We start from the raw sequence: 72,089 nt of genomic DNA on the forward strand, positions 1-72,089 counted from the left end.
AAAATCACGAGAATAAATCAAATTACTCAACTAATACTGACCAGATTGCCTGCTTAAGGGCAACATGAGAACGTCTACAATACTGAACATAGACATTCGTATTGACTGAGAAAATACACCGTGCCTTCCTCACCAAGAATCTGGATTTTCAATCTAAAACTGTAAAAATGTTTTATTGTATAAACTGTATTATATAATATTCATTTTAATTTTCTATACTGTATAATGTGAGGTTGCATGTATTTGTGTAAACATCTGGCCAGAATATCTGGTTTTTAATAGTCTATGGTTTTGAATGCAGAGAAAATATTACTGCCACACTAACAATTAAGAATATCTCAGTCGATAGATCCATTCATTATTTAAATATCACACTCATGTCCTTCAGTCTTTGTTTCGGGGAACATGCAGTATGTTGTTAACAAAACATGTCAGGAAATGTTAATATACTATGAAAGAGGTCACTAATATAGCCTGCGATATCTTAAAATCTAAAATGAGACATAAAGGCGTGTGCTGTTCAGATGGTCTGAGCATAGATATATGCTTTTAAATATATGTGTTGTTTTTTTTTGCGTGCTTCATCCCCACAACTCCACAGAGTAACGACAAAGCACGACACAAGCAGCTACTGTTAAGTTACATCACGAATAAAATGCTGTCGGTGTGAAGGTTCTGGCGCTCGGCCCTTGCTACAGTGTTTTTCCGTGTTTCTGTTTCGTGATCTTGTGTCCTTTGTCATCAAGGTACAATAAAAGTGCCACATTTAAACCGGCGACAGTCTTTAACAACTCCTAAAGGCCAGATTTGTGTTTGCTACTAAGCTCTTTTAACACGCAAAGACAAACTCAACATCATGGAGCATGTTTTTTTTGTTTTTTTTTCTGTGGGGGGGGTTGAGTAGAGGAGTTTACTTAACCTCATCTCATTAAAGGTTGAATGGTGGAAACTCTAAGCTACATTTGTGACAGTAAGGACCAGTTTCCTGGACTGTAATTAAGCCTAAATTATATCCTAACTACACTACAGATGAACTAATCCTACATTTAAGTCTTGTATTCGATTTCCTGAAGGAAGATTAGAGTTCCACCAGGTCTAAAGGGCCTTCAATTAAACCTGTAGTTTGAAAAGTCGGATTCATTCACCATCAGAGAGACGTGACAAATGCGTTCTCATAAATACTGTTTATGCTTCCATTATTTTGTCTGTTTTTCTGGCTCTGGGTTCCACTATATGATGAGAGTCTTGTAATCACAGGTGATTTACATTAACCTCGTTAGGTCGCTCTCTCCAGAGGACTAACACAGCTGACTGAAACTAAACTCATTAGTCCAGGATTTTGTATTCAAGAAAAAATATAGTTTTTTTTTCACTTTTGAAGACATGATTCACTCTTCTAGATTCAGACCTAATCCTGGTTTGATTCAAAACCTGTCCAGAAAACTGGGCCTTTATTCTTGCTACAGTAATATTAGCTCCTTAAGTCACAGCTCCTAGAGTAACATGTAAAGGTTACTCCACTATTAAGCTGTGATCAGAATTTGTGCTTTTCTGAGTTGTTTAGTAGTGTTTCAATTGCATAACAATTTCATATGTTCCACAAGTAATCCACAGTACTCTGATTGTTATTCCTTTTGGCAAAAAATACTGATGTCCTAACCTTCCAGTCACATAGCTTTGGAGGACTGAGAGCTGAGAGTGTTGAATTAAAGCGGTCAGGCAAATGAGAGCTGCAGCAGGCAGCGAGGTCTGGCCTTGCCCCTTATGTATAATTATGCCACTGCACGAGCTCATTATGCTTCTCATTTCTCTTTACCTCGAGAGATTCAGCCCCGCACTGAGACTCAAACTCAAATTTTGGTCCTTGTACAAACCCTGTGATGAACCTACGATAGTTTAAAGTTGGAATAACAAAAGGCCTTGTCGTCTTTCCAGAACTTTCTGAACGCTACATGAGATCATTAGCCGCAATTAGCCACCATCTGGCCACACACAGTGCAACACACTGTCATCTCTGAGGACGGTACGTCAGGGTCTACTTTCTCCCTTTCAATTATCAGGCGTCAGGGTCTCCTGGTGTATCCCCCTAACCATGAATGCTTCTGAATATAACTTCTGCTCCCTCAGGAAAATAAGAGTGGTTAATAATTCAACCAATTATTCATCAATTTGAACTCTATAAATTAACAAAAAATTTAAAATCTGTTTTATTTGTTTGGTTGGACTATGCTCATGTTTATACAATAGTTTAAGTTGACAAAATAGTAAAACATTCAAAATGAAATAAACTTGAAATAATAAATAAATAAAACAAACTAAATATCTTCTTGGTAATAAGTTTGATTCCGGCTGGCGACTAAACATTTAGGTAAATATGCTTATTCGTTTTTTGGGTGAGAACTTAATTCTGCTTAAAAGCTGTGTTAAAATGACACGTTGTGGTTTTATGGAGGTTCTGTGTGAGACTATTTCTTGACTGGGCTAACGGGTCACTTGTAGTCAGTGGGCTACCTCCCAAAGTCTTTTGTTACCACTCAGGGTGGCAAAGTCGAGTTTGTTTTTAAGAAGTATAAGTCTGTGTTGTGCGATGGTGTATTAGGGCCAGTGTATAGGAGCCGGTGGAGGGGGGTAAATTCAAAATCGTGAATTTACCCCCCCAAAAAACAAGGATACTTTCTGAAATTTAAGTGGCAAATTTACAAAAAAACAACAACAATATATGACGTTGTGGCTGACACTAATGCCATCCATCCATTCTAAATTAAAGTAAAGTAAATTATGGTCCCACTGAGAGTAAAATAGACCGTAAAGCGGAGGTATGCTAAGGACGTGTCTACTTTGATTGACAGGTCGCTGCCGCTACCAGAGCCGTTTACGACGTCTCTAGGTCACTCCTTCGCATTCCAAATATGGTCACTACCGTTCACCGGTTGCAAAAAAAGTCAAGATGGCGACGGCCATAATCCAAGATGGTGCCAAATCGCCGAACTCGAGGCTTCACAATGGCAGTCCACAAACCAATGGGTGACGTCACGATGACTATGTCCACTCCTTAAATACAGTCTGTGGTTTAGAGGCCATCCTAAACCATAATAACGGTTGGTGTTACCACAGTTTTGCACTCCACTATTTTTCAGAAGTTTTCTTTCTCGTAAAGTTCCCACTTTAATCTCAGAGAATATCCAATTGTTTTTTTTCTTTTAAATGTGTTACTTTTCAATCTCAGAGAATATCATACAATAGAATATTTTTTCTCGCAAATTTGTGCATTCTCTCGGAAATTTGCTATTTTCATCTCAGAGAATTTTGCAATTATTCATTTTATCAAGAATAGCCCAAATATGCCGTTGTGGAATATTTTAGTATTATAACTGAATAATTCAAGGAGTCTTGTGATCTTCAAGAAGTCACTGTCCCCAGCCAAGAAATAGCCTGAAATAACCTGAAACTGCAATGTGTCACTATTACAATGTATTTGTGTTGGTGAGCTTTAGAGGTGCTGGTAGGTGCATTTGTGTTACTGTTAGACAGAGCCAGGTAAACTGTGCTAAGCTAAGCTAATCAGCAGCTGGAGGTAGCTTACCATTTACTCTACTAGAGTGGCATCAATCTTTCTTTCAGTTGCTAACATATGGATTTGTAGCTCTCGACGACACACATTCAGATTAAATGAAGCTGTACAAAATAAATCAAATACTTCCTCAATGGGACATGAGTTCTCTACATGAACCTGTTCATTGTTCAGCACATTTTTCCTCATCTATGTATGACAGACATGAATTTGTGTCTGTCAATGTGCTGACTTTGCACAACTTTCAATTAGTGCGGTGTTGCAAGCAAAACTGTCACATATATTTCTGCAGAGACTGGTGTCAGACAGCAAAAAGGAAGTGAGTTAAAGGAACTCATCGAGGTTTCTGACCTCTTCAATGACCCATCGTGAGCTTTGTGAAGAGCAATCTGAGAAGTGGGATGAACCCGAGCGCGTGGCGCGTGCCTCAGGGGAGCGTTAGGTCTCCCTGCTGCTGAGCTGTCTGACCTGCCTTAAAACACCAAGACTCAGAAAGTGCAATCCCCCAAAAGCTATATATATGTCTTCATGATTTCCTTCACGGCATAGGTATTTTTATTCATAGGTATTTGTTAGTAAGCCACTGTATGAGGGAAATATCAGTGTGAGTTCAAGTTTTGACATCCTAAATAGGCTTTCATGCAATTTATCTCCACAATGTCCAAGGGGAAGGAAAAGTATGGATACCGGTTACTCCCCTGCAACTACTGAGCATATCTGAGGTATAGATTTAGACTCTGACTGAATACTATTGGATACATTAGCTACTTCCACAAAATAGTTCTGAAATGTTAAATCTATCATATCAAAGATCATACAACAAAGATAACAATTACCTCATTACAAAAAAATATAGACCGGTAACATTTAGGATCAACTATCCATTCAATTGTAAAATATAGTTTGACTGAGACAGCATAGGGTTGCACAGTGACAGGATGTTCATCTCCCAGTTAGAAAACAGCTCTAAGCTTCACCGTTTTCCTTTTTTTTTTTTTTTTTTTTCCTCTTTTCATTTTGGTATAGTTACTGAACAAACGATAACATTGGAAAAAAAAAATTCAAATATTGTAAACATCGTACCAGTACAAAAGCACATGTCGCAAGACGTGGTCAGAAAACACCAACACGGGCAGCACGGACAGCTTTTACTCCTCCTCCATTGACTTCTCAATCTCCTTCAGCCTGCGGACAAACTCCTGAGCCTCCCTGTCTCCGATGCGAGCGTCCAGCATCCTCATGATTGGCTTTTCTGGAGGGGAGAGCAAACAGATGAGAGTAGTTCCGACACCTGACACAAATATCTCTAGATTGAATGGCTTTTCATGTTGGAGAGGTAATTGGAAAACCCAGACCTACACCCTCTGGTCTCCCAAGAACCAATATTATGTTTGTGTAAAACAAAGATCTTGATACAGCCTGGAGCTATATGTACCGCTGGGTTTACTGCGAGACAGGTGGAGAATGACAGGCTGGACGCTCTTGCCGGCAGCTGAGGCGTTCGGTCTCCCCGGCCAGCAGAAGTCGCTGAGAGGAGCCACGGCTTCACCGGCGAAGTCGTTGGTGGAGAGCCAGTCATAGTCCATCACGGTGAAGGTCAGACAGGCGTACCTGTGTCTGTACTGCTCCGGACTGACGTGGCTGGAAGACACAGGAACAGATCAGGGTGTGCACAGACAGGAAGAAGGAGAGAGGTCAACAGCACTCACAAGTAAAAGAGCTCGTCGAAGACTGGGTGCAGGGTTTTAAGTTTCACTTGCGTGCGTTGACTCTTGGCCACAGGGAACAGGTGGTGAGGACAGAGCTCCACGATGACAAACGGGTCACTCAGACCTGAGAGAGAAGCAGGAACAGTGAGCGCAAACTCGACTTCAATACAACAACCATGCATGTTATTGTGACACTTTTACCGTTGGCATCCAGGGCGATGATATCCGCAGCGTGCAGAATCTCCACCGTCAGTCTCTGCTCCGGAGCATCATAGTAGCACTTCACACTGATCCGACCAAAGCGAGTATGTTTGAGTGTTTTCTGAAAGAAGTTTTCATATGTAAATGTGCAGAAACACTTGAAATGATGTCATAATATGTAAAAGAACAACTCCATTTTGAAGTTCCCTCCAGCAGAGGAAATATAGCATATATCAAGTCTACAGGTTGCAGAACCGGACAGCATCTTGTTTTTTTTCAAGAACCCAGGGGAAGGCAGATTTTCAATCAGAGGTAAAGAGAGACGGAGACAAAGGGTTGTGCTGTCCAATCAATACGGCTCGGTCCACCTTGGGGCTAAAATGAAACGGCCAGTAAGTGGAAACACACCTGTTGGGAAATCTTCTCCAGATAGTACTGTTCAATCAGCTCAAAGGAGGGACATTTGTTCAGCCTGAGCTCCTCATCCAGGACCTAAAACAACACGGAAAGAAAAGCAAAAAGATGAATAACACCTTGGGTGGGAAGGATGTAAATCCTAAAAAAAAAATGATAAGAACTCCTACCTTGTAGTCTTCACTCTTCATGTCTTCCAGGGAAAGACCCTCCCCCTTGACATGCAAGAACTGCAACAGGGTCTAAAGCATGCAAGAGAAAATATAAATACATAGAACTTGGAGATAAGAGTCTTCACATTCATCCCTCTCATTTCAATAGAATGAAGTCTCAGCATAGTAGGGAGACAAGTTGTTCACAGAAACAGCATGAAACCTCTGACAGGCAAACACGAGATCTGTCTGCCAAACTCCAAACTCAGCCCTGTCGTGCGGCATGCCATGACTTTTCATGCAAATCTGTCGCGTCCGCTGCCAGCTGGTGAAATTTGGCGTTAGACTATACAATAGCTCCCACATTGTCATTTATGAGGGTCCACGCTTTGGTGATGAACTACTTACCTAGGGACTTCATAAATATGTAATATATGCTAATGACGGCGCGGCGGCAAGCCTAGAGAGCTAATTAAAAGGATGGTGGTATCAGCAGCGATCATTATCTGTACAGAGTCGACACGTCTTCCTAAGCAGACTACTCCTCTCAGTCAAACTACACCAGACCTGGATATAGCTGTAAAAAAAAAAAAAAATAGTATTGTGGGATGAAATGCAGTGTAGCCTAACCACTGACCTCCACTGTGTACTGGAAGCGGTTGTAGAACTCCACCTGGACGCCCCTGTTCTCTGCGACCGCATCCAGGATCATCCGCAGGAGCAGCTCCCACAAGCTCTGGAGAACTCTACGAGGCAGCAGGCACAATGAGACGCCCACGCCTTTGTGTTTACCAGCTCTTTCAATAACACACCAGTACCCTCACTTAGCCTCATGCATGTTTTCACAGATAATAGCTTGATAATGATGAGTGGGAACACTGAGGGGTATTATTGTTATGCCAAAGCTTACAGTACACAATAGCACAGGAGTCCCATGCTAAATTGGTGCACATTTCATGCTTGGTCATCAGAAGCCTGGGTAGGCAGTTTATTTTTGGCCGACACTGGGCAAAAAAATTCCATTAAAAAAAACTTTGAGCGTATTGTAATTCAAGCGGTCAAGTCACGTCTCTTTGATGAAAGCCTCACGTCTCAAATGAATGACTACTACTTGTACAGGTTACTGTATGAAACGTTTACATTATGCCTGTGCTCCTCTGGTGGGAGGGGCTTAAGACAGGGAGGGAGGAGCTACAGGATGAGGGCCTGTATTTTCATTTTTTTTTGTCTTTTCTAGAAAACTGCCTACCATTTGAATTGCAGTTTGCTGAAAGATTAGTAAGGACTTTTTGTACAATAATGCTAAAAATAAACTACCAACCCTAGCTTTGATAATTAAAAAAAAAACATTCTACCACTGGGAGTTGCCATAGTGGCTTTGATGGTTAGTTTGCAAGACTTGCTGGGTATGTACCTGCTTTAAATAGCTACATGTGTCTGTGTTTCATAACTATGTATGTAATCTCTTATCATTAGCTGCGCAGGCTCACCAGATGGAAATGAGCAATTGGTGCGGATGTGGCACAATTATAACTCTAGTTATTGAAATGAATTTGCATTGTCCCTGTCAAACAGAAAATAATTGAAGTCATGTTTATAGTGAGGAGAGAGGAGAAGAAAGTAATTACCTCGTCAGATTCTCCTTCACAAGGTTTTCAGTGATGATCACCATAGTGTCTTGTAAGTACTTCATGAGGGGCGACACAGCCTAGAAGAATGGCACATTAACACAACATTACGCACCTACAAACCTCCACGGATACGTGAATGAATGCGGCAGAGAACCACCTGAAGGCCTTACGTCGTCGTTGTTGATGGAGTCTGGAGACAAGCTGATGTGCTGGATGTACCTCCGCAGCTCAGGCAGCATCTGCACAGAGATATCTTCTCATACACGTGCATGCAAGTACAGATACAAAGAGTAATCCAAATGTGCAACTTCATTTCACCGTCCACAACATCCAACCACATTTCATCTGCACTCCTAACTAACTGAATTTAGTGATGTACAAAAATGAGTGTTTCTTAAAACATATTTCATGAAGTCACTGCTCAGCCTGTCGAATGGACTTCCAAGGTTTTCACCGGCAGTGACGAATCGGCACATATGCGCACGGTGTCTCATACTATCAAGTAGTATTGCTCTGCAGGTTTGGGCACAGCACCTTGTCGGTGAGCAGCGTGATGAGACGCTTGGCTTCTCTCTGCAGGTCCAGGTCCATGTTGAACAGCTGCCCATTGAGAGCCTTGTAAACCTGCTCCTTCCCCTCCACCCCGCAGGACTCCTCCATGGCCCGCTCCACACCTTGCCAGTCCAGGTCCCGGGGCAGGTGACCCAGGAAAACGCGCACGTGCTCCGTGTTGTTCAGGCCGATGCAGAGCTAGCAGAAAGCGAGGAGGTGCAGAAGAGGAGAAGCAGAGAGGGTGGAAGTGGAGAAACAAAAGAAGGAAGAAAAAAAAAGAAGCAGGGCTACAGAGCAGTGGAGGGACGGGGTGCGAGTGTAAATGACTGACGACGACAAGAGGCAACTGTGTGTTTTTTGTGTGTGTGTGTAAACATATCTGATCTCCTGCTGAGCCTTTTGTGTTGAACACACATTTACACACGTCATTGGATACCCCCCCCCCCCCCCCCCCCCCCCAGTTCTGTCTTGCTACAGGCGTTACCTGCACTGTGAAGCTCTTGTGGTCTCGACCCAGCTGGTTCCTCTCAATCTTCCGTGTTATCATCTCTGAGTAGCAGACAGCCTCGCTGCAGAAATTCTGTGAAAGTAAAAAAAAAAAAAAAAAAAAGGTACCTGTTCTGTTATACAGATGACATCTACAGTTTCCTTTTTGACTCTGACTGGTTCAATCTTGTACCAATCCTGTTGTGTATGGATGCGAGTCCGCTCAGTGTCTTGTTGTGTTGTGCGATGTGCAGGAGGCGCAAAAGTGTGGCGACACTGAAGGCAACACTCACGTCTGTCAAACGAGTGACAAAGATGAAGGCCCCCGCAGAGTCTGGCCAGGCCAGCTGGAGCCAGATCTCCCGTACCTGGCTGAAGCACGTTACCACCTCCACTGCCGAGGAGCTGTGTTTGGCCTGATGCACAGGCTCCAGCTGCTCACAGAACACATGGAAACACAGCGTGTGACATTCATGGTGTGGCAATAAAACAGGTCACATGTTGATACTGTCTTTTCTTAAAAGTTCAGCGATATTTTAATTCAGCCTGTTACCAGTTGAATCAACTCTGTCAACAGTTAATAAATCCTTTACAAAACACTGAACACTTGTTATAAGCCACTAAATAAATATCTTTAGAACTGCTTATCTATATATTATACATTCTGAAAAACTATTTTTTTTTTTTTTTGGCATTTCACAAAGAATTTTACATTCTGCCTAAAAGTATTTGAATGTGCATATGGTGGTTGATGGATTATTAGTTCATGCTTTATTACACGCTATATAACTGTAGTAAACACTTAATGAATATCTTCATATAATAGATATATTGATAGACAGTCAATCCTTTTTCAAAGCAGCCATTTTGACATGTAGCAGGGCAAACAGAGGCGTAATTGATAAAATGAATTATGGTCCCATTCTATTTTGTGTGTCACAACCATTCCGGTGAGCCAACAATAGCATGGACCTAAATGGAACTGGGCCATGATTAACCCTATTAATTACACCTGTGTTTACCCAGCAACGACAAGTTAAACGTACTCTCATATTTGCTACCGACTACATATCTGTTAATGGCTGGGGCCTCTCACCTTGTCTGTTTCCACCGCTTTGCGAATTCTGTCACAGGATCTGTCATGAACGATCTGCAGCCACTTATGAATCGATGACTTGAACCAGTTATGAAAGCCCGTCAAGGCCAACATTTTCGCGTCCCTGTTAAGAGAGGAACACAAGTCCTTTTAAATAGATCTCTGAAACAAAGAACCACCCGTCAGAGCCTTTCATCGCTGCTGTATGAAATATGAAGAGAGTTGAACTGATAACCAACTTGAGAGGAAGAAACTCTCGAAAGCCTTTGAGGATGTTCAAGGACATGAAGAGCTCAAAGATGGTCTCTCCCATTGTCTGCGTCAGTCTGGAGCTCTCCTGCTCCAGAGTCCCACAAACACGCTCCATTGCTACATTTACGTCATCGGCTACCTGAAGGATTAAATCGTTTGACTCATAATTTGCTCAAAAACTGTGTCAGATTTAGCAACGACACTGAATGACTCACACGAGGCTGTAAAAGACTTGTTCACATGGCCTTTTCACATCATTTTTTTGATTTACCTGTTTCTCCAACTGCCTGTATGACGTGCTGAAGAAATCTACTTTCACTGCGCTGTAAGAGCAAACAAACAAAGGATGAAACGGCTTCAGTTGGTAATCCAAATCCGTGTTTCTGTGCCAGGTATAACGTTTACACATGGTTTTGTCTTTGCACAGCGTCGCTATTCACCTGTAGAAGAGTTTGTTGTAAATGTTTTGGGCTCTCTGTACGTCGGCGCACACGGAATCAACCACCTGAACCAGCTTCTTCAGCTGCTCCTCCAGAGTCTGCTTTGCCAACATAAAAATGAACGACACCCTGGATGTTTATCCTCGAGCCACAGTCAACGAGAAACGACAAGATGGAGAGACGTCCATCATCGGGACTTCTGTTATTAATGAATCAGCATGAACATACCCCATCCTCGGGTTTGTATCGCGCAATTAAGCTCTCGTACCACTCCACAGTTCCTTTCTGTTGAAATATGTACACAAATTAAGGAGAATAAATGAGCTACTTGAAGGCGGCCCGTGGAGTACATAAATGTAGTACACATATAGACATTGACCCGCTAATCAAGTCATTCATCAACAGCACCACAAGTAGTCAAAAACTCCACAGGGTTCCTTCAAGTGAACCTACTGTAAGACAAATGTTTTTGTTTTTTTTCTTTTATTGCATTGTTACCTTGACAGCAGTGGTGATGTCCAAATGCAGATCATTTCGAAGGGGACACACAGTCTTAAACGCCCGCATGTTCTGCATGTAGCCAATCCCCCTGGCATTCACAGACAGGAAAAAAGCCATTTACATTACAAGACTGATGTCTGGTCACATAATTCAAATTATTCTTAGAATATGACATATCATATAGGCACAGTAGCTTCAATCTCACTAAATGATTTGCTCTTAAATTGTAAGCAGGATCCTGCACTGTCTCTGCAGGAGAGCAGGGAGGCAACGTTTGGTGAGTCACTCTGAGAGTGTTTCTAAGAGATGAAGAAAAGATTTCCCTCGAGGTGTTGATCACTGGGCAGAGCTGGACTTCTAAGGAGGGAAGTTTCTATGGAAAAGAAACCTCCACGACAACAAGAACTTCATTAATTAGCTGATTTTACTGGCTGACATTCATGTGGAAGAGAATCCTTCTGTTGTGTCATGGTAACTCAAAGCTAAGTCGGTCCGTCAGACTTGATTTCGGAGCAGAATGTCTCTGCAATACCGACCAGATCACTATCAAACTCAACGCAGATATCTATGGTCTTCCATCTGTTGTGTTTCTCATGGTTTGACGGAGACCGGAACATCTCCTGATGGCCAACACATTGGTTGATGACAATGTGTCATAAAAGTAATGCTCGGAATCCATGAAATTCACTGTGGATATTCATGTTCCCCAATGAATGAATGTTTGTGATTTCCTCCAGCTGTTGCTTGACGTAAACAAGCAACATCAAAATCGATATGATCTATATCAGTCGACTGGGTCGGGACCCACGGGTGGGTCGCAGGCCATTTTTATCAGGGTTGGATTTGGTCACTGACTTTACTAACCAACACTATGTTATGGAAGATAAAAATATGTCAAAATATGTATGCTATGACCACAATATGTTGTATATATATCAAATAACATCTACCTTTAAGGTTGTATACAACAAAATCTGTGGTCAGGATCAAACATTCAACATTTTGAAATGAGAAATGAGCAATGATTATTGTATATTATGAAGATATTTGTGTTTAGGGAGCCCAACACTGCTTCCTCCACAGAGTATGACTGAGTGACTGACGTCTCTCTGCGTCTGCTGGGCTGAGAGGCCGAGCGTCTACCTGGTACGGCAGCAGTGTCTGACGTGATGCGATGGCAGTGTGACTTTACCTCAGCATGAGCTCGTAGCGTGTAATGGCAGCGGCGCTGGTGCAGGGGAAAACCTGACGCATGTTCTTCATCAGGCACAGGCAGTGCTCTGTGTACAGCCTGAAGCTGTCTGACAGCTGCCTCTCCTGGACACAGGAAGGGCCCTCAGTTATAGCTTCAAGTACACTTGGCTGTGAGACATTTTTGGCTGGACCAAAAACCTTGATGCATGTCAGTGAAGAGCTGAGCTAATGAGGTGACTGTTTCCAGATGGTGAAAGGTTTTGTGTTTTTTTTTTTGTTTTTTTTTTCTTACTGAGAGGCCAATGGCTGAAAACCTACCAGGTCTCCCCTCACAGCGGTGGGGTCCCACTCTGCATCGACGGCCCTCAGGAGGCGCAGCAGCAGGGAGTAGCACACCCTCTGGGTCCGATGGTGGCTGCTGTAGCACTGCCAGCGTCTGGGTTAAAAAACAAAACAAGAGCCTTTTTTACCTGACGCTTAGGCTTTCATATTTGATTTGATCAATTTTATTCGCCGCGTTAATACTCACATAACGGCCTGTTGGAGAGGTGAGAGATCCGTTTGCACAGCATGGTGAGTCAGCACAGTCCATGCTGGAGGACAGACCTGGCCGTTCCAGTTGTAGGGCTCTCTCTGGGATTATATTCAGCAGATTACAGTTCAGAGGAATCTGTTCGTACTCATCAGAATCTTTGCTTGGTTTAAAAAAATGTCACACGGCCAACGATCTGTATGTATGATCTGTAAATATGAACACTGCTATAAACTAGTTAACAAGTAATAAAGTAAGTTAACGTAATCATAATTACAGAATGTTAAACTGGTGTTTTTTTTCTTCTTTAAGGCAAGGGAATAAATATAGAGAGCACAGGCTGTGCACCGTGGGGGTTTGATTAAAGTGATTCAAACTGACATCTCAAAAAATATGACTGTTGAGAAAAGAAATTCATATTTCATGATGCCATTTGCTATATATCCCCTAATTTATTTATTTTTTTATTTTTTTGGGCAAAATAGTCATTAGCAATCTATAATACAATTATATTCTTATTCTGCATAAATTATAAATACAATATAAAATAATAATTTCTTATTTTCTTTTATAGTTTTGTCACGTACAGATATGCAATGACTGCTGGGTAATATATATGTAGATGTCGGATGTCAAGTCTGTTTCTCATCATGTGACAAAACAATATGATGGTGTGTGTGTGTGTGTGTGTGTGTGTGTGTGCTTTATAACTAGCGCGCACTAAGGCCTTTCATAATAGTGTTCACTGGGGCCAAGCGTTACAACCATACGCCACTGCTCTAAGGTTGTTTGATATTTAAAGGTTGCTTTGAATAAATATCTGCATTTAACTCACCTTAACATGACCGTGCTCGTACTCCACGATCTGACTCAGCAGTTTCTTGTGAATGGAGACATTTGAGTCGCTCTTAGACAAAGCTGTGTCCCTCTGAAAGAAAAAAATAAAGTGAAAAGTTGGTATTCTTACCCATGCAAGACGAGGAGTAAGCAGTCATCTGAATACACTGACCTGGCTGGTGAAGAGCTTCAGTATCAGGTGACATTCTCCCTGAACTTTAGATGTACTTGATCGAGGCTCCAGCTTAAACCAGGTGTCATAGCCCACAATCGGGAACTCCTGCATGAAGGAATCAACCAGATTAACATCACAGACGTATTCCCAGGGAGAAGTCTTTCAGGGGAATATATTTGTGGTTGGGTTTTGATTTTTTTCGGTGAGTATTCGATTGGACTTTGAACGCTCACATTCAAAGGGATGTTGATGCATCCGAGGAAGTCGTCGGCGTTCTCCTCGGAGCCTGACGATGCGGATCCATTGGAGCGCACCGACTTTGCTATCTGCTTAAAGTACCTGGCAAGACAAACGCAGGGAAAAAGGGAATCTTGTTTGTCACAGGTTGAATTCATGTTTAAATGTAATGTGAGAGCTATAACCTAATATTTTATCTTATTTTAAGGGCATTTATTTAATGCTTTTATGAACTGTGACTTACATTAGAGCATCATCACAATGAGTTTCATTTCCTAACGAAAGTTTGCTGTTACTCCAACTTTTTTGTTCAAATGGAAACTGCACATTTTACACCAGAGGACTATGATCCTTTTGTCCCTTGGTTAAGATTGACTTTCTGAGGTTTTCATTAAACATGTCTGCTATTTATTAGTCTCTCCATGGCTACGGCTGAACTCTGTGTTCTCTGTGTGCACAGCTTCAGCACAGGGCGTTCTGTATGCCAGTCATTCTTTGAGGTTAAAAGGACAAATACCAAATGATCCCCTAAAATGAACAAAACAAGATGGTGTCGTTATTTTTGACAAATGGAGATAACGTTGGCTTCTTCATTCATGAACTGCAACTTTTGGCTTCAATTAAATTGAAATGACACTTTGATTGACAGGTCGAATGAGTCATCTATTCACTGCCACAATGCCAACTGGTTGAATAGATGAAATACCAACTTATATAAATGTGCACAAAGTCGCAATTTATGATTCAGTTGCAATTTAGACATTGAAAAAAAAAGACTAACGACAGTGCTAAAGGAATATGCAGCACTTCAAACTAAAATATGCATCTAAGACGGTTGCATCATTACATTTTGCTACATTACAGAGTTTCTTCTACCTGCCCATTCCTCGAAGTCCACTGACTTCATTGAGCTTTTTGCAGGCCTCTGCGACAGACACGTCATCGTCATGATCCCTGAAGAAAAGAGGATTCAGAGGTTATTACAACCTCTCATCTTCTGCAACAACATGCCTCACCAATGAACAGAACAAGAAGATCTACTATCTAGCATTCAAGAAAGGAATTTGGAGGTAAGAGTGAAAGCTTTGACCGGGGGAAAGAAAAGTTTCTTTATCAGCTAAATAACGACTCTTCAACCAATCTGTTATGCAACATGGCTCACAGTTTTCCAGTCTGTTACGAATCCAAAAGGTACAATTTTACAGTTTAGAGCAACTTCACTTTCAAGCTTAACCAAGTACAATCCCCTTTTTCTCCATCAGACCTAAAAGACCATTGGTTTGAAAAATGGATTGGTGATTGGAAAACTGTGATTGCAAAAGCAGTGTGTGCCTACAAAAAGAAAATGAAAAATGAAAATAAATGTAAAATTCTTTTGGGGGAAAAGTTACTGATTTCAAATGTGTTTCCTAAGTAATAGGAAAATAGAGTACCAAAAACATTTGCAGTATACAAATACTAATCTGTATGCAAATTTAGCCTAATATAATTAAATAAAAAAATCATTTTTTTGTCCCTCTGGCATGGTGACATTCAAAGAATTCAAGGTGTTGCTGCGTACTATTCTTACCATATGTCAAGATGTAAGAGGTCATTATGGACATCATCTATTTCACTGTGGAAAAAAAACAACAACCAAAAAACATTATTAATTGAATAATCATCTCCATGAGTGAATACTGACAAGAAACCCATCAATTCTTTAGTGATCCTTCTGCAGAGCCGGTGACACTGTGCTGCACTGGTCACATATCTAACAACTTCAGTGTGAAACAAATGAAACTGTGAATCCTGCATGTCACACATATCACAATGTCCAGCACTCTGCTGGTTTAACTGCCGTACTCACAACACAAAGTGCTCGTCCCACACTGGGTTGAGAGTCTCTGGTTTGACCTCGGTCACCTGGATGCACCTGGCAGGTAACACCTCCTTGGTGCTGGAGCGCTTCTCCAGCTTCTCCTTTCTCTTCCTGAAGCTGAACTTTCTCTCCTTCTTCTCCTCCGTCTCCCGCGGGCTCTGGCCCAGCAGGATTCCCAGCATGCAGTAGGGGTCGCTGTACCCTGGCAGGCCGCGGAGTGACGCATAGAAAAGGTTATATCACACACATGAAAACTGTTTATAGCCATCACTCTGCTGATGCTGTTACAGCAGCGGGAGGAGGGAAGCCTTTGGGCTCATTTGTGATTACAATCAGTGTTGTGTTTTAGTAAAGTGCTCGTCAATGGGAAGATTGTGACTGGGTGACAACAAGCTTGTTTGGGATGAATTTCACCTCACATGGAAAGTGGTCTCAGGTAGTTGGCTGCGGTCGAGGGAAGTGACAAAATCCTGCAGCTATTTTTGACAAACGGGAACAATACAGGAGGTCCAACGCTGAAAAGATCTGCTATTGTGAATCTTTTATCACGTACCGGTTATTATGACGTGTGAAGTGGTTGATGTGATTCGATTTCATAAATGTCATTTGAGTAGAAAGTCCGCCTCAACCTTATTCCCACCTCATAATAAAGAAATACTATTCAAATACCAACACCCTCACATTGTGCAGTCGTCATATAATTGCATGCATACTGGGCATCCATGGAGAGATGAAAAGAGGAAGGTGTGCAAGATATTCACATCAATGAGATGTTGTCAGACCTCAACAGGGCTCAACATTTGTCTATGTAGATTTTGTGATAGTGTTCATGAACCACATAACAATTAACACCACAAACAGTCACAAGCAGGTTGGAGAGATTTTACCCATCCTGCATTGTGTCATCACAGTCGTGTCTTGATGGTCACCCACAATTGGGGAAACTCTTGCAAGATGGTTATGGTTAGGATACGAGTTGTTCCCATACCGATACCAGTATCAGAAAGGCCTCCGATACAGCTTAAAATGCTGGATCGGGTGGTGGTGAACATGGGCGTCTATGCACCGATCTGATCTGATCGCGATACACCGAAACAGCAACAGCATGCGTCGCTAGCTACCTGATCTGTACAGCCCAAGTCGTACTGCATGCGTGCAAGCTAACTTGTGCTACACATCTGTGGTTCAACACACACTCTCGTGAACCCTATTTTTTCCCTGATAATGCGACATTGTGAACCGAAAAAATCTGTGTTATAATTGGCAGGAGGAGAGTTAGCTAACGTTAGCTGTTAGCAGTGGTCAGCACAGTCATGATTGGCTAAACGGAGCTAACAGCTAATGTTAACGGAGGTTGCTTTGAGTTACATTATGGTGCGTTCCATCTCTATTCAGTAAAAAAAGTCTTGTAAAATGTAGTATAGTCTACTAGTTGTTTGAAGGAGCATTACAAAATTAATGTTCTGGGATGCTGGTGAAAAAAGTTAGTCTGTGTAATATTATATATAAAATACGAGCGGTATCAGAATCTGTATCGGAACATCTCTAGTTATAATCGGTTGTCGGGCAACTCTTGCAAGAGTTTTAGCATATTGTGGGTTACCATCTTGAGAAGTCTCACCATTTGCGTCCTTGGCCATCAGATTCTTTGCTTTCATGACGGAAACTCTCAAGGAAAAACTGGCTCGCTGTGAAAAAAAAAGCAGTTTACATTTCTATTCAGTAGGAAACTGTAAATGCAACAAATCAATGTCATGCATTGAGTACATTATAACAGATCAGCATTCATTGTAGAGAACAGTGTGAATAAACAACTCCTGAATGGTTTATCAGATATCTTCGAGCTTTATTAGTCACAAGGGAGAAAAACTCAATGTTCTAGAATTGCAGCGAATATTTTAATGGGAAAATATTCCACTCTGTTCACAACAGCAGTCTGTCATGAGGACTCGCTGTTCTTAACAGAGACCCTGGCAGTCAAGTAAAAGACACACTCTCATACAGAGTGGGGCTTTCAGGTGTTACAGGTCTTACATCTCACAACTCTCCAAGGGCATCAGTGCGCTCCAACTGTTTCTCTCCGATGCTTTTACCTTATTACTAATGCACCGTGCAAAGTCTGCAAACTAAGAGCATGAGAAAATACCAGGAAATGCACTAAAACACCACTTGTGGCTGCACAACTGGGGATTTAGTGACACCTCTGAATCTGCACTTTGAGACCACTTAGGAGTTTTCTTAACTTTAGTTGGTAAAGTTTTAGCAAATTTGCTGTTTTTTAAGTATTTTCATTTTATTTTCTAGGCACCAATTGGTTTCCATTTAATTCTGTATTATACAATATGACAAAAAAAAATGTTACAGCTTTGTAATATCAATGAGTCATGATATCTCCCCTCTGTTACATTTGCGTGAAATCTTCTGGACACAAAATAGGATTGCAAATTAAAATGGCAAACAAAAACGTCAACATTTAATAATTTGTTGTATTTGGCCTACAGTGTAATAATATTATATCAGCACAGACTGGAAATATACAGACTAGAGTACATTTTTCAACTTCCATATAGAAAACTGATGTCAGCTTCATGTGCAACAGTACAACCGACAACTTGAAAGGACAGTGACTCATGAATCTCACCTTGGATTCCTGAACTTTCTGGAGAATGATGTCATGCTCCTCTTCGCCCAAATCAAACACCTTGTGTGGTGAGACGGTAAAGAAAGAAGCTTTTATATGCAACAGAAACGTGAATGAACATTCTAGAAACACTATCCACTGCAACACCGGTCCTTTATAAACCTGCACCCGACAGCAAGGACTACAACACAACTTGAAAAAAAAACAACCACCCACTCCAGACATTAAAGAAGCTACAATCCTGAGCACGATTTCATGTGAATGGATTTAATATCACAGCTGTATATCAGCACACGGTGTGACTGGACTTTTCATGTTTAATCAGGTTAGAGCCAACAGCATCTGCTCAAATTCTTACAGCCTGCCCACAACAAATAACACCATTGTTGAGGCTAGCAGCGGTGTTACTAACAGAGATGTAACGGAGCTCAGAAAATAGATTCTGCTTTTTAGAGGGACGGAGGGAGGGTGGTAGGGAGGTAGGATGGGATATAGGGAGGAAGGGAGGGAGCGACGTAGATACCTTTAGCAGGTAAGCAAACAGGTCTTCGTCACTTCTCACATGTTCAGGTGAAGGCACTCCCACCCGGTTGACCACCGTGTAAACAGCTTCCTCGTAAAGCAGGTCCAGCTACATGAAAACACACTCCACTTAATGACAATCCCTCAAAAATAAATAAATAATAGCTTATGTTCCTTCCTCTTCATGCTTTCTGCTTTGAAGCATATTAAAAGCAAGGAGGTGTCTGTTATTTTTTTTAAAAACTGCTGAAGTGCAATTAAAAACAGACGCACCTCTGTCCTCCGGATTCTGTCGGGGATGAAAGCCTGATCCACATGCTCTTGCGGCGGCGGCACTGTGCAGGCTCCTCTGTCGCACTGTGAGGGGTCAGAAACAGTTCAACTGTCCAGTGGTTCCACATTGGGCCTCAGATACTTATCTGAATGAAGGTTTAGAGGGGATGATTTGACTGCTAACAACTCATAGGCGTCTGAAATGTGACGAAGAGTCGCAACTTGATTTTTTTGGAGGGGTCACATGCCGAAAAGGAAACCACTGGTTTCCAGCTTTTGCAATGTATTTTATAAGCTTATGAAATGTTGATGTAAAATATCAATCTGACAATAAACTGGTAACTATAGCTGTTAAATGCAGTGGAGCAATTTTTTCCTGAAATGTAGAGGATCTTTCTACCACTAATGCATTAAATAGCCACTTCATTCTAACCAATTATGATATGTAGTGAATGTTCCTTATGTTTTGATGACTCTTTTTTTTTTACTCTCTTGTCTTACAGCAATTTGGAAATGAAGACATTGCTCTCAGCAAAGATGTTAATAGAGCATCATTGCCTTATTAGCATTGGCAGCAGGAGGAGCTGAACATAACCATCGACAGCAGCTCGTCACAGCTGAGCTTCCAGTCTTCCAAGCACCCAACTCGACCCGGCCCTTCTGTCTGTCCGCGTCACACTGGCCTGAACAAACGGCGCCGAGGCCCACTCGCAATGCACGGGCGCAACAGACGGAAAAGGGGAAGTTGGGTGAGGGTTACCTCAGCCTGGGCAGTCCGCAGCATGTTCTCCTGCTTCTGAAGGATGGCATTCACGCGCTCAAAAAACTCCACGCTCTCCTCGGAAATCCTGCCAAGAAGAGGAAACAGATTGACAAATCATCCCTAAAAATAGAGATGAAATACTGGGGAAATATGTTAATTTATGAAAAAAAAAAATTAGGCGACATGCATGTTGTAGTAACAGTTAATCTCATCAGACGAATATAAAATTTCTGGATCTAAATTAGAAACAAAGTGGGATTCAGTGACATCACACTGCATCCTGTTTACAGACACTTCAGAGAAGCGTCTGTCAATAAAGATGATCTGTTTCCTCGTTATGTCGAACTACAGCGCTCCATCGCCTGCAGTTCAGCTTCTTATTAGCCATCAAACACCTTCTTATCTCGTGCACTAAAACGCAAAAGCAGGTCTGGACCAAAGCTCTCAGCAATCCAACACGTCTGCACTCTGCGTGAATCATGTTAATCTGCTAAATGTATGATGAGCAGGGCTGTGTGCAAAATGCAAATGTTTCCCGTTTCCTCCAGGTGTGAGTGAATCCCCGGACTCCCGCTGGCCCCAGTTGTCATGGTGACACATGCACATTCAGGGAGGGGAGTAGCTGGCTAAACACCTTGGGGACCCCCCCCCCCCCCCCCCCCCCCCCCAACCCCTCCACCACCTTCACCCCAACATCTCACCCCTCCCAAACCTCACAACGGGCGTCTTCCTCCCGGCCTGCATGGAGATCACTTGGGGAGCTGTAGCAGAACCGTCGGGGATCAGCCATGCGGTCTCTGCCTGTAACTCCTCACCCCCACAGCTCCCACACCTGCCAGCTCCTCTCTCTCTCTCTCTCTCTCTCTCTCTCTCTCTCTCTCTCTCTCTCTCTGTCCTCTTCCTCGTCTCTCAGCCAACCCCATCACATTACACGGAGGAGATGTCCACAGAGGAGCTGTCACGCTCCTTTATTAGCGGCATCACATCACAGCGGGCTGGTGGCAGCCCATCCCAGCACCCACTGACTCTCGCCATGGTGGGGGAGCGGATGGCAAACCCCTGAGGTATTGATGAGAGCTAATGGCAGTCATGCTGAGAGAGTTGGTCAGGTCTCCACTGTCGTCAAACCCAGTAAAACTTGAAAGGTGGATGTATTCATTTTAAACGGCTTAATCTTTCATCAAATGCTATAAATGCAGTAAATTCTTCAAAATGTCCACAGTTTTTAAACAAGTCTTGCTTTGCAGTAGGGCTGCAGCTGCCGGTGATTTTCATTAACCTTTAATCTGACAACTATTGTCTTGACTGCTAGATTCTTTCCACAGTGCCCATCATAACTTTGATATCATTCAGATGGCTTGCTTTATTCGACCAACAGTCCACAACCCCAAAACAATGAAATATCATCCAAAACTAAGAAAATCCACAAATATTCATATTTTAGAAGCTTGAATTGACTTTGGGGTTTAATTCAAATAAATTCTTTAATAATCAACATAATTGCTTTCTAGTTTCTGTCGATAAACTAACCTGTTTCATCTCCTCCAGTTTAACCTTTTCATTTATTAGCATAACCACAATATTGCAACAAAGACAGGACTTTCATTTCCAGCCTCACTGGTGTGTTTGTTGAGTTGCTATTCTGATCCGAAAGCCCCTCAGTCAGCGTTTGAAAGCTTGAAGCCACAAACCGAGTCTCCAATCTGTGAATGCCTCCGCCAAAAAAAAAAAAAAAAAAAAGCCTGCGTGGCTGACAAGATATGAGAGGTTTTGTTTTTTTTGGAGCTTACAGTTTTCATTTGCACATATAGCACAAATAAGCTTCATTTTGATTGTGATACTTGTGTTATGAGACACTCAATTCTCTCCACATCCATCGTCAGTCGTCCAGGGCGTCCTCTTATCCAGAAATCTGTCTCATCTTCTGTCAGTCAGCGAGAGGATTTGTCCAGACAGTCTGGAATCTTTTGTTTCCAGCTTTGGGGCGACGTGTTCATGAGCCGGAAGAAAACCCAAACGATGCCAGTCAATCCAGATTTGATACATCAACAAAAAAAAAAATCTCTCTCTCTCTCTCTCTCTCTCTCTCTCTCTCTCTCTCTCTCTCTCTCTCTCTCTCTCTCTCTCTCTCTCTCTCTCTCTCTCTCTCTCTCTCTCTCTCAATAACAAACTGATTTGATGTTGCTAGGAAACAGGTCCTATTTTTTTTTTTTTTTACTGTCATTTTATTCTAATTTATTTTCAGAATTCATTCCAATTTCCTGTCTGGGGAGTAAATCAGAAGAAAGACGTAAATAAAAACATGGACACTGTACTTCTATCTACGAGAATAAACGTGACTAATTGGGGGTGTGAAGATGACGGCAACCCCTCTCTTCAAACTTCAATATAATATGGCAGTGCATACGTTGTAATTAATAGCACAGACATCACTGTTGTTTGCAGCATGAAAGACAATGTGACGTCTGTATGCATTCTAATGAAATAAGCAGATTTTTTTAATGCGACTCATCACGGTTGTCAGTGCCTAATATCAGCCTGCTGCTCCTATCACAACAGAGAATCTCTTCCATGTCAAGGATCCCCGCTCGACACTACACACAGCACTGCTTGTTTTACTCTAATTACACGTTTGATTAAGCAACAGAACATTACAGGTGAAGAGAATCTGATATGGAGATATGATCACAGAATCTCTCCGTTTCCATGACTTGCGAAAGAAACGGCAGTCTCCGAGCTCGAACCGCTGACAGACAGAACAAAAGCCTGGTGTGAAATTATTTTCAACTTGGGTCCTCTTGGGTGCTTCACAATGGTGCTCCACAGTTTTTACTTTCTCACTGTGCAGCTCAATAGCTGACTGAGGATTTGACACATTTTTAAAAACAGGCAAAGTGCAACTCCAACATAAAGCTCTTACATGACTACAGGGTAGACGATGCTTGAACAGTATTATTGTTATCGTAGGCATTCCTCCCTCAGGGAATGTATAGCATAACTGCATGTGTCACTGAAAAAGTGAAGCCAATGCAAAGTGCCTTACAGTTGCATTCTTTCTAATGGCCGTCAAGTAGTAACTCCTCTGGTAGATGAAGTCTTTGAGAAAATGATTTATTCCCTCAGTACACATTGTCAACATGAGTCTATGGTCTCAAACACTAGTTTCAAGTCTTCTTCAACATGTCAAATATACAATTGCACAAGTTCATTTAGTGAATGATGGTCCCATTTAGAGTAAAATAGACCATAAAGCAGGGTATGCTTTAGGGCGGGGCTACCCTGTGATTGACAGGTCGCTACCACAGGGTTGTCTGGTCTGGGAGCTGTCCATGTTTTCTTTTTCAACCTTTTTAACCCTTTAGTTGAAAGTCAATTGTAAAAAAAAAAAAAAAAAAAAATTCTCATGTCACTTCTGGTTGCAAAAAAAACAAGATGGCGACGGCCAAATTTCAGAACTGAAAACCTCAGTCCACAAACCAATGGGTGACATCACAGTGGCTACATACACTTCTTATACACAGTCTATGAGGAGATCAGGAAAGTATTGATGGACAGAATAACACGTTGTTGTTTTTCATGTATTCATGAGGTTGACAATAACGACATAGCAGCCGCATCACTTAAATCAGGGGTTTCAAAATGACGGCGACCCCAGGGCCAGAACCGGCTGCCAAAGAGTCCAAATCGGGCCCACTGGGTGACTTTGCAAAGTGTGAAAATTGCAGACAAGTCACTCATTCCAGTTTAGCAGGCCCTCTGCTGGATATGCTGTTACAGACCCTACTTGCTTACATACAGGCTACACGACACAACGCTGTCAAGAGCACCGGCTGCTGTCCATGCTGGAGCCAACGGCGGGACAAATGTCAGACGAAAGTGGACACAGTGACGGGTTTTCCAAGAAAAAAAGGGAACCACTTCCTATTTCTCCACAGAAGTAAATGGGAAGTCAGTGCGCTGGGGTGTGTTCACAGCACCTTTCAGTGCTCAAGGAGTATATCATTCAGCGCCATCATCATCATCATCATCATCATCATCATCATCATGGCACAAAATACAAGAACTTCCAAAGACAACTGAGAACAGAGAAGATAAATAATGTATTGGCAAGTTTAAGGAAACTGTTTTTAGTTGTAGCTGAGCGACATCTCTGCTTTGTAAATTAATTTTACATTTATTGTGAATGTTTTCAGAAAGCAATAGTCTTGCTTACACTACAAGAAAGGGAACAATGTGAAGGTGATGTTCTTTATACGTTTGACATCAAATTGGGTTGTTTGTGGCTCATGAACTTAAATTAGTTTGACATCCCCAATTTAAATGTATAGTATGTCTGTCTGTAATTGCATGCGCATTAAGGTTTTCCGTTTGATGTAATTCTAAATTGATTGAGTTATTCCTCATTAATCTGAGAGCACCAGTTCAGTGTCGCTGAGGAGTCAAATCCATTAGTGACAGAGTAGAGAGCTCACAATTCAAAACACAGCGGAGTCAAGTGTGAACTTCACCACTGTTGACGGAGACGGAACAGAACAGTGCAATAAGCAAACAGTAATAAACCAAGATATGAATTTAAATTGCTGTATAACGTCCGATCAAGCTCGTCTCTGACAGTGTCTCGTTCATTTTCACAGACTTTGGAAACCAGCTCACAAAAAAAAAAAAAAACGTAGTTTGCTCAACTGAATTAAAACCCTCCAACATGCCGGTCTCCGCTCTGAGAGCTCAGCTCTGACAGCCGACGGCACCGCTGGGTCAACAACTGTGGCTGGAGCAGCCCGAATGTACCCGGCCTCATTTTCAAATTCTCAATTAAAGTGAGAGTGCAGGCAGGCCAGCAGCAGTCTGAACGGATAACAAAGATCAACAGCCTGCCTCTAATGACGAGCGCTCGGGGTTCGTGCACGGATGAGACTCGGTGGGAAGGATGTAGCACCAGGGAGCTGGCATGGGAAATGAGAAAAATGTGAGATACTGACAGTTCAAATCACTCTTTAATGAAGGACACAAATAGGCTCCCATTGAAGCAGATTTTACATTGAATTGCATCAGGAATACAATAAAAAAAAATGCCAAATTAATACCACTTACTGAGGCAGCATGAAGACCATGCATTAAATAAAAACATGTTCATGAAAAATGGTGAGCTAATAGTCTTTCAAAATGCAAAATTCATCAGCGTTCAGCAAAGAATCTGAGGTTATCTTCCACGTTAAAAATAGACACGGTCGTCAGCACCGAAGTATAAGTTCACGGCAGCAGCCTGTATTTAGGTTGCTATAGAAACCACAGGTTCATACAATTACTTTTGGCTTCAGATGACGCTTCAAAACAAGACTGAAAAAAAACACATGAAAGATTTTACCTGTGCCACTTTATTTGTTGCTACGAGGCAGGCAAGGAAAAAAAACAAACCTCAAAATAATAAAAACCTTCTACAGAGACAACGGAACGAAACTTAAGAGATCAGAAAAGATCAAATCCACTGAGGGTCTGTTTGTTCTCAGCACAGACCACATCACCGCGAACCGTAGAACGTTTAACATTAGTAAAGACATTTTAAGAGAAACAGAAAATAAATACAACACAAGAACAAAAAGGAAACATACATATATCATACTACACACATATTACATGTCCACATATGCATACATGTATACATACACACATAAAGTACATGCAAACAATAGTGACATAAGAACACGGAATCATTTTTAACAAATGAATGAATTGGGTCAAACAGTGAGCAGCTCCTTGTAGAAATAAAAGGTGTGGAGATGTATTTTCTTATATATTATCTATAAAAACTACCGTTTCAACTGTAGTTGCCATACTAATGACATAAACAATAACACATATATTGAGCTTTTTATGGCTATTCACATAAGAGACATCTCCGTTAGCATGCTACATGTGGAAGCCTGCCTTTTGTCTTTCAGCAGTGGTTTCTGTATCCATAGTCTGCCGTACAGTTAGCTAGTATATATGGTTTATGATCACTTTTCTTATTGGCTTTGTATGAGAGTGACTAAAAAGATGTCTTGCTGTTTTTGTGACATTCAACATAAACACACATACTGACACATATTGTAGACATAAATGTACATACAGTTTACACTCAGACACACACACACACCAATATGAACCCATGTACCAGTAACTTTAATTAATCAAGGATTCAAACACAAAACACATAGGTCAACTAAAACATACGGTGATTTATGATGCAGCCAGAGGTCTTTGTCACTCGACTACCAGCAGCAGCGTGCGGTGCTGCGGTTCACTCCTGTGTTTGAAGGAGACGTGTGGACATCACTGAACCTCAAGAAAGCAGCATTTGTGATGGCGTCAGAGCCTGACTGTGCATGTAATAGTGTGGTGGTTGATGTGTCCTGGGGGGGGGGGGGGGGGGGGGGGGGGCGAGGCTGCTTGTGCACGGCGTCCTCTATATCTATAGTCGCTGAGCACGTTCAGGACGTAGAAATAATGACTTGTGGCTTCAGCTGGACGGCCAGCGGAAAACAAAGGAATCACAGACATGACTTATTCCTTATGTGTGTGTGTGTGTGTGTGTGTGTGTGCCATCATCCTTCTGAGCTACCCCTGAATGCAATTTCATTTTCCCTCAATAAAGAATCTCTTTATTGAAGCTATTACTTAAGCGGCAACAATCAAGCGAAGAATGAAGTAACATGTAAATAACCAGCCCGGTTCTCCTGCTTCTCAAAACTCAAACTCAACCAAGGGGGCTTAATCTGTTTTCATCCAAAAGCGAAAAAGCGCATCACAACTTTACTTTCAACATCATAAGTTCATGCAACGCCTCTGCCACTCAGTGTTCCTGGAAGCATTTCATTACATCTCTGAATTTACTCTAAAAAAAAAAAAAAAATGGGTTAAACTCTGATTGACAGAAAGGAAAAAAAACGGTTAAACTTTTTGTACCGGTTAAACGAAACAGCACCACAATTCCACGAATGTCACATCCATTAAAAAAAAAAAAAACAACAACATAATAACAGGAAACCAACTACAGAACTTGCAGGAGTGTGTATGTTTGAGCACGGGAGAACTCACCTGCGAGGTAAGGGGTCAGGGCAGTGCGTGAGGGGGCTGCTGGCGGTGGGCGAAGGCTCCCTTCGGCTCCTCAGCGACTGGCTCCTCTGCACCTGCCTCAACACACTGCTCTTCAGGTCCAGCAGCGTCGTCATTATCCCTCACTGCCAGAAAAGACACACAAAGAGGTGCAAACCCGTGATTAGCACCGTTTGAGTAAGTCCCCTCTATTCTAGAGAAGTGAGTCAAAATACATTTAATTTCGGCTGTTCAGCCGCATAACCTCTTTGCTCTTGTAACATAATTATGCTCTTCTTCGGCAGGAGGTGTGTGTTCTATTCCGGTCCGAGTATAAATGATGCAATTTGTCTTCCGCCTCTTGGTCTGGCCGGTTCAAAGTCAATCAACCTTTCTTTTTGGGGGATTTGCACAAAATATGCAACTCAGAGCGGAGAGCCACACGAGCCTCATAACAGCAATGTCATTAAAAGACATGATTCCAATGAATGTCTTCATCATAGACCTGGGGCATCTCCAGGACAAACACCAACAGAGGATCTAAAAACGAGACTATGCTGCAAAAACAGCCCAGTCAAAGCCAGATGATGTGGAAACAGAATAATACGATCTTTACTGAGGCTCGTAGGAAAAGTGAAGTGAAATGTGAGCTTTACAGAAAAGTCATTTAATAACGAGGCAAGGTTTAAATGAGAAACACGTTCGGTAATCATTTCCGTACTGCATTTGAATCCATCATTAAACATGTATTAATAGTTCATTGTATAATTGACACTTTAATTGACACTTTACTCCTCTCGGGGAAAGCGGTAGCTCTTTAAACAACACCACTTGTTAAACAGTGAGCGCTCTGGGTGATGATACAGTAGGTGGATTTTCTTAACCATTGGTTAGTCTTTATGCTAAGTTAAGTTAGCCGGATGCTGGCTGTACTGCAGCTTCATATTTAACCAATACCAGTAAATATGATTTTATCATCTAATTCAATAAAGCGTATCGATGAACGTCCCAGAGGACTCTCCACCAACCGTTGCATTTTGTGGACCAACAATTTATCAGAAGACGCCTCCAAAAATACATTTTCTAAGAATATCAACTTTTTTAAAATGTTGTAAAACTGTAATTAATGAATGTGTTCACAAACAAATGATCGACTCTTAATATAGCATTAACCAGCATGATTTGAGAATTGGCTGACAGGCATTATATCTCATGAACAAATCATTATTTTCTCAATGTTAAATCTTAACATATAGCAGTTTGTATACACATAGAAGCAGAAATGTTATCCAAGCGTTTGCAGGGATGGATACTTGGGTTGTCGTGGCTGTGAAATATGAATTCAGAAAAATGAGCCAATCTGGTGACCTCGGAGATGATTGGCGCCGCGTCTCTAAACCCGTCGCTGAGACCGAGTGGGTCTTTCTCAGAGCCGTAACGTGAACTCTCATATCGGCTTCATGGCGTCTGTAAAGCATAACTGAATTATATGACCTCATATGATAATACTGAGCACCGTCAGGGCTCCCCGCAGCAGGGAAGCTAAAGAAGAAAGTAAAGTGTTGTGTTTAGGGATTTTTAATGAAAATGAGCACGTTTGCATTACCCCCCCCCCCCCCCCCCCAAGTAAAAAAGAAAAAGGTAAAGTCAGCAAACTGTACAACAGCAACATCACATCAACTCAGTGCATCTTCTTAACTGTGACCAGAGTCTGTAGGCTCAGGACGTCTTCTGATTTAATCATAAACAAGTTTAAATGTGAACATACTGGATTGTGTTTGATTGACTTAAGGGCCACATACTTAGCGTGATTATCATTTTTAAGAGTAATGCCCTTTATGCTCAAAAGTCAGGCCCTGAACTTCATCGTGTGTCTGCAGCATATCTATGCTTTATGAGGAGTTAATCCTTTTAATCTCAAAAGAAGGTTGGGGCATCTAAAAATACCTGCGGTTCAATATTGAAGTCGGTCACTAAACCCACACAGGACCAGAATGCGTTTATTAGCCGCCACATTTCTCAAGTGCATCGCATTTGAAGCCACTGTGGCGGCTGGACCCGTTTACGATGCAGTCTGCCTTTTTTTTTTTTTTTCCTTTTCAATCTTCATTTCAAGTCAAAAAGCATGAAAATGAACGGATTGCAAGTTTATTAAAATCGCATAAGTGTCAGCAGTTCCCACAGCAAAAACAACTCAGGGATGCTCACGTCTGCCTAGCAACTGAGGAAGAGAGTGAAGCTTATTGTTAAGTCAAAGACTCCTCCTTAACAGCATCCAATCACTTTAGTCCCCCGCTTGTCCAATTTACTGCATGTTGCCTGTGACGCGAGCTCCACTGCCGCTGGCTGAACCCGGGACGTTTGTGAGAGCCTCGAACATTCAGCGCGCTGATGAGCAGCAGCAGCAAAAAAAAGAAAAGAAAAGAAAAGAAAAGACGAATGACGAAGACACACGAGAGAGAGAGGCTTTGATTGACGGAAAAAAAAAGTCAGACACTCTTTTCAATAGTTGACAGCCGTGAAGGAAGAAGCGATGAACGACGGCTGCTCGGAGCTTGTTCTGATTTTCCAACCAGGAAAAAGACACAATACTCGCTGTTAGTAACAATCTGTGAGAGGATAACAGTGGAAAGTCATTCTGAGCTGATGCTACATATTTTACAATGTTCATCTTTTTTTTTTGGAGGGGGGGGGGGTGGGTGTGAGACTGTTGTTGTATGGTTTGAATGATGGCGCTTACACCAAATGGATTCCACAATATCAGTGTGTCCGTGTGCCTGCTGTCATCCAGACCACCTGCTGAGAGCGTCGTGGTGCAGGTAGTATCACAGGCTGAGCCCAAAGGACAGTATGCTATCGATCCAGGGGGCTGACACCTGTTATCCACTTGGAGCATTCACACTTTCCTCCATTAGACTGAAGTGTCTGTGCTCCTTCTCTGTCAGATATCATCAATTTGCCATTTCCAAGAGATGAACTGTTGGAATTTCCTTTCTTTTCTTTTTAACTTCTCTCTTGATTTCCTATATTTTCCCAAACTACTGGACAAGGATGAGGTTCTATTAAAGGTTGTGGACGCAATACACGTCCAGCTAGCTCGCTACTTGTCCACACAGACACAGGTCTTGTGGTATTGCTTTAGGACGACAGGATTGAGGAGCTGCCTCAAGAATATGATGGATTTATTCTGGTATTTTCTGAATGTCACTGCTCAGCGTCTGGAGAAAGCTCCCGGTGTTTGAATCTGATTGAATCTCAGAGCTGTTGATACTTTCTGCCATCACTCTCCATTGTAGCTCCATAGGAAACATGTCAAATATCTCCAGTGCGACTGCGGCCTAGTGGTAGAGCAGAGTCGTCCGTCCATTAGACATAAAAACCTCAACCGTGTTGTCATATTAATATCATTACCGGTGCATGTGTGTGTGTGTGTGTACTTTTACATGTTATATTGTGTGTTATACTTTCTGTTTTCTTTCTTTGTGAGTGTAAGCCTACAGGGACTCTCTGAGTGAAGCGCACGTGAAATAAACTGATGAACTGAAGTTGCACAGCTCTTTATTTGGTAAAAAAAAACAATATTTTTTTTTGTCACAGTCATCAAATGTACAGGTCCTGTTTGTGGGAAAAGGGGAAAGAGTTACCTCTTCAATACTTTCCTACTTATTGGATGTTAAGAAGGTCAGAAGAAAGGAAAATCTATTTATACTAAAAATTCAGATGACTTTTGAATCATCATTATTTTTAAACAAACAGCAGGGCACAAAGGAAATGTCAAGGAATCACACATGTTAATGAGATTTGAGTGGTGATTGGAATCGGGCAGTTTATTTCGTATTAATAATGTTCACGTTCAGAGAAGTCTCATTTATGTGCATTTTGTCGCTGACCGTCAGAGAGCGTCGAGTGTTCTCCGCTCTCCTAACAAGGTTGACCTCGATCTAAGAGTGAAATACTCTCTTCATGACATCTTTAAAAGGCCGCGCTGCTGAAATACCTGCGGCGTGTTTTCTCGCTGTGGTAAACAAACCTGCTCGGGCGTCACATCGTATCCACCGCACGCAGGCTGGTAAGCACTGACAGCCAACAGGCACCGCGGAGCAGCTGTCTCCCAGGTGAACTCATTTCAATTACGGGAGTGGATCTCTCCCAACTGGATTTCACTCTGTCTCAGCCGTCAGCCCGTAGTGACAAAACGGGGTCGACGTGCCGCCGCCGGTGGGGCGCCGGCTGCCAAGGAAACACCGTCGAAGCCAAGTAAATGCCTTTCTTGCGATATTGGTGCCAAAATCGTGCCAGGGAAACACTTGCTAACGCTCAACAGTGTCTCTCTCCTGTGAGAGCCAATGGGTCCGGCAGCCAAAGGCGCCTTGCTGATAGGGAAGAGTGTCTCTATGGTAACAGCAGAAGAAAGGGAGCTGGTAAATACAGGTAAATGGAATTCTAAGGTCTGGAAAAAAAAAGAAAAAAAGAAGAAGACCCTTTGGTGTTATAGTGTGTTCACCTCAACGCAGTAAAACACAAAAAAAACATGATATTTATACACAGTTCAGTACAACAGTTACAACAGGGCACCATCTGCATCACACAGTGATGGAGAGGAATGTGATCACCGTTTAATCAACAGTGTTAATTCAATATAGATATATATCTATATATAGATATAGATATAGATATAGATAATGTTTCAATGTAGCTCATGAACTTGTATATCTGAAGTACTGTTCCTACTTTACATAGACTACGGCTGCAACTAACAACTGCTTTGATGATTTACCGATCTGTTGATTATTACTTACGATTAATCGTTTATTCATAGCAAACACATTCAATCATTTCCAGCGTTTTATTCAAATTACAAAACACATTTCTCATTTTCTTGTACGATGCTCTTTTACCACAGTAAATCAATTACATTTAATAAATGGACACTGGGCGCCATGCAGGAAAAAAAAGTCAAATATTAGGGTTAGCTAAATCTTCCGTCTTCAGCAGATCTGTGTCCATTTTGACAAACAAAAGCACAATTTACAGGTTATTCAAAAACAAACGTTTCTACGTTTTTGTGTGGATCGATATCTAGCCGCCCGGTAGTTTTAATACGCGCTAGCTTTAAAACAAAATCACTGAAAGAAAACAGACCGTTTGTACTCAAATTAGAACCTGTAACTGCACATTTGCTTCTGCACTTCTTTTTTCCCGCCATATTGTCCGGCTACGCTCCGGCTAATCTTCAAACGTTTACTCAAAGAGACTGAAGAGATTTCCTGGAGTTCATCACGTGAGCTGATGAGGCGCGGCACTGGCCGGCTTACTGCCCCCACCTTAGGAGACGCTGCCACAGCGTCATCATGACATAGACCCAACTATTGTTATAATCGAATTTAATCGACTTAACAGGTTCGGTACGATTTCCTACATGCCTTTGTCTTACAACCAATGCAATTAGCATTCATTCTTCCTTCGTCGACACAATGAGAGGGAGATATTAATTTAACCGTCTCCTTTAACAATGACAGTTGGTGTAATTGAATGAAAGCAGACGAGCACATTTTGAACTTAATTTAAACCACATCAGCCTGAGGAGGTGCACCTTCAAATCACTACTGTAAGTCGATTATGCAGCGCTGGTGTGAAAAAGCGTGACTATCATAACCTTTACGACAGAAGCAAGAGCCTCATTATATGGCCATCAAGGTTATAATTGTGTCACTGTCCCTTAGGGACGCCTGAGCTAAATGGATCCGGCTGCCAATTCGGTGTCAAATCTCGGAGCTTTCCAAGCGGATTGGATTTTGAAAAGTCCCTGTGATCTATACGCTATGCACCTAGATAACACATCATCTGTGAACCATCCAGCTCCGGCCCGGAGAAAACACCATCCAGCCTGCTATTCCCAAAAAGCTCCCGGTGTCTGTGTTGTCAAGGCACATGACGGGCACATTGGCTTTGGAAATTGATTGCCAGAGAAAACCCCAGGAGTTGATGGTTGTGAGCTTTTTTTTTTTTTTGTAAAGGGCGTCTGCAGCACAGCGACGCACAACATATACAACTTTAACAATGGCACAAATCCTCGCTTATTGTGCCACAGATAATACATCCTTTGTCCTCGTGAAAAAAAAAAAAACCACTCTCCCCCCACGGCCGTAAGATAGAAGAAGCTCTCAAAAATATAGAAGCCATCGAGCCTTTATGCAGAAACAATCATGCCTCTCCTTTTACGCGAAAACACATCAGTCTGCATTTACAAGACACTGTGCTACAATGGCAGTGATGCTCTGAGTCATTGAAGTTTTCTCACACACTATAATTAATGCCGTACTTCTGAACACAACAACTGACTACTATATTTGAGCGGCATTACCATAACCTGCTTATGATGTCTCTGCGGACGTGTGGCAGAAGGAAAACACTGGGGAAGCTGGTTTTTTTCTTTCACACACAGGTTTTTGACCACTGATCTACGGCATTTAAAAAGAGGAATTATTCATTAATGAGTGATTTGAAAACTAATGGACTCCTAATGATTGGTCTATAGTGGAGTTAAAACCTCCACCGTCTTAATACAAAGGGAGAAAGCCACAAAGAGACACTCATAATTCGTCTCTATTAGACTGCAGTTTAATGCTCAACAATGAAACGTGATGCTTTTCATCCCCCTTATAATCTGCTGGATAATCAATATTAAAAAAGCACAGGTGAATCACGGACTTAGGCTGCCGGTGCTGTCACTTGGGGACAAGATTATTCTAGATGAGCGCCGTCTTAGTGTGAGTGAGTGAGTGAGTGAGACAGAGAGAGAGAGAGAGAGAGAGAGAGAGAGAGAGAGAGAGAGAGAGAGAGAGAGAGAAGAGACGAGCATCTCCAAAGCGAAAAATGGATTGATACACAGTATGAAACAGAGCATGCATAATGCGTGAGCTGCTGAGGAGGTTAACATCACATTCAGATCCAGAGGTCTATAAAGCTGCCTTTACTCTTATGACACCTGTTATTATACACGTCTTCAAACACAAACCTATGAATGTCTCCCAGAGTGCACTCTGACTAAAATAACATGTTTTCAACTTCAGGCTGTATCTCTGTCTGATGCACCTGTGTGTGTGTGTGTGTGTGTGTGTGTGTGTGTGTGTGTGTGTGTGTGTGTGTGTGTGTGTGTTGATTGTTAAAGAGTGCGTGGCGTCTCCAGCTTTTGAAATGTACAGAGCAGGCTGATAGATTACAAATAAGGAGAGCGTTTACAAAAATAAAAAAAAATAGATATTCAACCATAAAACCATCTCCACCTGTCAAGTTTCGGTCGAGCCAACAAGGTGGACCATCGTACCGACATCCTGCAGAACGAGAGTCTGCCTTCATCTGGTTTCACACGGAGACAACTTGAGGGTTCCAACATTGTGTTTTAACATCGTTATGGTGAACATTAGGGGAACTTTTGGCCATACAGCAGACATTATTTCTTCTCAAAAACAAAAAAGTCAAACAGATTTGAGCTCCCGAGCTACATTATAAGCCTTGATCCTTCATGCGCTGATGTTTTATCTGGGAATCAACAGAACTTTATCCTCCGTCAATAAGGCTCATTTCAAATGATTGTTCAGCAGGGAATTCAGATCAACAGGTGCCAATGAAACCAAACCTCCGTAATAGAGTAGACAGTAGCCGGTGAGCCAGGAAAGCGGATGCATGCTTTTTTTGTTTTCATTATTCTAAACCAAATGTTTCATGCAGTTTAAATGATATAAAAAAATCCAGCTCACCTGTGTCTCCTGACAGTTTCCCCAGAGTGAAATGTTGTTGTTTTTTTTTGCAGCTGCGTGTGTCAGAGTTCCTGAGAATCAAAGCTCTGATCTCTGCTGCAGCAGCAGCAGCAGCAGCTTTCTTCTGTCAACGACGCGAATCAACTTCGGCGAAAACAACGTCTGGGTATTTTGTCTTGCGATAGAAGACGGACAAAAGCTCATTTTACTGTTTCCAATTGCTTCCTGAGCTCAGGCGCCACTGATGCTCACCCAAATATGGCCATCGGAAGTGCAGCGACACTTCACTGCCCTCGAGTGCTGTCGGAGATATTAGACTAGGAGGTGACAGCGCGACACAAGCTGTTGAGTCAAAATGCAACAAATGTGATTTTAAAATTATAAGCTGGTAGTTTTTTGTGTGAGAAGGGCTCTGTAGCTTTTTTTTTTTTGTCTACAACAGAATGCAAAAATATGTTGTCTTTAAAAATACAACAACAATACATTTTTTTTCAAGGCTAATAAACAGCTAAACAAAATCAGTTTTACTGATGTTCTGAAGTGAATGGAAGAAATTAAAATATATATATTTTATATATAAACTGCATTTGTTATACTGCACAGATGTTGTACTCTTGCTATAAGCAACACATGAATAATGAGACCACTTGGTTAAGAAAAGTTAAGAGCAATCTCAGCTTACTTTACTTTTCAATGTTCATATTTAAACACGTGTAATAAGTATCTATACATCCATATCAAAAACAAAGTTTGAAATGTTTTTATTTATTTATTTAACCCATATAGCAATGTCACTTTTTACTATTACTTCATCAGAATAGCAGTAGACTATTTATTTTTCCCCCTCAGTGCTTCTCATAACAGTCGATTCTTACTTCCGCTCAAAGGCGCTTTGGGTTTTACGATGCGCACCTGAATGCATCATTTGACTGTTGCTGAGGGATGTCGCCGAGAAGAATCCCTGAGCGACGGAGGGAGCAGCCTCAGCTGTCAGTCAGACGGAGATTCCTGCTTTACTTTGTTCCGCCTAATGAGCTCATCCAGTGCTTTAATGTAGCACTTTGATAGGATCTAAGTATGATAATGGGAGATGAAGAAGCTATCACAGGCTCTGCATAATAGTGCACATGGGGCTTGGTCTCAGTGTCAACCCCAAACAGGAAAATAAACAAACTATATTTCTATATATTTCTATATATTTCCCACATTTCCACAGTGTTTCAATGAAATATAACGTCCTTAATTCATTCTTAATAACAGTGTTTGAAAGATAGAGAAACACCGGCCCTTCTTTCTATTTTGTTTTACTGTGCTTTACGTTTAGTTTAAAGAAAATATTAAAATAACACAAATATATTCCACTACACTACACAGCTGACACACAATGTGGGTTTAAAAAGAAACAGATCTGTGGGACAAGAGTCGGTTCCCAAAAAGCCTGCTGCCTCACTGCATATGTCCACCATGAACTATCATGTCAATAAGCATAATTACGTTTGAACATTTGAATGATTTCCTGCTAAATTGACGGCATGTTCTGTGTCAGTGCTTCCATTGAATGACACAGCGATATTTACACATTGCCAATAAGGTTGAACAGATGATGAGCAGCACCTCGAAGCCCTTGTATCATAGTGCGCCTCAGGCATTTTCTCACTACTCCGGGGGAAGGGGAAGAGCATGTGCAAAAATGCTTTAAATAGACACAGGGACATTAATTATGTGCTTGTAGGGTAGAGGTGCTTCTCTCTAAGCGTAGACATGATTTCACATGGCCATTATAACAGGAGCTGCAGTCAGGCACCCTCTCATCGGACTGACGATTTACGGAAATCTTCATCGGCGTCAACAAAGTCAAAGCTCATCAACGTCCTGCGATTATGGGAGATTCTTTAATTAACACCGTTTCCCTGCGATGATCTACAGAGGAGCAGATCCTGAAGCTCTCATTATGTCGTGGAACTATTCAAATCAATCACTGAGAGTGGAATTCGTTCATAATGCCCAAGTAGAAAATCAATTTATCGGATCGGTTAGTTGGAAATAATAGAGCATGGTGTTGCTACAATAGACGGCTCAAAAGGTTTAAAAGCCATTTTGGAGCTACCTCACGTTCCTGTGTAAAGCCATTACACAACACTCCAGCGGTACATTAGGCAACACACAAAAGCATTCGAGGAGATAATAGCTGCAGTTCAGAGTTAAAGAAGAACCGAACAGCCACTGCTTTTCAGCTCAACGCCAATTAAAACGAAATTAAAAATTGAAAGGCTTGATTTGTTTGTTCTCTCTTTGACGTCTTCTCACCGTCGCATATTGAGAGGTGGACATTCCTCTCACGACTGATTGTGAGTTCCTTCTGAGCTGTGAAGGAAGAAGTGGACGGAGTCACCGTGACATCATTATTGAAGCCTCAAGTTCAACACTTTAGCTGTAGCCGTCTTGGTTTTTGGCGGTCGCCATCTTGCTTTTTGCAAAAAGAAGTGACACAAGAGAGTGGAGCTCAGTATGACCATAGCTTAATAACAGATTTCTAGGCAACCACAAATTTTACAATTCATTTTCATGAACTGAAAATACTGTGAAAGCGTTAAAAATCTAAGAATAAAACACAAACATCTCCCAGACAGTGGTTTAAATGGGCCATAATTTACTAAATGAACATGATGCTGTATAAAAGAAGACTTGTTGCTAGAGATTGAGACCATAAACTCATGATTACAATGTTTACTGATAAATCAAGAGAGAAGTAGAGTCATTTTCTCATAGACTTCTATGCAACCAGGCTTCTTTTTTGCAACCAGAGGCGTCGCCCCCTGCTGGCCATTAGAGAGAACGCACCTTTGAGGCCCTTCCTCATTGGCTTCACTTTGCAGAAACCATCTAATTCACCAACGAGGAAAAACAAAAAGCTACACACTTCTCTCTGATGTTGATGTGTTTCGACATTATTTTTAAATCTCCGCAACGTTGAACAGAAGGCTTTTCCCGTGTTGAGTGATGAAACACATGTGACTCTCTGCCTTGTTTCCATGGACACGTCATTAGAGAACTTCCCCAGCTGGCCCCGACTGCTTGTGATGACAGCAAATAACAAGTGAAGGATTTAGTAATAACCAGGACCAAAAGCAAAAGTGACTTTCAAATCACTCAATCTGATTAAGATTACATGTTTTGTTTGTAGTGTTGTGTTATTTCTCCTTTTTTTTATTATTATTTTTAAATAAAATGTATTTATTCCTACTTTGATGGACTCCAATCCTATGAAGACTGCAGCACCAATCAATGTTAAGTCTCTGACTTTTCTCACTTTGAGATCACACGTGTCGCCACACGAGTCATTCAGACACTGTGTTCCTGAGCCTGACGGCTCGTCGGTCTTTATTCTTTTCTTTCATGTAGTGTATATGATGTTTGACACCGGTGCAGAGAAGAGAGGTAGAATGAAGAGTCATTCTGTCGCCACCATATTGCCTCATATAGGCACACCGAATGCTTCCCAATGACACGCTCGCCAGCATTTCCCGATCAGATTACCGATCAATACAGAGCAGCTGCTGATCCTGCCGTTTGAATCCCAGCTCAACCCCAAGCTCGCACATTGGACGATGGAGGCGGCAACATGTTCCCAGAACTCACTCAGATTTGACCCACTTTGCTCAGTGATGAGCGGCAAAACGCTGTTTTCAAATCTTCCACAGTAAGAAGTATTCAGTTCAACCCAATATTACAAATCCCCCCCCCCCTTGAAAAATCTATTAACGGGGGAAAAAAAGGAACAAACCTCAGGGAGAGCAACTGAGAAGGCAACAGATGTTGTGTGTACAGAATGAACAACATAACAGTATTACACCAATCAATCCATATTACAGAAATTATACATATAATGAGAGTAATCACAGCAGTAGCACTAACAATAGCAGAGGAAATATAAGAAAAATAGAATGACTCCTAATACAAACAGCAACAGTGGATGGAATGATGATGAAGATGATGATGATGATGATAATAATAGCAGTTATAGTAATATAAATGTGACTAACAATAATGATGGTAGTGGGTATCAGGTATAACCACAACCCAGGGAACCTGAGAGGAGAGAACGAGACTCCTGGAGAGACGTTGATAAGGCGAGAACAGATAGCTGGTTTGAGATGCATGTACAGCCACCCAGTGGTGAGTAGGGTGTAAGTACTGCACCCTGTGTGTTTGGCTATAATAATAATAATAATATAATAAGCTTTTCAATAAGATGCGGCAGTAATTCATCCGGATGCGTCTTGAAGCACCCAAATCAAAGTCACGCATTTCTTTCGGCGTATCGATCCGGCTGTTGGATCCGCTCCACGGTGACATCAAGCATCTCGACACAATAAAAGCGCCAATCAGTGGAAGTGTTCACAGTTCACTCCATCAGTGAGAACAAGAAGCTAATCAGCGCAACACAAAACAACCGTCACTCAAACATCGACACCATTATCTCCAGAAAGTGTTGCTGTTTAGTTACTGACGTGCTGAGCGTGACAACACTTTAGTTTCAACGGAACACGCTCAGACACTCGAGTTATCTCAAAGGGCTGAAACTAACAATTACACAACGGCAGCATGTGATGTTGACGATCTTGACATTATGGACATGAATACAATGTGTTTTCTTTTCATCACGATGTTTTTTATTAACGTGCAAACAGAGAGCAAAGAGTCACTGGAACAGTATAGTTCCCAGGGAATTAGACAGTGACCGATATGTTGAACTGGATGCATGGACAATGAGAAGATTGTATCAACAATTAGCACATTGTGACACATCTCTTCCTTTTATAATGATCACTTACTTTATTATTTTGTTTTCTATTGCTGAACACCGTACTATACTAATCAATACTGTAATTACAAGTCGAACAATGGCACTGAAATCAGTCACCCCCATGATAAAAAGACAACTGTAATGATTTTCATATCAGCTTCATTTGGCATCATTAAGTCCTTGGGATATTTGCTCTTCTCTTTGTCCGTCTTCTCCGCCTACATAATACAAGGAAAACGTATTGTCTGTTCAGAAGGATGATTCAGAGACTGATTAAAATACTCTGAAACGTGCGTTAGCCACCAACCCACGGTGTCTCCGCTCTCACATTCTCAATAACTCCTACGACGTGACAACCCGAGGAGGAACTTTCTCGGTAGATATCTGAGGAACCATTGTGTTCGGACGCGTTGGGCAAAGACGTGAACAAAGAGAGATGGTGGATTTACACGCCGTCACCACGTCACTCTCTGATATAAATATATACTTACACACATGGTGACTGCCAATGATAACAGAGACATCACAGTACTTTTCAAGCCACGTAGCCTCCTTGTGGGGCATCTCAAGAGGTTGACTCCCTCTCACAAGTGTGTCCTAGGCTGCCAAAGATGAAAACAAGTAGTCTGCACAATAACCCAGCTCTCAGATGATATGTAGGAGCGGTTGGTATTAAATCAACTTGCTCATAAAGGCTTCCTCAGTGAAAGGTGCAGGCCCACCTCTAAAACAAACACATTTTGGACTCTTGATTGACCGTCTCCACATCTGGTTTATCTGCAGCTGAACATAAGAAGATATATCTGAGTCTATCGCCATGGAGAGTAGTTCAAAGCAACGTATGTTACCTGTCCTTCAACGTTATGGCAGTGATTTATTTGAGAGATATATATTATTCATTATTCATTTATATATTGTTCTGATTAGGGTGATACGGTGCTGCAGATTTCCTTCCTTAGAGTAATGCAGCTATAAAAAAATTAAAATAACATTTGTTTATTCATCAGTCTGTACAACTGAATTGTTGGCCATTAAAATGTCTGGCTAGGTCTACATTTAAATGATTTTAATAAACAGGGTTAGTGAGAGCAGCAACGGTACAAAGAGCACATCTGGCTGCAGTACTGCCAGGCTGCTGCTCTTACTCCGGTCCAGCAGGGGGCGCTGACGTGATGGTGAACCAGCTCACCAGCTGCCAAAACAAACATGAACAAGAAGAAGACGAAGAAGAAGTAGAAGGATTCTGCTGTTAGCTTAGCCCGAATGTGCCTCTAAATATGTGACAAATGCGAGGTTAAGCAAATTTTGGACACACTTTCTACTTCAACTGTCATTTCCTGCAAAACATGGCGGACTATCAGTTTCTGGTGAACACGGACGTCTCGGCCGAACCGCTCGGTTGCCGTTTCTGCTGCTCTTGTTGTTATTGTAGCTAGCGTCAGCGTTAGCTAAGTAGCTAACGCTGCTGCCTTCGCTTTCAGTATAACCGATGTTGATTCATTGCTGCGGGGCGGTGAACCGCTAAAACAAGAGGTAACCGTGGAGCAAGTTGCAGACATCAATAACAGACCGTAGCAATGTTTGTGTTACGCGTCTTAAGAAATTAGGTGATTGGCCTTGGGCGGTTTGTTGGCAAGGTTGTAGCGCACGGAATTCTAACGTTAAGTGAAACTACACATCTGAGTTGCAGCTGCATGCTTGAGAAGAAGACCCGTCAACTGAAATGGCATTACTAGCTAAGGTCAGCTAACACACCTGACGTTGCCAGCAGTCATTGCTGACTACATGTTTTGAGATGGAGCAGCAGAAAGCAGCCGGGGAGATGGCTCTTCTTCTTCTCCTTCTTCTTCTTCATCACAGCACATCTGTCTGAGTGTGGACGCCCGTGGAAGAGGAATCATGTCTTGCAAAGCCGCAATCAAGGACAAGAAGTCGAGCTTCAGCAAGAAGCTCTTCAGGCGAGGCTCTGTCCGCTCTGTTGGCAGTTTCATGAGCAGAGTCCTCAGGACTCTCACGGCGTTATCACACTTTGGATCTGAAGTGCAAGCAGAAGATGACAAAGACGATGGAGGCTTTTCAACTTTTAAACCTGGGAGCAAAGATGTGCCCATGGACGATGGGGACCTCGCGGGGTTCCTGTCAGGAGAGAGAGTTCCTGGAGTGTCGGGCCTCAAAAACCACGGGAATACCTGCTTCATGAACGCGGTTCTGCAGTGTCTCAGCAACACGGAACTCTTTGCCGAGTACCTCGTTCTGGAGCACTACAAAGGCGAGGAGCCGGAGGAGGGCAAACCAAAGACCAATGGCGTCCATCTGCAGAAGAAGGGTCCTCTGTCCAAAGGGGAAGTCACGGAGCAGCTGTCAGGGCTCGTGCGGGCTCTGTGGACGTTTGAGTATACCCCGCAACATAGCAGGGACTTTAAGGTAAGTGCATGATCAGTGTGGGTCCTTACCCACAACACTGCTACACTCATGATGTCTATTCATAAAATACACTTCCTGATCAACATATCTGAAGAAACGGGGCTGAGATTTGCCTCCTGACCCTTGGACCGTGCCGTTTGTTGCAGAATGCTGTGTCGAAAAATGCCACCCAGTTCAAAGGGAACGCTCAGCACGACGCTCAGGAGTTTCTGCTGTGGCTGCTGGACAGAGTTCACGAGGACCTCAACACCGTCAACCCCAACATCAGGCCTGCTATAAAGGTGTGTTTGGAAGCCCTGTTACGGGGCATCGCTTGTTGTTTTCATATAAAGCAGCGATTACACGCGGAAGATTCCCCTCTTATCGCTCAGCCGTACGCTCCTTCATATCTGGGAAGCTAAAGAATATATCCCAGATATTATTGCAGGACTATTTAAACTCACAGGTGTTTCAGTGATTCTGGTCACTCAGTGCATTTGTACACATGAGCTGCATTCACATTCCCGCTGATCCAGACTTGCCTGGTCTTGTTTTTCCTCCTTAGACCCTGAAGCTGATAGGCTGGTTTTATCTATGACTTGGTAATCTGACGAGTAAAACCTGTTTGTGTTTGTTCAGCCACCGATTGAAGAAGACGATCAAAGCTTAGAGGGGCCATCCCCCCCCCTCTCTGCCGGGTCCTTTGTACAAGAACTGTTTCAGGCTCAGTACAGGTACGCTTTAGATCCAGTAATTACAAGTATGGCCACGTTATCTCTCTGTTATATTAAGAGATTACATTTTTTTCCTAACAGGTCTTCTCTTACTTGCCCACATTGCCAAAAGCAAAGCAATACGTTTGATCCCTTCCTCTGCATCTCCTTACCGATCCCGCTGCCGCACACACGGTGAGTTACTCTCTGGAGCTGTGATCTGTGTGGTTTCAAACCAAAACAACAGTGTGTTCATTTTAGGAGAGTCATCAGTTCAGAAAAATAAATCTGACGAAAGAAACGCGAAGAAGGGGGAAATGAGCGTCTCGCATCTTTCCACTAGAATACATGTGAACCATGGCTTTAAAGCAGGAGCAGCCCTGCTCACATAGTGATGTGTTTTATTCGCATCATCTGTGTTTGCCAGGCCCCTGTATGTGACGGTGGTGTACCAGGGGAAGTACTCTCACTGTATGCGGATCGGAGTTGCCGTTCCCCTCAACAGCACCGTCTATCGCCTCCGAGATGCCGTGTCACGTGAGACCAAGATCCCAATGGACCAGGTACTATTCCCGTCTCGTATCGGCTCAGGGTCTCGCAGCGAGACCGTGTTACAGTCGCACACAAACAGCTGAGTGATAACATTGCTGAAAGCTGGCAGGATGAAAATGCCACCAGAGTAAATGTTGTTTAATCCGGACGCTGCATTTTTTTTTAAATGTGCTCTTTTCTTCTCTTTCAGTTTGTTTTGACTGAAATGTACTACGATGGTTTCCATCGTTCATTTTGCGATGACGACGACGATCTTGAAATCATTCAAGAGAGTGATTCTATATTTGCCTTTGAGACACCGGAGACCTTCAAACTGGAAAACATACGCACAAAAAGAGGTAAATTGTACTTCATATTTTATTCCCACACTACGTTCAATGGAGGGGAATTTGTACGAGCCTCGTTTGTGTCTTTCACAGGAAGTCTTCTGGCAAACCTGAATCATAACAACTTAAAATATGGGACAGAAATCAGCAGGACGTCGTCTTTCATGCAAGGAGCCGTGACCCCTTTAACCGCATCGCCCAATAAGAACCTGGGGCCAGAAAAAATGATCCTTCTGGTGTGTAACAGGGCTTGTACCGGCCACCAAGGAAAGAGGTACTGCACTCGCAATATTATATGAACTATGAAATCTTTCTCATCGTTATAACACGCTATCCAGTCCGGTGTCGTTCAAAGCTTCCCGGTGAAATAAGAGCGACTAAAGCCTCGCACCCGGTTGCCGTTTTTAGGTTCGGCCTGCCGTTTGTCCTGTACATGGAGCGCACTGTGACCTGGGACGCTCTACAGAAAGAGATCCTGGAGAAAATGCGTCATCTCCTGAGGCCAGGGGTCTACATTCAGGTAGGAAGAGGAACACGCCGCTTTATCTGCACAGTAAATACGCCGACGCATAAGAAGTTCTGAATGAGCGATTGCACCGTGTTAATGAGCCAGACGCACTGACGCTGGTGTCTCTGCACAGGTCGGACCGTTCAGTCTGCGGGTGGTTGGCGTCGTCGGCATCACCTACCTCCTTCCCCAAGACGAGAGACCGCTCTGTCACCCGACCGTGGAAAGGTCAGTTCTGCCGTTTTAATACAACGTCTATGTATCATATTGTGGTTCGTTGTGAATGACGTGTCACACATGTCCGTCTCCTCGATGCAGTGTGTTCTGTGTATGCTTTCATAAATCTCAGCCTGTTGACAGAATAAGGCCTTTAACGGCCGTTCGTGTTGAAAAGGTGGAAAACCAACAGTCAGTAAAATGTAGATTTTGTTTCACGATACTGGAATCTATTTGAATTTGGTTATTGATATTGAATCAAATGTTTGGAAGCTGTAGTTGACCTGTGCCTCTTCCAAACAAACACTGTACATATGTGGATAAAGGTAAAGACGGGCATGACGTTAGGTAACGAGGTGAGGTCTAAATGACACCCATCTTGTTCATGTTCTCTGCTTTGATGACATGCCCTCACATGATTTTAACCGTTTGTAAAAAAAAAAAAAAATGCCAGTTCAGCACGTTTGGTTTATTACCGACTTCAGTCTGCAACAAAACAAGTCACGACATTGTTGCTCAGCAGAGGTGCATGAATCAAAAGTTGTGACTGATTAATAGGTCTCTTACAACTAGAATCTCTCTGGATATATTATGGTCTGTTTCACACACAAATCCATATTAACTTTTCATTTACTGCTGCTCTTTGAGAGCGAGAATGATTTAATTTACCATAAACCGTCTTCTAAAGAAATGTCTTGTAGTTGCATGTAGATTATGAAACGCGCGACTTTCTTTCTAGCCCACAGTGACGTAGACGAGGGGATATGAAATGTCACCTGCCTCCATGTTTGTTTCCCACTACAGAGCATACAAGTCCTGTGGACAGGGGGGGCCTCCGCACGTGAAGATTGTGGTGGAGTGGGACAAAGAGACCAAGGACTAGTGAGTGGGAAAAAAAGATTCATTATTGATGAGTTTATTTTTGTCGACACTACAATATGTTTGTTCTGCACAGAATAAATCCAGGTGTTGACATTTGTTTGCTGTAATCTTTGCAAACTAGACTGCCAAATCACATTAAACCATGCTGTTCATTTTAATAACTTGCTTTGTAGACATGACATTGAAGGTGTTGTTACTGTCATTTTAATAACTTGCCATGCCTTAACGGGCCGGCTAACAAGATAGTCCGTGTGAGCAGTTATGCAGAAAGCACAACTGAGGCGATAGAATCAGTTTGAATGTAAAACAAAATATTGTGAAATAGGCCTGAATCTTGCAGCGGTGTCATCGGATCCAGTTTCTCAGCATGATGTGAATTGCTCATCGACTTAGAAGGAAACAACTCGTCACATTCACAAAGCATAAGCATGCCCACACATCACTGCTGCTTCAGTTCAGAGAACAGCGTTACGGTTTACAGTGAGGCAAAAAAGAACTGATGACGACGACGACAGTCATTGCATTATGCAGGATCTCTGCAGGAACTGTCAAGTTAAGCAAATCCCCACAGGAGCCGTTGTACAGGACTAGACCTCTTTTGAAGTGTCTCTGCTGTTCACATCATTTGCTTTTGAAAAAAAATCAAAATCCCTTAATCTACCTGCAAATGGTCTTAATTTGAAACCACAAGTAAACACCAGAGTTTGAAGTTCAGCAACATGTTCGCTCTTATTTCCTCCCTTAAGCTAATTACATGATGTGGTTAGCACACACACACACACACACACACACACACACACACACACACACACACACACACACACACACACACACACACACACACACACCCGTTAATGGTCAAATGGAAGTCACATCTTGATCATTAGTCATGTGTAGTTCATCAACAGTCTTTGGCAAACATGTGGAGGAAAATCCCCTCAAGACATTGAGTTGCTCCTCAGACCTGTACTTAGTGTTTGTTCTCAGCCCTTTTCCATGCTGCTGCAAGATCCAATACTTCAAGAAAAACTACAAGTACGACACAGTTCAGGAGTCTGATTATCATATGTAAATTATCCAGTTTATCAAAAGGACAAACTGGATCGCTTTGCCGTTGAGTGAAAGAAGCGTGCTCCTTTTTGTTCCCACAGTCTGTTCGGACACACTGAGGAGGAGTACATTCCTGACGCTGAGAGTGTGTATCTGCACAGGGAACAGCATCATCAGCCGCAGGCCTGCACCCTCGCTCAGTGCTTTCAGCTGTACACCAAGGAGGAGCAGGTAACCCTGTGACCGCACACGTGCACCCAACGACACGAAACGCAGCCGGTCACGAGTCCGACATTAGAAAACACATCTTTACTTTGCCTCGGCACATTGTCAGTGGGTAGTGTATCACATGTCTCCTCGCCAGTGTATCGGTCCTCTGCTAAAGTTCAACAAGTCTTTTGGTTTTACTGTGTATTTGTCTCCTAACGCTATGTTTGGGGAAAATACTGAGCACAGGCCCACATATACACTGTGGTTTGTGTTGAGGAGGAACGAGAGAAAAGCTCAGGGCCTTGTCCCGTGTGAGGCTCATATTATAAGCGCTGTGGTGGGAGCTCGTCCTTGATGGCCGCTGCCTGTGTGTGTGTGTGTGTGTGTGTGTGTGTGTGTGTGTGTGTGTGTGTGTGTGTGTGTGTGTGTGTGTGTGTGTGTGTGTGTGCGTGTGCGTGTGTTTTTCTCAGCTGGCCCCAGACGACGCCTGGCGCTGTCCCCACTGCAAGCAGCTGCAGCAGGGCCGCATCAAGCTCAGCCTGTGGACGCTGCCGGATGTTCTCATACTGCACCTCAAGAGGTTCAGACAGGTATTTAGCTCAACCAAACACTGTTCCCATAGAGATGTGGAACTACAAGAACCGCTCTAGCTTTTTATTTTTGCTTTAAGATGTTGCTTTTCTACGTACAGTAGGGATACGACGTGCAACAAAGGGCCCTAAGGCCGGACTCAAACCTGGGACGTGGTGGTTCTGTGGCATGCATTGTAAAAACCCAAGGCGCTCCAGAATAAACATTTTTATTGGTACTGAAACATTTTAAACGATGCCCAGCCCCACTCGGGGTGTTTTAAGAGATTTAATTTGATTTTCTGAAGCATGTATCCTGTTACAGGTTTGATGAAGTTTATCTTAAATGAAATAAAAGAGATGGCTGGCTCTCGAAAACAGTTAAATCAAGCAGCTAAAAGTCCTTAGTAATGGTTCTAGCTACTGTGTACTTTTCATCAAACCCCAAATAAACTGAGACCTCATGGTTCTGCCTAAAAACAAGTGCTCTAGGCTGCAGTCGATGAATACTGATGTTATAATCCTAAACCTCTGTTCCAGGAGGGGGACCGGAGGGTGAAGATGCAGAACATGGTGCGGTTCCCGCTGATGGGCATGGACATGGCACCTCATGTGGTTAAGAGAAGCCAGAGCAGCTGGAGCTTACCCTCCCATTGGTCACCTTGGAGGCGGCCTTATGGCCTGGGAAGAAACCCCGATGACTACCTGTATGACCTGTACGCCGTGTGCAACCACCATGGGAACATGCACGGAGGCCACTACACGGGTAAGACTGTGAACGACTGTCCCGGATCAAATGTATGAGGATAAGGCTGCATAGTTGTGTGTTCATCTTCCATTTTCAACCCCTTCTTCCCTTCGCTGTCGCAGCCTACTGTAAGAACTCCATTGATGGTCAGTGGTACTGCTTCGATGACAGTGAGGTTTCACCAGTAGCCGACGATGACGTGTGTCAGCAGACGGCCTACATACTGTTCTACCAGCGGAGGACGGTTATTCCCTCCTGGTCGGCCAACAGCTCTGTTGCTGGTCAGTGTTTGTCTCCTACCGTCTGCCAAATATCCGCTGTATTTAGAGTTCAAAGTGTCTTGAAGTCAAAGTGTAGTTTTATTACAATAGCTGCATGAGGGTGCACCTGGGGTTGACCGTGGCTAAGTGGAGAGCAGGGCCGCCTTTCAATCAGAGGGTCGGCGGTTCGATCCCCGGCTCCTGCTCCGCTAGTCTCATGTCAATGTGTCCTTGAGCAAGACACTTAACCCCAAAATGTCTCCCGTAGCTGCGTCTACGGTGTGTAGATAGATACTAAATGACTGTAATGTAATGTAATGCATGAACATAGCTACAAAAGGTATACTACAGGACCATTGTGACTTCTGAATTTCGCCATGATGACTTTGATGTGCATGTATCTACAATCACGGTGTTATTTGAGGGAAATAACTGGGTAGTATACCTCGCCGTGGCTCAGAAACCAGTTTTGCTTGTCTTCTACACAGGCTCCACCAGTTCCTCCCTGTGTGACCACTGGATCAACAGGTTACCCGGCAGTAGGCCTGCTAGCTTGGCCTCTGGAGCCTCATCCAGACGCACCTCTCTGGCGTCGCTGGCTGAGTCGGTGGAGTTTCCAGTAGAGCGCAGTGAAGATGACGGTGAGACGATGCTTACAGGCGTAACGTTGGATTTCTTTGTGGCGCTGCCTTGTGTGTATTTTCACCACACATGAACTGCTGCTGTCCTCCTGACTCTTACTTTTAAGTTTGATAGTTCTAACAGAAGCAGGTCAGAGCTAGCTTGTGACTTTTGATCCACCAGATTAAAAAAATTCAGAAGACCAAAAACCAATATAGAAGCAACACATGTGGGGAAACCAGTTGTCGACCAAAATGAGGAAAGGAGACGGCTTCAAAGAGACAGCTTTGCTTTTTAAACAAGCAACGCAAACCTCTGTACGAAGTGCAGTTCTCCTTCCACCGACAGTGGTTCTGTTGGAATCTAAAGATACCACCAAGGTTTCCCAGAGATGTTTACAGTCAGGAACGCTGACGAGCAAAAGGAAAACACGCTCTGCGGCTCTGTACTGTGGGAAACCCGACGCAGCGAGTGAATCCAAATAGAGACAGATGTTGGCTTGTCGGGCTTCTGTTTGTGGTTAATATGAAAGTAGTCTCTGTTTAACCCTCCTCAGTACATCAGTCAGTCCCAGAACAATGTTGGCCAAACAAACTGCTGCTTTACTACAACTTCCACATGCATCACTACGGCTAATGCTGCCAAAATATGCAATATATTGAGCTATGCAACCGTTTTTTTTTTTTTTTTTAAACTTCTAATATGTTTTTAATGCCTCAACATTTATTTGCTGCATCAGTACTTAATGAAAGTTATTGCTAGTGGTCATTGTGGCGGTACAGATTCCCAAGATTTCAGCTGATCGGGAAGAAACCCGAGAACTAGTTCCCAACCACATAAAACAGAGATTTATTAGAGAAACAAATCTCACAATTGCTTTCACAATGGAAAATAGGCTTCTTCGATTTCTATCAAGGGGTTTCAGTAATAGAATAAAGCCTGCGGTCTGCCCTGATGCTGGTAACCTAGTGGAAAGGTTCTTTAATATTCACTTCAGCTCAGTTTCAGAGCAGAAAAGTTTAGGCGACGACGAAATCTGAAAGTTTGTGGATGAGCTGAGGTCTGCATGAAGTCTAGGTAGGATCAGAACGTCCTCTCTTCAGCCCCGGTTGAAGGGTGTCATCACACTCTGATTGGCCGAGAGGAGAAAGGCACCAAGCTGCTCTCGGTTCTTAATTAGGAGCCGATCCCCACAGCCTGCTCAACAGGTGATCTGAATAACCCTCCAATCAGCTCAGGGGACATTCAGCTGAAATTAATTGGGAAAAGGGAACGACAGCAAACGCCAAAGACTGAGAGACTTACATCCTTATTTACTCACTTATTACATTTATGTACAAACTTAAGTTTGTTAAAGCTTTTCAAATGACTAAATGTATTAATTGAGGGTTTCTAACAACGTTTCTTTTTTTGTTTTTAGGAGGATTCTCGGTCCGCCCGTTTGTGAGGAGCATTCAGCGTCAGAGCGTGTCCTCCAGGTCGTCCATCGCCAGCCCTTTAGCCTTCAACGATAGTGGCATCAAGCCCTCTTGGTCTCTGTCTGCGAAGCTGCACATGAGATCCAACTCGCCCTCGCGCTTCTCCCTGGACTCCCGATGTTCCCCTCCTCTAGAGAGGATAGGAGAGGCCTGCGATGACAAAGTTTCCACTTCCTGTTTTGGCAGCTACAGTAGACACGAACGCTACTTTGGCAGCAGGACTCCCCTGTCTATGATGGAGAGCAACTTCAGTGACCAGGACAACAATACCAGGTTCCTAGACATGTACTGCAGGGCTCCCACTCCAGCGGAAAAGAAGAGCACCAAAAATGAGGCAACTGAGAACAACAACCAGATAACAGCTATAGACCAAAACATTCTACCCGCCCAAGCTACTCCCTCCAAAGAACAGAAACGGAAGAGCAGTATTGGAGGGTTTGCCTCAAAGGCGGAAATCTCTTCAAAGAGTTCCGGCAAAGTGGAGCAAGAGAAAACCTCCAAAAAGCGGTTGTGCTCGACCCATAAGACCTGCACCGCCGAGACGTCTTCCAGTACTCCCGTGAAAGGCAAAAAGGCGAGCAATACTAAAGAAAAGAGCGTAAACGCCAAGAAGAGCGCCTCTACACCCTGTGGAACTCCCTCCAAAACGAAGGAGGCAGCTCCGCCTGTGGACGCGACGCCCCAGCGGAAGCCGTTCGTCCGCTCCACGCCTCAGTCCTCGGCTTCCCCATCGCCGACCGCGAAGAAGAACTCCGGCGTCGCCGAGAAAAGCTCCGCGACTGGTCGGAAAAGGCTGGTGGAAAGGAGCTACAGCAGGGATTCTATGCACACCAGCCCCCTGGTCGACGGCCTCCGAGGCAGCTTGGCGGCCCGCTCGTCCCCGTCTAAGAGCGGGGAAGGCAACCGGCCCGAGAGGAGATCCGTGAGGAGCTCCAGCAGCAGCTCCTCCGTCACCAGCCTGCGCTCGCCCAGCGTCTCCAACAGAGACCTGCAGCGCGGCAGCAAGTCTGAGGAAAAAGGCTTGTCCTTCTTCAAGAGCGCCCTCCGACAAAGGGAAAGCCGCCGGTCGGCTGATTTGGGCAAAAGCGCCCTGCTCGGCAAAAAAGCCTCGGAGAGGACGTGCAAGCAGAACGGACAAGCCAAGGACATCGGCGGTGACGCCGGAAAGACGGGAGACGCCGTGACGGAGGCTCACGGAGGTGAGTCAAAGCCAGGGACAAAGGCGTCTTCCAAGCCCCCCAGCTCTCTCAGTCGCACTCTATTAAACGTTGGCAAGTCCAAGTCTTCCACTTCCGACGTAAGTCTCAAGTCTCCCTGTAACGGGAAGAAGCCTCTGGAAAGGATGGCCTCTTCCCGAAAGCTGTCGTCCAGCACGCAGTCTCCTGCGCGCACAACGAAGAGGCCTCAGTGATAAACCCGTCGTCCCGTTGACCCGACATAATGCAGCTATTTTCTTTGTGCCTACGTTTCAGCGAGCGCCGGATGCGTTTGTAAAGAGACATTTCTGACGTCATCGTCACCGGCTTTGAGGTTTGAGTATCGGCGGCCAGCTGTGAGTGTTCTTCTCTGGACCGGTTTAAAAAGTGCATCCTCTGCACATTTAGGTGCCCAACAGTTTGTTGGTATGCTGCCAGTTGTAGTTTTTTTAAAATCTGTGTGTATCGTTACCAATTACACCCTTTTTTCTTTTTTTTTTTTTGAGCACGAGGTCCGGATTTGATGGGAGCGGAACAGTCGCTCGCGTTCTGGCATTTCGGGTCCACGAGCTGTACGGCGCCGACCTGTTTGATTGCTTGTACTGGAGGCTTATATGACAGCTGACAGAATTCCCTGTTGCAATCTTGAAATCCAATTATCTTTCCTTCAGACAGGAGGCTTGTTATATCTTTTGAAAAAGCTGCAAACATTAAGTTTAAGTTTGCCTGCAAGAATTTCCCGCTGACGGAACCGGATTTCTTAAAGCAGCAGCTCGTGCATTTAATAACATTAACGGTTTATTAAGAAGCGGTTTCACTCCACCACTGCACCAACAATGCAGAATCTGCGTCTCTGCGGATTAGGATGGAAATAAGCTGGATGTCGATGCTGAAACCTCACTGCTGCTCTACAAGCATTTAAAACTCCACGTTAGTGAGAACCGTAGCTTCAGAAACAGTCTCTGGACAAACACTGAAACTGGGCACACACACACACACACACACACACACACACACACACACACACATACACACACACACACCCACACACACACACACACGTACAAAAGAGTTTCATTCCCAATTAACAATAAGAAGCGCTGGCACTAGTTCTCATTGATTGTTTTTAGCCGATCAAGTTTCATGTCTGGAAGATTGACACGTAGCTGGAAAGACCAATAACAGATCATTTTGATCCGACTGATTATTAACATTAAAAGAACATAAATACAGAGGTGATTAGAATCGGTACCTGTTGAGACTAAGGTTCTCCAATATTTTAAAACCTTATTTTTGTTTAATACTAGTAGTTTTTTTGGGTAGAAATGTATTTTAGCAGATGAGAAGATGAGTGTTTTTGGAATGAAACCCTTTAAAATCAAATATATATATATATATATATATATATATATATATATATATATATATATATATATATATATATATATATATATATATATATATATATATATATATATATATATATATATATATATAGAGTATATAACCCATTTCTTTTTTCCATGAGCAAGATGAAAATGATCTTAAGCGCCTTTCAATACTGTACATGGAAACAAATAATTGCCTTTGGCAACATAGTAGTCTACTACTGTATGCATCGCTGAGTAGGAATGTGGTATAGATCGCACTTTGTATAGAGGAAGTACTTTTCTTTGACTCGGAACCGTTACACACACACACACACACACACACACACACACACACACACACACACACACACAGAGACAGACAGACAGACAGACAGACAGACAGACAGACAGACACTTCTCATGATTTCAAGACATATCGTTCAGTCGTGTTAACAGGCCTTAGACTTGAAATGGTAAAATGGTGAATTCATCTCAATGTTTCGGGGGTCATTTTAAGGAATCGGCCCTTTACAGCACACCTGGTGCTGCCGGAGCAGAACTCGGTGCTGCCGGGTTGATATTTCTTAAATGAGCCTATTTTCAAATGCTGATGTCCAGAGCTGGGACCGCACTCTTCAGTGAGCCACAGGCCTGTTTGCAGCGCTTCTCACGACCTGCGGTACCGTCGCCTTTTTTATTTGCTTCATCGGGCTGAAAAGCTAAACCCGACGAGCCGTCAAATAGTCCCAGAACTCACTTTAGTTTGTCTCTGAACACGCAGGCTGGATCGTCTCCACTACCACACACGGCACGGTCCGTTCCCTGCAGAGGCAGAATGATGCCGGCCGGCCTCGTTTTGAACAATCGGCGTCATCGTTGTAGGATTAACCCCTTCATGCAACTGCAATATCCACGCATTAGACACCAGCACAGTGTATGTTTTCACTGAATGAGTGACTTTGGTTACGCCATAGTAATCCAGCCATTAGTAAGTACTTTATACGTTAACATCATCTTTTGACTTCTAGATCTACGGCGTTCCTCTGTAGCATCTTCCAGGTTTACATCGTCTCTCAGATGGTTTCAGAGGAGACGGCGCTCACTTTAAACACGCATGCATGTCGTTCCAGTAGCCGGTCCAGTGGTTTGAGCCAAACCAGCAGCCGTCACTGTGAGTGTTGAGCTTGTTTTTTTTGGGGGGGTCAGAGGTTAAGGCTGTAAGGAGACAGGTTGTGTCTCCTTTTTTCTGTGGAGACTTGGATAGCAAGTTTGGATGCTACCAAAAATATCTGAGATTTGTAACTCAGCAAATTCACAGCGAGTTTGTCAATGCACTCTTTGGCAGGTCAATATGCTACATGATGACATATTTAACCCAGATTCTACCCAGCGTTATTTAAACTGGGGGCACTAATTGGGCCGTAGAAATCTAAATTCTGAATAAAAACCAGAATGTGTTCTGTAAGTCAGATCCACACCTCTCTGGACTCTTTCTACCCGTTATTAGAAACGCAGCGGCTGCTGTGTTTAAACGGCCATGGACCGTAAAGACAACATGCTGCTGTTTAACAGGTGCTGCTGCTCCTGTAGCTGCTCTTTTCTACTTCACATTAGAATCTTATCAGGAACTCGGTCGTGGAGCTTTGGATCAAGGCGGGAGGATTTTCTCGTCATGAGGTTGTAGTGGGCTAGTGTGCACGTTAGCGCTTCATCACCTCCGCCTCCGTCCTTTCCTCCACACTTATGTAGCGTCCGGTGCGTCAGGACTTGTGACATTTTCGGGGCATCAGTTATTCTGTATATTGCTTATGATATTTAAATAGAGGTCCAACCGAACCTTTTTTCGTGACGCTAATGACTGAATGAATGAACATTTCTTTCTGTACAGAACTTAAAGCTGAACTTCTCTCTTAAAGCGGCCGCCTGTTTTCCCCAACCGCTCCTCATCCATTAACTGTGGTTCATAGCCACCGCATTGCCTCCATTACTCTTTTGTATTTACGACGCGTTAGATGAGATGAGTCGTGACGCTTCGCTCCGTGTGCGTGGTGGTGGAGGTGGAGGTGGTGGTGGTGGTGGTGGAGGTGGAGTCTAGATTCTGTAGTAGAGCTGTAATAAAACATCCCAGTGTCACCGTGGTCCTGTGTTCTGGAACAGGAAGTTTAAAAAAACCAATAGTGGTCGAGCAAGAACCGTCTCATTTATCAATTTGACTAAAGAAAGAAAGGTTTGAAGTACCAAAAAGTACAACTTTTGAGAGCTCCATTGAACACCAGACAAGTACTTGCTCCAGTATTTATACTCCATATTAATACGTCCAATTAATCCAAATACATCCCCGCTGGAACAAGATGTCACTAATGTAAAATGTTCAAGAAAAGGAATCGTCTTCACACAATCGATTTTGTCTTTCTAGCGTTCTTCAATGCAGTTATTGTGTCTTTTTGTTTGTTTGTTTTTTTTACATTTTCTTTTTTGTCAATGTACAAAATTAAGAATGATTAAGGAATGCAATATTGCATGAAAACGCTGATGCATGTCTTTCATTATCTATGCAAGAGGCTGTGTAAAGTAGAGCATGGCTGCGTGTTCCATTGCTTCATTTGCACATCATTCCAATATTAAGACGTTGTAAAATATACAGAATATTTCATCTGTACAGTTCAAAAGATTCAACTTAACAATATGTATTTAATGCCATCGTTTCATTGAGCGTTCTACCATGTAATGTATAGAGGATATATATATATATATATATATATATATATATATATATATATATATATATATATATATATATATATATATATATATATATATGATTTGTATGATTTTTTCTAACTGATGATCTGTGCTCTCTGGGTGCTCCTACCACACGGGTAGGTTATGATCTTTGTTTGTTTATGATGGCTGTTGAGACAAACGACACTATGGACGTGATGATCTCTGGTGACTCAATGGCCTCGTGTGTGTGTGTGTGTGTGTGTGTGTGTGTGTGTGTGTGTGTGTGTGTGTGTGTGTGTGTGTGTGTGTGTGTGTGTGTGTGTGTGGTGTGAAAAGCCTCCATTAATTCAGTGCTAACAGTGTGTGAACCCCTGTTGAAATGTTCTCCGCTGCATCAAAGATGTGGCCGGTCTCCACTATAAAGGCAACTCAAATAAATAGATGAATATATATATATATATATATATATATATATATATAGCTAAATGCAATAAAGAAAGATAGTACGTTTTTAGTTTTATATTACAGTATGTAATGAACAATGACATTAAAATGTAAATGTTCAGTTAAATCGTTTTTTGTAGTATCAAAGCCAAGTCAATCATTTTCAAACGTTATTCTTTATTGAAAAGCGTCGGTCAGTCAGAAATCAGAGGAGGTGTTTTGAGCAGCTGCTGGAGGAGCGTTCCTCTCGATGCTCAGAACAGTTAAGGTGAAAGAATCACGTCGACGTACTGTTGTGACGCGTTCGTTTACGCCGTGTCACACTTCTTCACGGTGGAGCGGTAACGAATGACATCATCTGCAACACGTTTGTGTCACTTTGACCACCGAGTCAACGTTGCAATAACCACTGAAACTGAAACACCAAAACCCCTTTCAGACTCTGCAGATACTGTAGTACTACAGCAATACAGCAGCGTGTTGTCCTCAACATTTGAAGGACTCAGACGTGAACACTACAAAATAAACCGGACCGAAAGGTGTCAGCAGCCTTAACCGAACCGGACCGCGCCGGTTAGTTTGTATCCCTCTGTGTGATGAACGAATGTCTTGAGTCTCACTTTAACAAAGAACAGCTCAGTGCTGAGCGCAGAGCACGGCTCCACGTGGACCCGCTTCTCTTCTACTTGTGATTTGACGTATCATTCATATAGCATTTTGTAAAACACAGTGCATTTATTGAGATTAATGCTGTTTTACTGTATTTCTTGTAGCAGGTTTCAGTTGTTTTTTTGTAAATGTTACATCAGGACCTCTGTTCTAGTATTTACCTCTTCACTTCATTTCAGAATCTTTTTTCTATTTTTTTACGAGCTGAGCAAAGTGTTCCACATAGTTTGTTAGAATGGGTCAAAAATCGTCAATGTTAATTTATTTCTCTTTTGTTATCATGTATGCACTTTTCATTTTCTATTTTTTTTTTATTTTTTTGCCACCAAAAGGACAAATGTGTACAGACTTTGTTGGTTTATCAATGCAAGTACAAAATGAAAAATCTGATTAAAAATGTTTAAAGTTGGAGCGGTGTGTGTGTGTGTGTGTGTGTGTGTGTGTGTGTGTGTGTGTGTGTGTGTGTGTGTGTGTGTGTGTGTGTGTGTGTGTGTGTGTGTGTGTGTGTGTGTGTGTGTGTGTGTGTGTGTGTGTGTGTGTGTGTGTGTGTGTTCACTCAGCCACCAGAGGGAGCTTTTCTCTAACATATTCTCCTCCAGCGTGCCTCCATACAGCAGGCAGCTCTCTTCTCTTCTCCACAGAGACTCACCGATGCAGCACGAACACTACAGTAGAATTAACACTGAAGTTACACAGAGCTTTTGTGTGTCACTGTTCCCCAACCTGAGACCGATTGATGTCAGAGTAACCGCTCAGCAGTGGGCTCAGATCTGCGAGTCCACAGTCTGTCTCCATAAAAGCGTTTTGTATTTCCGCAGCTGTCAGATGGTGTACTGTTGCAGCATGAGGCACATTTTGAAGGTGTTTTTTTTTTTTTTATATATATATATATATATATATATATATATATATATATATTTTTAATGTGCAAAAGATCCCCCTTTCATCTCGTTTAGATCCAAACCGAGTATACGAGCGCGCAAATCCACCGCTCATTGTCTCGACCGCTGCAGAGACCTCGAGGCTGAGCAATACATGAGCGCCTCTAAAAACAAATGTCTGGGCAGGATTATTATTTAAAGCGGTCTCCTTAGCGGGGGTATAGAGGGGCTGGGATGTGCAGACGCAAGCGTGTCTGAGCTCAGTTTTCACGTCCGCGTTGTCATATTTCAGCACCGACGCTGTGTGGCTGCAGCCATCAGTGGATGTTTTTAATAAGCAATCGGGGGAAAAAAAAAAAAGAAGCAGTTTCTAGCAACCAGTTTAAGGCCACGGTGATTCATCAACCGCTAATCCTTTAATTGATTCATTATGCTTTAAATGTAGAAGAAAGACGAGTGAACAGGGTCAGCACTTAATGTCTTTCAATTACTCATTTCAAAGCTGCAGCCGGCAAATCTTTGCGAACGATGACTTAAATGTCGATGGTGAAGGAGGCTCTCACACCATTAACCCTCATCCACATATAACACGTGTTCAACACGGAGGACCACAGAAACAACCGTCATGCGAAGTGTGAACTTATTTTCTTCTCAAAATATTAGTCAATTAAGAATATGGCATCAGAAATAAACTCACAGTTAATGTGCATATTGTGTACAATTTAAATACATTCTCTGCACTCCAGAGAAGTACTTTAAGGCTTATTTATTTCCGGTATTTTCAAGCAAACATTATTGGTGATATTGGAGTCGTTAGAAGTCATAATTGCCAGCTTTCTGGCTTTTACAGTTCAGTGTAACACAGGAGTGAATGCTGTGCGCACATAACCGGATCATCTGGCGAACATATTCAGAAGAGGCCAGAATGTTGAAGCGTCTGTCATCGTCTCCCCTCTCGCCCATCTGATTTCCAGTCAGCGGGTCATCGTGGAGCAGCTGTTAAACCAAAGTTTTGAAGTATTTTACTCTCTATTTCTGTATCAGCATGTTGGTTTATGCCATAACAAAAAAAACCAGAAAACGACAGACAGTCAGCTCTTGGCTGAGATCCACCTCATGAATCATTTGAAATTTCCTGGTAAGCAGAGGACGCCGTTATCTCTCATCCTCCAGTGCTTTTCAATGGACTCGAACCAGCATCTGACTCCTCTCTATCTCTCTCTCTCTCTCTCAAGATGATATCAGTCCCCCACGGTACAGTGGAGTTACTTTAGCAATTCGCCCGTGGTTTTATCTCCTTTGTCCCCTCTTTTGACTCCACCCCAGAGAGTGCAGAAAAATCAATAATAATTGATTTTAGGAGGCAAGAAAAAGGCGGTTGGAATTCAAGGGAAGAACCAGAGGAAGACAGAGACGGAGAGGTACTTGCGGAGAGGTGCAAGACCCTAAGCATAATATGCATGTGCTGGCACAGCTAAAAGGTCACCGACATGAACCCGTCTGTAACATCAGATTATGAGAGTGTCTAGGCCTCACAGCTAGCTCAGGTCTCTCATAGGAGATAAGACTAATGGCAGCTGTGAGCCTCTTAAAAGTCATTTTAATCCTTTGAGAAGACGGTGTTCAAATGCAGCCAACTGTACGGTTCATTTGAAATGCTTTTCTTGTCTCCCCATAGCAGGGCAGTTGTTGATGATTAGGCTTCATAAACACTGCAGGATTCAGTTGTCGTTCGTGCAATAAGGTGCTACGTTGTAAAACCTGCTGCCCCACTATCAGCTTCATCTCGTCCTCCTTGTAGCAGCCAATTAGTCGCCTGTTTTCTACTATCTGCTGCTGAGCTTCATTTCACATTCTCATGCACGCTGCTTGTTTGTTATCCCTTCTTTTTTTTTTTTTTCTTCTCTCTCCCCCTGACCACTCAATCAACCTTCACAGGGTAATGTTCAAAGCGGGACAAGACAGCAACAGACCTTCACTACAGAGAGGGAGGGCTGTTTGATTTCTACTGCGGGATTCGCCCGGGTTGCAATGGGTCAGCGTGGCTGACAGCTTGGAGATTGAGAGTCGAGATCTTTCCCAGGCGGAACTGTGTTTGGACAACATGAGCAGTGATCCAAGGCACCAGCGGAGCGGGTTGGAGGTGGTTGGCGGCTGCAGATGTGGTGTATCCCCGTGTGTGTGTGTGTGTGTGTGTGTGTGTGGCGTGTTGGCTGGAGGCCGTGTCCCCCTTGTCATCAGGACTGCTCAATGGTACTCAGTGTACCTGGGGGGCTATGGTTCAGGACGAGTGAAATTTCCTCTTTTGTTCCTTGTTTTCTTCATTGAATTTTTATTATTCCCTGCTGCCATTTCCTGTTCTTCTTTATCTGGTGTTTCAGACAAAGCAAATACACCAAGATTAGCGGTGAGAGAAATCGTCACTCTTCCTGATTTTGATCAGAGCCATCCGAACGGTGAGTTGATTTTAATATAGATGTGCACGCACACGGACCTCCAATCACGATGCTGTTACGCTGTTGCACAGATGTTTTTTTCCCTCTCTCTTCTGAAAATAACATGCCGATAAATGATACTTTGTTCAGTATCACAATAGTGATTTCAGAAGCTGATATTCCTGTGGTCGGGTCATGCTCCACTTTAGAGCGTGTGTGTGTGTGTGTGTGTGAACACGTTGTTTCATAGTCTTCAGATGCTTATAGTCAAACTTGGAGAGATGAGGTGCATCTGTTACAAGTTTTGATTTTGAGTTATTTCATGGAATAGCTTGGAAATGAAAGCTGAATTAATGACGGTAACAACATGTTCTCATAACGTGAATTATTTAATCATTGGCACATACCAAAATAAATATCTAAATATCCACGTATCAATATATATATATATATATATATATATATATATATATATATATGATGATATCTTAAAGGCTCCGGATGCAGCAGAATATAAAAACTAAATCTAACGGTGCAAACGTCTGTTCTAATTGGTTTAACAGTGTGGATCAGTGTGTTGGCATGGCTGTAAATACAAAACGCTTTACAGCAACAGCATGCAGAATGGATTAAATATCCCATTATCGGGTGTTATGGTTGTGGAATCGGGACCAGACAGGTTGTGTGACCCTTTGCTCAGCGCCGCTCAGCACATTTGTGCTGACGGTAAACCTTCGGTGGGCTTTCAGTTATTCCGATGACATGAAATTCTGCGTTTGGTCACATTTCCATCAAAGTGGGATAAAACATGGCTGATCCACCAGCGAGCAGGTCAATACCTGAGCTCTTCATTTGCATATACGTACAGTCTATACGGAATACCAATAGATGAAGATTATGCTTGCACCATTGCGTGGTACTTGTTTGTTTTCCTCGACAGATGCAGACGTAGCTATCGTACAAAGAGCTGACGCCGGATGGATTATCCTGGTGAAGTAAAGCAAACTGAATAACAAGAAGAAGGAGCGACCTTGTTTGTGAGGCGCATAGTCATCTTGCAACAAAACATTCACCGGGGAACTCTGCAGGGCGTCTGGAAGAAGATGCTCAAATACGAGTGCATGAAGACGTTTTCTGGGGCTCACACTATGATGTGACGACACGCCAGTCAAGAAAACTTCGCGAAAGAGTGAAACCCCATTATGGCCTGAGAGGAACTGAGAACCACTGCTGGGGTAAAGAGGCAACGGGAGTCTGGAAATGGACCCAGCACACCGTGAGCTGGGATAATGGTTCCACCAGCTCTGCAAGACAGCAGCGGAAGTCACCGTCTTACAATTTCCAGCCGAAACTGTCAAGGTGACACACGAGCACGTGTAGCAGCTCGTCAAGAATGAAATGGTTTACGAATGCGTCTTACCCTGACCTGGGTAAACGTATACAGACGTATTATTGGATTCTAAGGCAATAGGAAAAGAAGAAAAAAAAAATTGCATGACCCTTTAGCTTTTCTGCAGGAACAAAAGGCTTGAAGGAGCCGTGCTTTAAAGAGGCCTCAGTGCTCATGAATCCTCTTTATCATGATTCATGGTTTCACGAGGACCGCAGCTAATACGGATATAAAGCCAGATGCACCCATAATCTGTTCCACCGTTATTTATTTATGAATGAATGTTCTCCAACTGCAGGAATATGTCCCTGGGCTTAGGGAAATGGCCTAATGTATTTGTTAAGCTTGGTCTGGGATTCTTTATTACCTGTCATATCTTGGAAAGGAACACTTTATTATGGGATTTTATTCCTTTTTCTTTTTCACCCCCTACGATCCCGACAGCCTAGTGGATGACAGTTGAGCCTGTGGAGCCACTGAGATCCACGCGAATGTCCCTGTCGTTATCACCTGCAGTTTGCTGCATTACAAAAGCAGAAATTAAAATGCGATAACACTTCTGTCAAGAGCAGGAATGCTCCTTCAATCAACACTATTTTTGTCCACAGAAAAATACATGTAAAAGCTACTTTACATCACGACCTCCGGTGGGTTGTTCTGTTTGTTGGTTTAATGTGAATGACTCACGTACCGACATGTGCTTATTTGTTCTGTTCTGGAGTCTCCATGCATTTCTTGAATCCTCTCAATGAAAACACGGTGGGACAAACTCACAGGAGACTTAAACATTTGAACCACTGACTTCCTCACTACCTCCTCCCCCCCCCCCCCCTCCTCTATATACCATTTCCCCGGTGAAAGATAGCTTTTAAAAAAAACGAGACGTGAACCACAGATTGTATTTCAGCCATGAGTCAAATTTCCCAGTCACCTAATAGCCTTGTGTCATGTTCATGACAAGTTTCAGAAAAAGCCATCCTCTCTGCTCCCCTAATTAACAGTAAGAAGAGGCCCTATCACATTCCCCAGACTCTCCGCTTCACCAATGAGAATAACAATGAGCCCCGGCGGAATGAATTATAGATCGTCTTAAACTCCGAAGAATCATGTGAGCGCTTTAGCACACAGAACATTTTGGCGGCCATTCACAGGCACGTTTTTAAGCTGTTTGCAGTGCCCACAGAAACGGACTAATGAGTGTACTCACAGCGCTGTAATGAGTCAGACAAGCGTTGGCTTTAACCAGAGAGCAGCACCCTGAACCGGTGCCCTGTGTGTGTGTGTGTGTGTGTGTGTGTGTGTGTGTGTGTGGTATCAAGCTCTCTCCCTCATTTCCCAGCAGTCTCTGGCTGGCCTTCCAAAACAGTGATAAGTACCGCCTTTTCTTTCTAATTCTTCTCCTATTTAAAATGCAACAAGAGCCGTAATATATAGATCACCTCTGTAAGAACGAGAACTTCTTGAGACGCACCGTAGAGCCTAGGATGAAATGGCATGGTTAAACGATACATGGTTCTGTTTAAAACAAACATTTTCACACTCTCAATGGATGACATGAAACAGAATTTGGTATTTATTTATTTATTTAGGATGTGGAGGATGTTCCTCCCTGGTGATAAGTAATGCGCTACAGATTCCTGACCTCAATAGAACAGCTTTTATCTTCTCTATAGAGCCGGAGTGTCCTCAAGAGTTCATTTAGCTGTTGCTCTAACAGATGAGATGAAGCCCTCAAGAGCTCAGTCAGCTCCTCGGAAAGAGAGGGACGTCAGCCGTGACTTTGAGGCCGGCTGTTTACGTCTACCTCGAGAACTACGACATTAATGGACACAATGTCAAACTGTGCATTTAGCATGTGGATTTGAAAACCCCCCGTGACAACTCTCGGAACTCGTATTCCCATGCATTTTTAATTGGTGGGAAAAAATGAAGGGAAGAGGAATGAAAACAGAAAGTCTTTACGTGTAAAGCAGAGGCAATTTACAGCAATTTAGTGTGGCGGGAATCCAGCAGCTTCCTCGGGCGCCTCTTTTATTTTCATAGAAGATCCAGTGACAGTAATGAATCATAGTTAAGAACACAGCGCTGTGTAAGCTTGCAGTTTATTAAACAGTCAGCAGCTCATTGCTTTTGATTCTCGGGAGCGTCATTGTAATATATTACGGTCGGCCACATCGACAGTTCTCCGACCGATCCTTCTCCCGGCATTCCTTCCCCCCTTCCACGTTTTAGACTTCATATCTCTTCGGCCGGGAGGAAGAACAACAACGACGACGAGCGAACGGACCCGAGGAGAACCATCCTTTGGAATGTGAAAGCAGTTGACCTTGACTCATGTTATCCTCCTGTGTTGGGTTTCTGTGGCTGAAGGCAGGAATTTAATCATTGCATTCCTTTGTCTGTGAAACAGGTTCGCTCTGACATTCTGGTGAAGGACGAGATATTATTGGAGGGAGTTATCAGGTCTTACACAGAAGCAGAACCCTCTCAGTTTCACTCGACTGCATCGTTCATCATCAGATGATTGATGCTCACATCCGGTGCTCTTAATTCGGCTCAACGACCACCATTAGCGGCGGGGGAGCGGAGGGACGGGGTGGGTGTGTGTTGTTGATTAGTGTGTATCGATGACATGTGTGACACTGACAGCACCTGTCGAGTCCTGGAAATACTTTAATACTTTAACGTTTCAGTGATGGTCGTGAATTGTTCCTGGTCGTCCCAAGCAAGTGCTTGTTTGAGCAATTGGAGCAACAAATCACTCAAAAGGCTTTTTAGGCTTCTAAATGCAAATTTAACCCAAACCAAAAAAAAAACAAAGAAACCAAATCGTAACACAGCATCTAACATTTAAAAATACATTCTCATAATCAATTGGTGATAAAAGTATTGCTTTAAATAAAAAAAAATTTCCTCGCACCCTAAAAATAAAAAAACAGCAATTGTTTGTTTAGAAGAGAAACTTAACTTCACCCCGACATGTCTATCATAAAGAACAGGTTCAATCCTTCAAAACCTAAAGCAGCTCTCACTTTGGGCTTGATCTGCAGTTCTGCAAACAAATATCACAACAACAGAAACAGAATCTCATATCCAAGGAAGTGGGAGCCAGAAGCAGAATATTGAGAAATGTGGAAGAAGACTACGGTGCATCAGCAGGCTATTGATGTTCATGTCTGTCGGGCACTTGGCTGTCAGCAACCGACTGTCAGCATCTTATAAGATAGTGATGGCTTAAGATGGCAATAGCTGGTTCTCCACAGAAGGAAAAGGATAGAAGCCAGGTGGGTCGAAAACCAACCGAAACAAAACCTCAACCTAAAATGATTGATTATCTTCTCAATAAATGTAATCTGATTCTGAGGAAGATATCTAAAGCAATTCAGCACCTTATAGCACACTGAAGCAGCGGACTGCAGTGGTACAACTACTGATACAAAAAGTTTGATACTATAAGCTAATATCTTACTCTATTTAGTGACAAGTTCATCTGCATCTTCTTGGTATCTTGCTCTTCTAACCACACTAAGGGGCAAAACCAAAAATAAAACAAGTATAGCCGCGGACTCTCGGTACACTGAGTGCAAACGTCAAATTAAAATGAAAACAAACGTTTGCATCGAGACCTTCATCAGGGCAAATGTTTGACAAAGGGAACCCAACGCCTTTAATAATGGGACCAAATTGAGCGCAGCTGGGCTGTTGTGCAAGTGCACATGGGTAATGCAGTGTCTAGTTCCCAAGATCTTGGAGGAAGAACTGCATTTCCCATGTGCACTTGCACAACACAGTGCAGGTGAACTCTATTTGCTCCCATTATATGGCTTGGGCTCCCTTTTGGCAGACATTTGCCCCGATGAAGTTCTGGACAGCGCATGCTTATTTCTAAATGCTCGCATTGTTCACAAGCGCGCAGAGGCTTCTTCCTCGAGAACCGTCAAGTATCTGAAAACGTGTGAAACCAGTTCAGAAGCACGTTGCCGCCGCCAGCTGCCCGTCATCCGCCCTCGGAACGCGGTCCAGGACATAATGCTTCACAGTCTGCAGAGTGCGAACACACAGGGCTGCATGTTGAACAATGAGGTCCAAGCGTTACATAACGTAGCAGGTGCTACTCCTTCCGCTGCTCTCCCTTCAGTTGGCTCAGCGTGGATCTGTCCTCTGGGGATGTTCACAGCGGGGGATTGTGTGGCTGAGCCGGTCTGTGCTGGTCAAAGCTTTTCCTCTAATACGGGGGGGGGGCTCAGTAGTTGCTGGTAGTATATATACCAAATATATTTTGGTAAACATTAGCCTTTAGAAATGTAAAATGTGTGCAAGCTGACAAAACATCTATGCGGTGCATCTCTCCAGCCAGAGCAAATGCACATATTTGATTATTTGACATTTGCAAGACTCCCACAATAAATGCAAACTACCGTCAGTCATATCTGCACACATGCTGTACTGCAAGGAGTCTGTTCGACTCCCAGTCATGCATCAAATCACACAGAGGGGCGTGGGGTGTTGTCTCACCGCGCGTGAAGACTGATTAGAAAAAGAAGAAGTATTGAACCCCGTCTGACATGCAATAAAAGTGGCTTTAATCAGTGTCATCCCATCCTGAGACTCCTCTGCCAGGTATTATCAAGCCCACAGAATACAGCGAGGCAGTCAATCCCACGCCTGCTGTGCTCAGCATAGGGATGTGTGAGCGCAATCTAAAAAGCTGTTCCACTAACTCAGACAGAGCATCTATAGAGTCCCGTTCCTGGGAGCATATAATTTCCCATTTCAGCATATTGGCCTGTTGTGTAATTAATCTTAATTTAGGGGCAGGAGGTGGCAGGGGAGGGGTGTTATATGGAGGCTTCAGAGATTGGTCTGCTGTCAGGTTGGACCTGCAGTCTTTTAATAAAGAAGAAAAGAGGGAAGTGAACACAATCGGTCGTCATCAAGGAACGCAGAGGAGGAATGATTTACGGTGTCTTTTGGGGATCTTGATGTTTGCAAAAGTGGAAATAAGTTATTTTAAGATATTATGCTTGCTGACTATTCTGATAGGCTCTACCTCCGAAGGCTATGATTATAAACCCCTATTTAGTCCTTTTCTGTCCAGCTTATTGCTTCATAAATCACTACTGGTTTTATTGTATTGTTTCTCCAAAGAAAACAGAGAACTATATTTAAATCAGAGGTAAACACTCACTTTCTTTATGATTATCACCGCCACAACAAAAGGTGCCGTAGAGCAATATTTTCATCATCATACATAAACCTCAAAGACTGACCCTGAGATGACATGAGCATGGTTTTAAAGAGAAGCATTGGTGCCATGTAGCTTCAATCAGGTTTGTATTTATCTTTATTCGAAAAGTTAGAAAAGAAATGGTTTAGTCTTCATATTACACGTTTACTACCTCACCCCACTGTCAATACCTGAGCAGACAGATGTATTTTAAATATAAACTCCCATGAGACAAAAGCCCATGGAGGTCAGTGTGCTGCTGAGACCCAATATGACCCCACATGGTGACACGGTATCAGTTAGCATACAGGAGCCCAATAGATGAATGTAGCGTGAAAATACTGTTTCGCTGCTCGGGGACTGAAGTCAAGCTGGTGTTCATGTTTAATTGCGCGCAATTTCCGTATTTAAATCTGTTAAAGAACACAATGTGCTGCAGGATCTACCGTCAGGTACATCAATGACCCGCAGTTTACGGAGAGCAAAAGAATGCTAATGCGAAAAAAATCACCGAGCAGGTTTCAGAACACTTTTTCCCACGTTAGGAACGACTACAGGGAGCTCCCTTTTAAAATTTGAATTGCCCATCTGTCGTAACCCTGATTTAGGCCACACGCTCCTGCTCCGACATAATGAATGCGTTTCTGATATTACAAAGATTATCAGGCTGATCCTGTCACAAGACAGCAGCTGGTTATTCTCCAACTTCTACCTCATTCTCAGGTTCAAGCTGGAAATCCCCACGACACGTTTGAAATACAAAGCAGTTCAACAACTTGCCGTAATTGTGCATATTTGCATTGATGCTGTTATTTCACTTGGATATGATATGCAGGATATGTCGTGTGTGTGTGTGTGTGTGTGTGTGTGTGGGGGGGGGGTATTAACTTCTCACCTCACTCTATCTCTTCCTGCTGTCCTCCCTCTCCGTCTCTCCCTCCTCCTTTCATCTCTCATCTGCAGTTCCCGGCTGATCTGCCACCATCTTTAAAGTCGCTGTGGATCTGGGCGAGTATTCGTTGCTCGGCAGCTACGGATGAACTGATCCTCACGCCCTGCTGCTGCTGCTGCCGCTGCTGCTGCTGCTGGAGAGAGGACAGGTGAGCGTGTGAGATGCCCACAGTTTTACCCACACACCGGTCGATTTATAAAATACCATACCTCAACACCAGAGAGAGGGCTCACTAAATAATAGAAAACAGCATTTCCCTCGTGAGCGTGGAGGTTTGGATGAGACAACCTTTGTTTTCTGTAACAGCGAAAGCAGAGAGATTTTTTTATTTCAGTTACCGCTAACGTGTCAGGTTTTATTTGTCCAAACATCGGTAACACACAGCCCAGAATACTCACAAAGATCCGATGTAAGGCAATTCAAACAACATCGGCCCTTTCGTCTAATCACAGTCTTGATTGTTATTGATCTTCTCTCCTTCTCTGCAAACAGAGGTCCGGGACTATTTTCTATCATTTCACAGTGAAGCACCTTCTATATTCTGAATGTTTTGGTTCAGTAGAGGCCACTTGATTATTTTCCGTAGGCAGCGATTTGCCATCTGATTGGTGTGGATGCAGTAAAAGCTTTGGCTTTATTTAAGTGTTGCACATCATCACAGTTAACAATGACTAAGGAGAACAGCCAGTTTGGACGAGAGTGTGATGTGAATTGGAAGCTGCTGTAAATCTGTTTTATCTGCCGAGCTGGAGGGAGTTTGCTGAAAAGTTTCACAGCCCATTTATACTTAATGTGTCGTCTATTGTTTGGAATGTGTGTCGTGTATCCAGTCTCTGGACATGTAACATCCCCCTGCATGTTATTTTACAGCCGACGTCATCAAAAAAACAGACGAACAGAAGTGGTGTTTAAAACTGTTACCTGCATCAAAATGTCTGGTTGTCGCACGTTTAGGTTCCAAATCGATACTCCAACGGTGGACTTAAGTTCTACAGAATTCCGACAGGATCGCACAAGTGTTTCAGTTCAACCAGTGACCGTGTTAGCTGGTGATCGTCAGCCGAATGCGTCCGTGGTTACTCGCAGTAACTTAAGTACATGGTTGCTCTAGATAATCGGCACAGATGAGTATCTACTGAACAGCTGGTGGAAGGTTCTCTCGAGGACACCTACATGTTCTGCTCTGTGTTTTCACTGGCCGCCGTCGGCTGAGAGTCACCGTTTAACATGGTCACTTGTCACTTCGAAACACTGGTGGCGCGTTTATGGCGGCCAACTGTTAAACGTGTTGTCAGACTGGACTGATCAAAAATCTCAAAATGCAGAGCTTACGTCATAGTTATTTGAACGCAGAAGCATTTAGTGACTTGTACGCTCGTTAGGTTTCTCCACCAAATACCCTGACAAAGCATTATTTACAATGTGAAAGGGTCTAACCCTCTAAAAGGTGATATAGGACATGCTGTTGCTTCTCTCAATGAGCATGAATGAGTCTTCTGTACAATGCCCTGCTCTCATCCTCTTATTACAAGACATGAACTATCTCTGAAGAATGAAAAGGCCAAACTACAATACTTCTTTAAGACTTCAGTTTGCCTCAGTGTCTTGGTTCCTGGTTGTAGTTTCAGTCTGACAGTGCTGAGGCGGGGGGGGGGGGGGGGGGGGACATGTTATTTACCAGACTGTTGCTGTTCTTTAACGGAACACTAACGCGAGACGGAAGGAGGAGGCGTTTTCTCACCGACCGCGCTCCCTGAAAAAAGAGACGCAGTGCCCGTCAAGCATTAGGCCGAGCTTTTTCTGAATAGTAATAATAATAATAGTACAGAATAGATATCAATATCTCCTGCTCTCGTTTCTGCCGCGGCCTTTAATTTAAGATAATGAGTTTTGTTTTTGTCAAACCACTCACAGTGCCTGCAGCCACAAAAGGTTAATCTGTAATAATTACTGTAACTGGATAGCAAAGCAAAACATTAGATTCATAATTGGAATTGAAATAATGATATTTATGATTATACCGCCTCTGACTGCCATAGTGAGTGGGGGGGGGGGGTGGGGTGGGGGCTGAAGCAGCAGTCAAAGAATTTCACTTTCATTGGTTTCAATGAGGACTCATGCCTCACGGTGTGTTACTGTTCCAGTGCTTCTGCACCATGGAACCACCGGAGGAGAGCTGCTGCTGCTGCTGCTGCTGCTGCTGCTCCGAACACGTACATCCATCTACAGGTTGAATTCTCAACGACTGTGGCTCGTCACGTTGCGCGCTCCTGTTGATTGTGTTATATCATTTAACAGGTTATTATTTCGGTAACACTTTAACTCCTCCATATAGCATTCATCAGCAGGATGATGAACACCACACCGTTTATAACACGCTATAATAGCTGTTAAAGCAGACATGAGGACATTTTAACTGTTTATTGCATTCTACAGTATTTGCCATCAATTGTTACTTCTTTTATGAAGACATATGTTCACTATTGTGCTTTACACGATTCATTCGTTCATTGCATGTTCCTACGCCAGCCTCCGCTTATGGGTGCCCACAGGAAGAGTTATAGTTTTTGACCAACGCATTAATAAATGCTTACAGCTACATTATGGCGTATAATAAATCATTTTGTAACATAATGTATCGTCTAGAAATGCTACAAAAGTGGGGAATTAAAATCACAGTGTGAGCATTATTCAAAGTTTTGGTAAAATGAAGAGCGGTTTGGTTTGATATGTCTTTAACAACTAAAATATTGCATAAGTTGCTTCCTCACAAGCTTGTATCTTTACTATTTGAGTCCAGCTTACATATCTAAAGTGGAAAATACATCTGGGCTCCTAATGGAGATAAAAGCGTTTCAAGGCCCATTTGCTGTATAGTAATTTGCAAAAAGACTCAATGAGTGGGAGTTTAATTGGTTGCATTTAAAATCCCTACTTGAATAAGATGCAACTATGAAGCTGCGAGCGCTTCAGTGTTGCTTGTTTTGCTGCTCGATTAAGCTCAATGCTCGACCATTAGCCTCTGGAAATCGACGAAAGCAGTTTGACAGGAAGCATAATAATCGTAATGGGGGAATATTCATCATTATTACCAGCACCAGTAGATTTCCTCTTTCACCAGTGGGAAAAACGAGCTTAGATTTCACTTCGTTGTACCGAAACTCAGTCTTACTTTCTCGAGTGACGGATGTTTGATGTTTGACGACTTTCTCCACTTATTTCTTTTTCCAATCGACAAGTGTTTAATCAGAGAATAGAATTATTCCACTCCTCTCCTATAGTTGCAGCTCACCAGCTTGTTAAAATGTCCGCCACTCTTGGTATTCTGGGCCGGAGGGTAAGTAGGCCTATCAGGAATTGTCAGTCAGTATCACGGCCACTTTCTGTGCTCTCCGACCCATGTGGGGCCACATGGCGCATAACAAAGCACCCCCCCCCCCCCCCCCCCCTTCCCCTCGTACTTCCCTCACATCCCTGCAGCACTCTCAGCCTCTGGATTCCTCTCTGGAGTCGGCAGCCCTCCCTCCTCTCAGCGGGAAGGATGCCAGTGATTTTGGCAAGGATGCACTGGTTGAAAAAAAAAAAAAAAAATACAAAATACAAAACAACGAAAAGAACCTCACACATAAATTCATCATGCAATGCTGCAAGTCACACCGCTTTTGCAATCAGAAGTGTGAAGCGAGAGCAAATGAGCAGCCTGTGTGTGGCTCGTGTGCAGCCGGAGAGCTGCAATCTGATTCCTACAGCAGAGCCTTCTGCATGTTCCTCCAGGCCAGTTTGCGCGACACATAAATATTCCATTACCCTCAGATTAGCATCGTTTTCACCGGAATCTGCATCGACCAGATATTTATTATGAACCATGGCTCAGTCGGCTCTTTATTTCTCTTCGTGTCCATAAAGTGTGAGGGCTTTAGTGTGTATCCAGGTGTCCGATATCCAACACCATCTCTAACACATCGCTCAATTATTTTACAGCGATAAGACGGTTTCTTCGGTTTCTGAGTGCTTTTGGCTCAAACTCTCATTCAACTTGAGACATTCTCATTCACACCAACTGGAGCGAGGGTTTGGTGCACAGACTGGGGTGGATTTACAACTCCTCCAGCCTGTCGCATTTTCTAAACACGTTGAATAGTGATGATAAAACTGCCAGCGAGTTTGCCAGAAGCTCTCTGTTTCTGGACACGAGGAGAGTCGAGGTTTTGTTGCCACGGAGCCAGCCAGCTTTCCTTATAGCCTCCAAAACAAAATGCAGCCCAGAGGACAGCGACTGCTGTCAGACGCGACCTGACCTCAGTGACGTCCGTGGAGGAACTGGAGTTCGTGTCTTGGACCGAAGTGATTGAAACTCTTTCTGAAGATACAATAACTCACCGACTCACCACGAGTCGAGGTCACCGCTGCACAAGATGACGCCTCATCATGGACCACCAGCTAGTGCACAGAGGTTACCGATGGGCTTAGAATAAGCAGAACAGCACAGAAGTGGTTCCAACAGGGGGGAAAGTAGTCGGTGAGAGACATTACGTTTACATTCTCGAACTTTTGTTATACACTTGGAAAACTTGCCACACGGTG

The 72,089-nt window shown here is 43.0% G+C and overlaps 2 protein-coding genes across 3 annotated transcripts; one reads left to right on the plus strand and one right to left on the minus strand.

Annotated features, from left to right (window-relative positions):
* Positions 1-725: 725 nt before the first annotated feature.
* baiap3 (BAI1 associated protein 3) lies at positions 726-35,130 on the minus strand. 2 transcript variants are annotated; one of them, XM_068727947.1, is made up of 34 exons: positions 34,875-35,130; positions 27,118-27,260; positions 20,038-20,125; positions 19,278-19,361; positions 19,006-19,113; positions 18,483-18,542; positions 17,463-17,529; positions 15,830-16,043; positions 15,551-15,595; positions 14,857-14,934; positions 13,977-14,082; positions 13,741-13,848; positions 13,567-13,659; positions 12,729-12,832; positions 12,518-12,635; positions 12,198-12,322; positions 11,003-11,093; positions 10,733-10,789; positions 10,505-10,602; positions 10,336-10,387; positions 10,052-10,203; positions 9,813-9,936; positions 9,010-9,150; positions 8,715-8,810; positions 8,213-8,428; positions 7,849-7,917; positions 7,676-7,755; positions 6,685-6,793; positions 6,066-6,137; positions 5,890-5,973; positions 5,482-5,602; positions 5,281-5,404; positions 5,007-5,212; positions 726-4,823 (listed from the first exon to the last, which is right to left on the minus strand). In XM_068727947.1, exons 2-34 carry the CDS (start codon positions 27,249-27,251, stop codon positions 4,720-4,722), a joined length of 3,528 nt encoding a protein of 1,175 aa, XP_068584048.1. In that variant the 5' UTR covers positions 27,252-27,260; positions 34,875-35,130; the 3' UTR covers positions 726-4,719. The 2 variants fall into 2 exon arrangements, with proteins under 2 accessions (XP_068584048.1, XP_068584049.1); XM_068727948.1 differs by lacking the exons at positions 726-4,823; positions 5,007-5,212; positions 5,281-5,404; positions 5,482-5,602 and having other exon boundaries at positions 6,685-6,791.
* A 5,792-nt stretch (positions 35,131-40,922) lies between these two features.
* usp31 (ubiquitin specific peptidase 31) lies at positions 40,923-52,776 on the plus strand. Its single transcript, XM_068728036.1, has 16 exons — positions 40,923-42,105; positions 42,252-42,386; positions 42,724-42,818; positions 42,900-42,992; positions 43,225-43,360; positions 43,540-43,687; positions 43,769-43,949; positions 44,084-44,195; positions 44,317-44,411; positions 45,204-45,281; positions 46,433-46,562; positions 47,012-47,131; positions 47,651-47,876; positions 47,981-48,139; positions 48,607-48,759; positions 50,160-52,776. The coding sequence occupies exons 1-16, from the start codon at positions 41,581-41,583 to the stop codon at positions 51,626-51,628; spliced, it is 3,855 nt and encodes a 1,284-aa protein (XP_068584137.1). The 5' UTR covers positions 40,923-41,580; the 3' UTR covers positions 51,629-52,776.
* The last annotated feature ends 19,313 nt before the right edge of the window (positions 52,777-72,089 follow it).

Source organism: Cebidichthys violaceus, unplaced genomic scaffold, assembly GCF_023349555.1.
Source record: "Cebidichthys violaceus isolate CVI_PGR_0920_01 unplaced genomic scaffold, fCebVio1.0.p SCAF_40, whole genome shotgun sequence".
In the NCBI taxonomy this organism is placed as follows: domain Eukaryota; kingdom Metazoa; phylum Chordata; class Actinopteri; order Perciformes; family Stichaeidae; genus Cebidichthys; species Cebidichthys violaceus.

Coding starts and splice junctions, on each gene's coding strand:
- usp31 (XM_068728036.1), top strand. CDS start 41,581: ATGTCTTGCAAAGCCGCAATCAAGGACAAGAAGTCGAGCTTCAGCAAG. Junction 43,361..43,539: donor CCAAGATCCCAATGGACCAG/GTACTATTCCCG, acceptor CTTCTCTTTCAG/TTTGTTTTGACTGAAATGTA. Junction 48,140..48,606: donor GGCCAACAGCTCTGTTGCTG/GTCAGTGTTTGT, acceptor TCTTCTACACAG/GCTCCACCAGTTCCTCCCTG.
- baiap3 (XM_068727947.1), bottom strand. CDS start 27,251: ATGACGACGCTGCTGGACCTGAAGAGCAGTGTGTTGAGGCAGGTGCAG. Junction 13,849..13,976: donor GCATCAACATCCCTTTGAAT/GTGAGCGTTCAA, acceptor TCCTTCATGCAG/GAGTTCCCGATTGTGGGCTA. Junction 10,603..10,732: donor GATACAAACCCGAGGATGGG/GTATGTTCATGC, acceptor TTGGCAAAGCAG/ACTCTGGAGGAGCAGCTGAA.